This window comes from Benincasa hispida, chromosome 12, assembly GCF_027475165.1.
Source record: "Benincasa hispida cultivar pf3 chromosome 12, pf3_genome.v1.1, whole genome shotgun sequence".
NCBI lineage: Eukaryota > Viridiplantae > Streptophyta > Magnoliopsida > Cucurbitales > Cucurbitaceae > Benincasa > Benincasa hispida.
The window spans coordinates 16,941,953-17,014,041 of record NC_143489.1 but is presented as its reverse complement, the minus strand read 5'-3'; the positions used below and the strand labels follow the sequence as shown (position 1 = coordinate 17,014,041).

General features: G+C 35.1%; 1 protein-coding gene and 1 non-coding gene across 2 annotated transcripts; both read left to right on the top strand.

Annotated features, from left to right (window-relative positions):
* Positions 1 to 17,977: 17,977 nt before the first annotated feature.
* On the top strand, positions 17,978 to 18,084 carry LOC120068716 (small nucleolar RNA R71). The gene has a single exon (XR_005479341.1). It is a non-coding gene; the product is annotated as a small nucleolar RNA R71 (small nucleolar RNA).
* A 13,001-nt stretch (positions 18,085 to 31,085) lies between these two features.
* Positions 31,086 to 36,792, top strand: LOC120068093 (oxalate--CoA ligase). The gene is made up of 4 exons (XM_039019788.2): positions 31,086 to 31,440; positions 31,516 to 32,572; positions 33,528 to 33,631; positions 36,391 to 36,792. Exons 1-4 carry the CDS (start codon positions 31,240 to 31,242, stop codon positions 36,580 to 36,582), a joined length of 1,554 nt encoding a protein of 517 aa, XP_038875716.1. The 5' UTR covers positions 31,086 to 31,239; the 3' UTR covers positions 36,583 to 36,792.
* The last annotated feature ends 35,297 nt before the right edge of the window (positions 36,793 to 72,089 follow it).

The following is a 72,089-nucleotide window of genomic DNA, read 5'->3' as shown; positions in this document are numbered from 1 at the left end:
CCACTTTATCCAATGATCATCTTTTAATTTATTTGGTTCGAAATCATTCTCATATCTGCATATTAGTATACATATTTTGTAATGACCCATATCTAAATGAGAAGGATTTTGAGGATATGAAAGTATAGTTAAGAAAGACTCAAATTACTATCTATACTAACAAGGTGCACCTCCCTTTTTCGGTGACTCAATCATAGGAACTCCAAAATTTAGCATGTTTAGCCTGGAATAATATTATGTTGTGTGACCTCTTGGGAATTTTCCTAAAACACATGTAAGTAAAGACAAAACATCCTAAAAGGGCTTGTAGATAAGTAAAGATAACGTGACCAGGTTGCGGAAGATGCACGAGAATGTTGAGGCCACTAGGTGCTAAATCCAGTTTCTGAATCCTAGGTCTGGGGTGTTACATACTTGAAACTAAATCATCCATCTGTTCAAATAAAAATAAAAATAAAAAGTAAGAACAAGAATAATTAAGGCCCAGTTTGATAACCATTTAGTTTTTGAAAATTAAGCTTATTTACTCCTCATTTCTTAAAATGATTTGCTTCTTTCTTAAGTATAATGGTTGAATTCTTAGCTAAATCCAAAAAAAAAAAAAAAATTTAAGATAGCTTCTTCAAATTTTGACTTAGTTTTTTAAATCATTGGTAAAAAGTAGATAACAAAGGAAGAAATTTGGAAGCGAAGTAGTGTCTATAGGCTTAATTTTAGAAAATAAAAACAAAAAATCAAATAGTTATCGACCGGGGCCTAAATAATATTATTATTTAAAAATCGAAGAGCATAGCTCAACTTGACAAGTCATTACCTATCTTCAACGAGATGGTTCAAAAGGTGGAATCCCTTCACCCACTTGATGAACTAGAAGGTTCACGTGCAAAAATTGAAGCCATGGACAAATTTTAGATGTAATGTTAATAAATGGTCTATATTAATTAACTTATAATAATTTAGAAGTTTAAATTAAAACAATTATATGTTTCACACAATATTTTTGAACTAAATCTAAATGGGGTTTATTGATACACTTAGGAAAGTTTAGAGTTTGAATTATACCATTATTAGTTCAAGGTTTAAATTGATACAATTTACAAAGTTTAAGGGTATAAATTGAAGTTTCTCAAAAGAAAAAATAATAAAATAAATAATCAAACATCCATATTACATAGTTAGATAAATTTTTAATAGCATTTGAAAAAAAAAAAAGAGATTTTAATACTATTTTGGTCCAACTTTCATTCATTTTACTCATATACTTTTAAAATGATCCATTTTAATTTTTGTTCTTTTAATTTTTGTTTATTTTAATCATTATACTTTCAAATTTTTCATTTTAGTCTCTATACTTCTAAAACATAATTTTTACCCCGTTTGAAAATTTTTAAACAAAATTCACACACAATAGAAACTCTTGCCAAGCACATACTAATACGAGTGGAACTAAGATATTTTTTTTGCCAAAATAGTTATTTTTTAAAAGTACCAAAAATTAATCAAAATCTAAAATAATATTTAAACAATTATATAAATTCGAACTTTATAGGTTTTTTTAGGAAAATATAATATAAATTTTATAGGGGTTATTTTGAACATAAGATGGTATATCCCCACACCCTATATCATCTCAGTATTTGGAGGCTCATTATCCTATCTTATCGATTTTAATTAGTTGTGGGCCTATTTTCGGAATGTGTTTCGTATTTTCCAGTCATTTTCCTTCCTTGTATCATATATCATCTAAGTGCTTGAACATACTCGATCATACTCGATCAGAACTCCCCAGACATTAGAACTCTTCAGACATCAGAGCTCCCCACATCCTATATCATCTCAACGCCCCAAACAGCCCCAAACATAAATTATTATTATTGAACATAAAGTTTAATACTAACTAAATTTAACTAATCCTAGTTTACTAATTAAATATATTTAAGATATTATTAATTAATAAATTAATAATTTATGTAAAAAATAATTCCATTCATTAAATAAATTTTTATTATAAAAATAAGTCAAGTAAATATTTTAATATATCATTAATTGATTTATTAAAATAAATATTTATATCATTTTTGTTAAATTAATATTAATTAATTAATTAGTTAGTTAACTATATTCAAAGTGAAATTATACGTAAAATAAAAAACAGAGAGAGGAGAAAAGAGAAAACTCATAGTTTTGGACGGGAATAGAAAACCTTTATATGTGGGAAATGAGAATGACATGAGAATTGGATATCTATGCCAATTCCCATGCAGAAAACCTGCCAACCAACCGGCCCCTAGGGTTCTATGGATAAAACCATCCATTCCCAATTTATTCTAGTTTATTTTGTCTATTGGATTGTTGCAAATATATCAATCAAGCTTAAAACTTTTGCAAAAGTAACACAATACAAAAAAAATTACAAATAGCAAAAGTTAGATCTAATTTTTAGAGGCTAATTGATAGATCATATTGCTACTAGTAGTTTATTAGTAATAGAGTCTATCACCAATAAAATTCTATTAGTGATAGAGTCTATTACTGTTAGATTTTTCTATATTTATAATTTTTTTAAAAATATTGTTATATATTTAAAATTTAAATATTACTTTGGTCCCTATATTTATTACTTTTGTTCATTTTGGTTCTTGTATTTTTAAATTATTCATTTTGGTCCCTATACTTTCAACTTTATTTCATTTTGGTCTCTATAATTTCAAATGTTCACTTGTCTATGTACTTTCAACTTTGGTTCATTTTTGTCTATTAATTTTAAAAAAGTGACCATTTTGATCCCTTGAAAATGAAATTAAAATGGAAATGATGGGACCACAAAAGTCACTTTTTAAAAGTACAATGACTAAAATGAACATTTTGAAAGTACATGGACCAAAATGAAATCAAAGTTGAAAATATAGGGACTAAAATGAACATTTTGAAAGTATAGGGACCAAAATGAACAAAAATTAAAAGTATAGGGACCAAAATAGTATTTAAACCTATCTTTAACTATTAACCTAAAAGTATTACTCATTGCAATTACCTATTGTCTATATTAAAAGATTATTTTTATTAATATTATTGGACTCAAACTATTTTTAAAAACGTCACAAACAAGTAGAAGTAGTATGAAACTATTATATATATTACAAAAATAGATGTCCAATATTTAGTGTCCTAAAAGCCATTTGTCACTCTTCCATCTCCCCATATGTCATTCTTCATGTTGTCCATGTGTCTTGTGTCTTGTAATTATACATCTTTAATGTCCACGTAATTCAACTATCTAGTTGCCATTTTGCCTATAAATGTGGATATTGAGAGTATGCAAATCGGTGAGAAAATCCATTTCATAATTCCACTTTGACTTTTCATATTATCCTATTTATTTCTTTTCTAAATTTTAATTATTTATTATATATATTTAATATTATATTATATTTTATCAATTTTTTTTTTTCCGTTGTGCCTCATTTCACTCCTCAATTTCACAACACGTTATCAGCACGAGCTTCTGTCATTACCTCCGTTGAAGGTAGATCCTAAAGTATTACCATGACAAACCTTACAAAACTAGAAATCGCAACCTTTGACATTAATGGTAATAATTATTTGTCATGGGTGCTTGATGCTAAGATACATTTGGATGCCATAAATCTTGCATAAACAATTAAAAAAGTAAATATAATGACCAGTCAAGAAAAAGCAAAAAACCGTGATTTTTCTTTGTCATCATCTTCATAGGGGATTAAAGATTGAATATTTAATCGTAAAAGATGCTCACATCTTGTGGAAAAATTTGAAGGAAATATATGATCATCCGAAACTCGTTATGAATGGACGATGTATTTGAGGCTTCAGGATTTTAAATCAGTAAGTGATTACAACTCCACATTATTTAAAATCAGTTCAAAATTGTTGTCATGCAGAGAGAAAATTACTGATGTTAATACGTTAGAAAAGACATTTTTTACTTTTAATGTCTCGAATATGCTCCTGCTGTAGCAATATCGAGAAAATGTTTTAAAAAATATTTTGAACTCGTCTCATGTCTTCTTGTGGTTGAACAAAATAACGAGTTATTAATGAAAAACCATGAATCTCAACCAACTAGAGCAACACCATTCCCTGAAGTGAATAATGTGAATTTTAACAATAATTATGGTCGTGGTCGTGGTCATGATTGTGACCGTGGTAGAGGAAGAAATAATTATTATTTTTGTGGTGGTCGTTTCTAATTATCCAAATTTCAAAAGAACCACAAAAGAAATACTCCACAAGATAAGAATCCAAAAGATGATCAACAAAAGCTTCTAATGTGGTATGACTAGGCATTGGTCACATATTTGTCATATATCAAAATGCTTAGTTGATCTGTATCAAGCTTTCTTGAAGGAAAAAGTGAGAAATGTGGAACAAATTTTTCCTGTCAGGATAATGATATATTTGATCCATCTAATATGACAAATTTGAATATGGAAGACTTCTTTGAATCTCCTGAAGAGAAATTGGCACCATCAATGGAATAACAAGTGCTTCTTTTGATTTTGAGCATATATAGGATTAGTATTGTTTTATTTAAGTTTTGTATTTCAAGTTTTGATTATCTTATTGTAATTATTTTCTTTAATAAAGAATCATGAATAGTTTTCATATGTTGAATAATAAAAAAATGAGGAATGAAGATTTATGCCTAGTAGACTATGCAACTACGCATAGAATACTTACGAATAGAAAATATTTCTCCACATTGACAACGCTGGAAGCAAAAGACAATATAATATCAAGTTCTGAAAATTTAATTGAAAGTTTTGAAAAAACAAATATTATTTTACCCAGATGAACAAAATTTACAATTAATAATGCATTGTTCTCTAGCCAAAAAATCTATTAAGTTTTAAAAATGTACATTGCAATGGTTAGTATATTGTGATTGATAGAAAAAAATAATATAGAGTATCTTTATATCATATCTACTGTCTCACAAGAAAAACGTATACTCGAAAAGTTGTCTGCTTTATTTTCTGGATTATATTATACTCATCATGAGTAATTGAAACATATACACTAATGAACCTGAAGTTCATGAATCTAAATATATTTGCTATTGGCAAGACAGATTAGCTCATCTAGAGTCTATAATGATGAGAAGAATTATTGAAAATTCAAATGGACACTCATTCAAGAGCTAGAAGATTCTTCAATCTAATGAATTATCATGTAATGCTTGCTCTCAAGGTAAATTAATAATTAGACCATCACCGGCTAAAGTGGGAATTGAATTACTTGCATTTCTAGAAAGAATTCATGGTGATATATGTGGACTTGTTAACACACTAAGTGGACTATTTAGTTATTTTATGGTATTAATATATGCATCCAATAGATGATCACACGAGTGTTGGCTATCAAGTCGAAATTTTGTATTTGCAAGATTACTTGCATAATTAAGTTAAGAACACAATTTTCGGATTATACAATTAAGACTATTCGTCTTGATAATGTTGATGAATTTACATCCCAAGCTTTCAATAATTATTGTTTGTCAATTGGGATAAGTGTTGAACATCTTATAGCTCATATTCATATGCAAAATGGTTTAGCATAATCATTTATAAAATGTCTGCAGTTAATTGCTAGACCATTGCTTATGAAAGCTAAACTTTCTACAACTGTACGGGGACATGCTATTTTGTATATTGTGTAACTTGTACACATTAGGCTAGTAGCTTATCATAAGTACTCCCAATTACAATTAGCTTATGGCCATGGATCAAATATTTTTCATCTGAGAATTTTTTTAATGTAAAGTATATGTTCCAATTACTTCACCACAACATACTAAGATGGGTCCTCAAAGAAGGTTAAAAATATATGTTGGATATGATTCTTCATCAATTATTAAGTATCATGAACTCTTAACGGGTGATATATTTACTGCACAATTTGTTAATTGTCATTTTAATGAGATAAATTTTCAACATTAGGGAAAGGGACTAAAAAGTTGGAAAAAGAAATAATTACATGAAATGCATCTTTATTGTCTCATTTAGATCCCTGTACAAATCAACATGAATTTGAAGTTCATAAAATAATTCATTTGCAAATATAACAAATTAGTTACGAGATGCATTTGTAGATGCTAAGAAAGTAGCTAAATCACATATACCAGCTGCAAATGTTCCATCGAAAATTGACATTCCAGCACAACAAGTTATCGTTAATGAGTCTGGGACATCCAGAAGCGTGGTAGACTAGTGGATTCCAAAGATAAAAATCCTCGAAAAAGAAAATTTTTCAATAGTCAAAAGGACTTGATTGAGGATGTAAATATTCATGAAACCTTAGACATGACTGATAGTAAAATTAGTGAAGCAAGTGAAATACCTTAAGATAATAATGAGATTTCAATAAACTATGTTATGACAGGGAAAAGATGGAACCAAACTAATGTAGCTATTGACAACATTTTTTCATATAATGTTGGTCTTGAATTTATATCTAAAAATGAGGGTTATGAACCAAATGGTGAAGAATGTCAACATAGGAAAAATTGGCTTAAGTGAAAAGAAGCAAAATCGAGGCATAATTAATTTCACTTTCAAAATGTCAGGTTTTTGGACCAGTAATCTGAACACAAGAAGGTGTCAAACTTGTGGGATATAAATAAGTATTTGTGAGAAAAAGAAATGAAAATAATGAGGTCACAAGATATAAAGTAAGACTAGTTGTAGAAGGTTTTTCACAGACCTGGTATTAATTATGAGGAGACATATTCCCCACTAGTGGATGCAATTATACTAAGATATTTAATTAGTCTGACAATGTATGAAAATCTAGACATGCATCTTATGGATATAATCACAATACATTTATATAGATTTCTTCATAATGATATTTATATGAGAATGTCAAAAGGATTTAAAATACCTAAAACATATAAATCAAGTTCCCAAGAATTGTGTTCAACAAAATTACAGAGATCACTATACGGATTGAAACAATTAAGACAAATGTGGTACAATCTTCTGAGTGGATATTTGTTGAAATAAAAATATCAAAATAATCCAATATGTTTGTGTATTTATAAAGAAATCGCAATCAAAATTTGTTATTATAATTGTATATGTTGATGACTTAAATATAATTAAAACTTCTGAAGAGTTTTTAAAGGCAATAGAATATCTTAAGAAATAATTTGAGATGAAAGAACTTGGAAAAATAAAATTTTGCCTTGGTTTGCAAATTGAACATTCAGCAGATGAGATGTTTATTCATCAGTCAACTTATATAGGAAAAATCTTTAAAAGATTTTATATGGACAAACACATCCATTAAACATTCTAATGGAAGTTCGTTCACTAGATGTGAAGAAAGATATATTTCAACCTCGAGATGATAATGAAGAACTTCTTGGTCCTGAAGTACCATATCTTAGTACAATTGGTGCACTTATGTATCTTGCTGATAATACAAAATCAAATATTTCTTTTTTTAGTAAATTTATTAGCTAGATATAGTTCTTCTCCAACAAAAAGACATTGGAATGAACTTCAACATATACTTCGTTATCTTCGAGGAACGATAGATATGACACTATAACAAAATTGGGATTTCATGATATTTAAAAACTATCATATTTAAAATTCGTGACAGTTATTTTCAGCCATTGTATCACCTGTAAAGGTATGAACATCAATGACAGTTTTTAAGAATATTATAATTGGTTTGCTAACAATGAATAATTACTGACAATCATAAACTGTCAGTGTCAAGTATACTATGACAGGTTATTATTGTCATTAATTGACTCAATTGGTAACATTATGGGTATTGACGAAAATTATAAAATGTTAAAAATAATACATCGTGACATTTTTTCTTGTCAAGAATATCGAAACCATGACACTTTATTGTCAATAATATTTGAACCATGAAAAATATTTTATGTCAACAAATGTTCTATCGTGACATATTTTTATTGTCACAGAATCTCATATTTGTGACATTTTTATATTGTCAATATTATTACATGTCATGATAATTTGTTATTTCTTTTAATCCCGTCATTACACATGATTTTCACCATCTATTAATCCTATTTTAACACAAAACTGGTACAAACATAAATATGAAATTTCATATATAACAATAAAGCTTATGACGTTTTTTACAAAAAAGCTAAATACAAGAAATCTATTGAATGTCTCTAAAAGGACAAATACAAGCAAATTATACTAAACGTTGCAATATTCTTACAAAGACTCTAAATACAACAAGGTATTGCTACAAGTAACTACATTACAACAAGTTTTGTCACTAATCCAAACATCAATCACTTGCATGGTAGCTCACCATTTCATTGGTTTCGTGCAAGACCTAGTAAAAACACAACATTCATTTTATAGTTCAATTCGATGCATAAATATCATTTACCATTTCAATGGATTCGTGCAAGATCTTAGTAAAAACACAACATTCATCTAGAGTTCAATACAATACGTAAATGTCATTGATGATCACAAAATTCATGTAAGTCTAAGCATCCGTGTCATATAGAACAAAAGTTAAACAATCACCCATTGATGGCATAAATTGACTAAGAATAATTCATTCCTTCATTCAACATAATAGCCCAGTAATAATTAGGTATCATATAGTAGATCACAATAAATCTACTTAGCTTTTTCACAAACCCCTCCCAATCACAAAATAAAAAGATATCTTAGTGGCCTTTCAATTTAGAAACAAACTAAAAAGAGAAATAACCTTTCTCCACACGGTATAAATTGTTTCTTACATGAGATATAACTATAAACAATGACTTAAAAAAATTAAACTACCTTTAGCAATAACGATAAATAAAAAAAAAATACATACACTTCTAATAAACTACACGCATGACTAATATGGACAACAAATATTTGAAAGAGATTCACATTGTTAGTCAAAGAGCTTAAGAATTTAACGTACTATAAGCATGCTTAGTGTTGAAAAAAAGCAAGAAAAACTAGAAATCAACCAAAAAATAATATAAGAGAACTACCTTAAAGTTCTTCAAGCCCTAACAAAAAAAGAACATAAAGATATCTAATCAAGAAATAAGAAAGGTAGTCTTCTAATGTTATAAAGAACAGATAGCAACCGAGATTGAAATGTCAAATAGAACCTTAAAGATAAGGTATTATGGATTACATAAGAGGCATCAAAGGAAACTTACTGCCTTTGTTTTAAATGTCTAAGTCTTCTTCCTATGAAACAGATGAGATATTTTTAAATATGATAACAAATACTCTAACATTAAAAAGATAACAATATAAAATAGCTTCCATGGGTTAGTTTCTCCAAGAAAGCTTTTTCTTTTTGTTAGTTAGGAATATTCAAGGGTAGTTAAGTCACGCTTTGGCCCTCGAGACCATCTAAAATGTTCCTAAAAGGTAATTAAGTCACACTTTGTTTATGAGAACCATGTAAAAAATTACTAGTGTCTAATTGACACACTCACTCTCCAAATGAACAAAAAGTGCCTAAGTCTCATTTTGACCCTCAAAACTATTTAAAATGTTTCTGAAAGGTAGCTAAGTCACACTTTGTCATTGAAAATCATGTAAAAGTTCCTAAAAAATGTTTAAGTGACATTCTCACTCTCCAAACAAACTAAAAATTATCAAGTGACCTTTCGAAAACTAACAAGTTACAAAAGTGCTTAAGTTTCATTTTGACTCTCAAAATTAGTAAAATGTTCCAAAAATAATGTGTTTGAGTCACACTTTTACTTTGAACTGACATAAAAAGTTCCTAAAAATGTCTTAACTATACTTTCGATCTAGAACAAACTATAAAGAGACCAGGTTTCACAAAATCACTTAAAATACTCCTAAAAAATATTTAAGTGATAGTTTGACTACGAAAACTACATAAAGCTCCTTCCTAAAAGACCCTAAGCTAGTGATACTTGTACTCTCAAAACTGGGGCATTAAACAAATTTAATTGATAACAGAAGCTAGCATTTTACGTAAAAAGTGTGAGAGATTGTGCAAAGTGATACCTACTTAGTGGCAAAAATTTCTTAGCATTTGCCATTACAGTGTGCAAATTGTGCAAAGTTTTTGGATAATAGTACAAATAGTAATAATATTGCATATTATACTTGGTCAGGAACAATTGAGAAATAGCTTAAGTTTTGTAATTTTAAATGAACTCTCTGCCCTGAATCACTACAAAAAATCTAATTTCTCCCAACGTCATAATTCGTCGGGAAATAATGAAAAATAAGTCAAGAGAGGCTCTCCCGACGAATAATGAGTCGTCGGGAGTTTAGTCGAGAAAAACCTGTCGAAAGAGGAACTCCCGACGCATGAACTTTGGAAAAAACCTGTCACAATTCAACATCTAGTTTGTTTGCTATTCAATTAGAAGTTAGGTGGAAAAGAAAAAGTCTACCTCCAAATTTCATTATGAACTTTCAGTTCTTCTCAGTCATGGAATCTATCAACTTCTTGGAGATTTTATTTATTTATTTGCATACAACATGGCCATATATGAGTACGTTAAAGGCAAAATAACAATGAAATAAAGATAGTTTGTAACAAGTAAACAAATATTCCGACAAAGTCTTCACACTCAAGAACTATATATATTTCGACTAAAATAAGTTATGAAATCAAAAGCGATTAGTTACTTCTTTCTTTCAAAATTAAGACGTGTTTGTTTACCGTCATTATCCCCCAAAAAAAAATTACTCAAGCAAGAAAATTAGAAACTATTTTTTTTATCACAAAGAAGATTGTTTGATGGGAGAGCGATTCAAATATTCTAAGACTATATGCTTCACATCAAGTTATTTCATAAATATGATGATTTTAATACTTTATCTATAGTAGGGGAAAAAAAGGAACTATGACCAATAATATTTCACATCTATCATAGTCCCAATGGCCAATAGCCAATAGGATTAAGATGAAGTTGATATTTAAGAACAAAACAGCCCATAGGAATAGCTTAGGCATGCCTAAGTTATTCAAAACTTAATAAAATATAACTTATTAGCCACTTACCAATTCAGAACTTGGTGAAATGTAACTTAGGCATGCAAAACTCTGATCAGGACTAACAGAACTAAGACAAATCTCGTAACATTGTATGAAAATCGTCTCATAAGCATATAAAAACTTCAGAAAATGTTTGAATCTAAGGAATTTAATTCAGGCCATTTTTAGTTACATTTATAAACAAAATGCCGCAATAGAGTAAAAGTGCCATAACTCCAAAGTTTTGTTGAAAATAATATAAGCTGCAAAGACTTTTTTTTTAAATGTGAGATTTCGTGATTCGAGCTTAGGAGTGTATTGTATAAAAAAAATTGAAAAAATAAGTGTAAATATGAATGATGGGTCGATGCGTTTATGATGGGTTAGTAATGCATTGATGCGTTAGTGATGTGCAACAGGATGCTTGACACTCCTCTATTGACGTTCAAGTTTTCCTAAATCAGATCCAAGTATAAATCCAACTTAGGTTCCTGGTAAGTCCAGGGTCGAACTCAAGGATTCAGATTAAAGCTAACGTAGACCTTGCATTGTAACTGTTGTAGAGATATCCTAAGTGTATGTAGAAATGAGTTATTTATACTAAGTTGTTGTGTGTGCAAGAAGATACAAAAGGATTGAGTAGAGAATGATGGGTCATGTGAAAATGGAGTTTAATACAAGTGATATGCGTCGATCTAAGTTGGATGTACACAAACAAGAATATGAAGCGAATGAGATGACTTGTTTATCTCCGTTTATGCGTTAGACTCTATTCGACACTTCTCAATGCGAATATCACACAATACCTATCTCTAGGATGTATGCGTCAAACAAAGAATATAATAAAACACCAGTGCATCTATCTTTAAATATACTAGGCGTTTCTAACTTGATGCTGGCTTACTTATTCTCTCGAATAGTTTAAGCTAAAGATGCTTTTACCAATTGATTTAGTTGGATTAAGCGTTCGAAATGGAATTTTGCATGAAGTTATAGATGCATCCAACATAAAAAAGAAATAAACAATGGCAAAGTATGATAGATCAAATATGTGAATTTATAAAGAAACTGATTGTCTTTACAAAACCAATACTAATTAAATGAGAAGATGAAAGCGATAAATAAGATGAAATGAAAGAAGTCAAGCCACAGAGTATAATCTCTTGTCCTCTTTGGCTCAATTCTAGTCGTGTACAACCACTTGTGGAAGAATTAGAAGAAATGTCTCTCTCGAGCTCAGCTTCCTCCACTCCTTGATCAGCGATGGTGGTGGTTCTCTTCCCTCTTATTCTTCTCGGCACCACAGCACAGCTCTAAAGATCTAAGATTCTAAACTAAGCTCCGACTATCTAACTAAGACTTAAAACTCGGAGAGCTTTTCATCTGGTGGGATTTCTTCTATTTATAGGCATCGGTCATCCCCAACTTAATGATAGACAGCATTAATTCCATATCCTGGTCGGCCACCTGACACTCAGATGCTTTTCAGACGTCGCCCGCTGCAGGTGCCCATGCTTGCAAGTGGTGATTTGACACAAACAACCTGAATCAATGAATCTTCCTTGCGTTGAATCCCTCCGACGCATGCCCCATGCGTTAGACTTTGCCTGCGACACTTTTCTTAATCATGTGTTAGCCTTTTGTTGAAATCCTGCAATATCATGCGTTAGTGCCGCAGTATTTTAGCAATAAACATTCTTTTGCATGAGTTTGATAGTGTTCGAGTAATTCCATGTGTTTTCTCTAAAAATGATTAGATTTTATCATTAAAGACCCTAATTGTTCCAACTTTTGAGCCACAATAACTGTATTTCTACAAGTTATCACACCCCCAAATTTGAACAATGTTTGTCCTCAAGCATTCCATAAATAATTCTTTGTTATATCCCTCGTCTTTAGTATGTAGTGTTCACCTCTCATCATATTCACTTATAAGCTTGAGACTGGAGTTTGGAAAATGTAATGCAGGTTGATTCTTTTCTAAAAGGAATAATGTTCTATTTCAGGTGCAACAAGCTTTTTGTCAACAATTCCTTTTGTTTCTCAAAACATTCTCGTTTTTTCTAAACCAGCAATGCGTTAGATACTTTTTAAAATAGATGCCGGTTAAAAAGAAAAAGTACAAATTTTCTGTTACCCATGTGTTGTTCCAGGTGTCCCACTTTCGTTTTGGCTTGCCCCCACGGGTGTCATGCGAGCATCCAACTATGGGTGAGAGCCCTTCACAACTAAAATCATATCTAGAATTCATGTGTTTCAAGATACAACTTCTTTAAACTAGATAGTGGATTTTTGGGATGCGTTGGTCTAGGAGACTTAACTTCGTTTTGGCTTGCCTCCACGGATGTCATGCAAGCATCAAACTATGGCTAAGTACCTGTTCCAACTTTTTAACTCATGCCAATTTGAGGTTTTTCTTTTAGAGTAATGACAGAGGAGTTGCATTTAACATCTTTCTATTTTGTTTCCTTTCTTTTTTTTTTTTTTTTTTTTTTGATGTACTCGATTAATGCGTCTTAACTCAAATTTCCCTCACCCCCAAATTTTGGAGATCAACTAAATCCTCATTGATAAAAGAGAAACAAAATTTCGAAAAGGCTTTGAGAGTTTCGAAAGGAGTTTTGATTTAAAGTTTGCATGCGTTAGAAAGAAAACATGTAGTCTTTTTAGAAAAGTTCAGGCTTTGTTGATTTTTCTAACGCCTACTCTGTACTTATAAATTTTATATTGCTAATATCATTGAGGTAAAACAATGCACAAAACTAGAAAAATAGCTAAAGAACAAAAAAAAAGTATACTAAGGATAAACGCAAGGATAAAAAAATGATAGAAATTTCATTCATTTTCATTGGATAACTAATGGAATAAACAAACATGGCAAACATATACAAAAGTTTAATAAATACAAAAAAAAAAAAAAAAAGTAACCAACACCCTGAAACTTATTGGGCTAGCGCGTCATCCCTGCGTTCTTCTACAGGGTCTTCATCCATGAAGCGTAGAGGGTTTCTAAGGTGAGCAGGAAGCGATGGCAAAGAAAACATTCCAACCAAGACCTGATTAATGTACTGCGTTGTGTAGATAAACTGGTCTTGCATTCTTCTTATTTGCTGCCGCAAGTAATCCTTTAGCACCTTATTTTTTTGTTGAAAAGTTTTAATGGACGCGGCCAATGGTCTGAGTTGATCACTAATGAAAGTTTTCAACTCGTCAATATCAGTGTGTGGTTGTGGCGGTGCTGGCATTTTAGTTCCTTCAACTGGGTCTTCAATATTTCTTGCGTTACTTAACCCTAACCCAGTTGGTTCAAAAATGACTGGAGGAGGTACAAGAGCTGGAATTGGAGTTGGTAAGGGCGAAGGAAAGGGATCAGGGATTTCTTAATCTAAATTGGTAGGCTCATAGTGCGTTGGATCAAGACTCCCTTCTTGCGGGACCAAAGGTGAGTTTGGGAGAGGGATGTTTAGGTGTGGCCACGCTTCTTCATCAGTAAATGCATGCTCCGCTTCGTAATCTTCATTCTCCGAAGCTTCATTGTTATGTTCAATCACCTAAACGCATCTTCTTTTGGAGGCGCGTTTGGAGGGTCGAGGTCTGGCTGTCGCATCCTTGCGAGGTAAGGCAGGCTGGTGTGGGGAATCGCGAAGCAGACGCCTGATTAACTTGATATCCATCAGACCATCGATTTCCTCATAATCATCCCCCAGAGGGATGTCCCTGCATTCATACAGCGCACAGATCATCCAAGGGAAATAAAGTTGTCCTCGTGGTTTGGCTTTAATGGCTTTGATCTGGTCCCTTATTATCCTCCCTACCTCTAGAGGAATGTGTTACATGATACAGTCAATGGCCAGGACGCGTTCTCTTGACAATGTCTCATCATGCGTTGTAGGCATGATGCTTTTCTTAATCAAATAATACCACAAGTTCACTTCTGGTTTCAGATTCCTGGAAGCTAAGATTTTTACTCCACTTCTTGATGTTTGCCATTTGCTTCAAGGTTTGGCCACTACTCTTAACGCATCTTCTACTTGTCTTGGAGTCGGATGTTCCAAGATGCAGTTTCCTTCTGCATCCGGGTTACTTGTAATATTGAACAGTTCATTAATCTTATCAGCTGAGAAGCGCACCAAAACGCCATCAACGAATGGCGTACTTCTCTCCGTATCAAACTCACTACTATAAAATTGGCGTACAAGGTTGGGCCAAATTCTTGTATGCCCAACGCATAGCTGACCCTAGCCCATTGCTTCCACAATTTCGGTTATATATGCTAGCAATGGGTTATGTTTGGGGAAGAAGCCTTTCTCGACAAGAATGTCACTTTGGCACTTCCTCCCTTTGGTCTTTTTAGGTAACGTGTCAGTTACCTTGCGTTTTCCCATCTCATGTGCTTTGGCTTCTCGCGCCAGCTCCCTTAATTCATTTTCCAATTCTCTTTGAAGGGTTGACTTCCTTCGCCCTTGCCTTGCGGGCTGGTATTGCTCCAATTCCTTCTCTAACACTATAGATCTTGAGCAGTTCTCATGCGTTGCACCTTAGGACCGAATGCGAACTGCTCTTCTTCTTCCTCCAAAATTAATTTCCTTTTTCTCATCACTCTCTTTGCTTTCAATGGCCCTTCATTCGCATTAGATGGGCGAAGCTGCGATGCGTCCGGGCCAATTTCTCTTTCGTCCTCTTCTTCTTCTTCTTCTTCTTCCAACTATGCTTCAAGCATCATTGCATAGCGCTCCGCTTCATTGATTTCAAGTGATGTGTTGGTTAGGTTAGGACGCATCACTTGTTCCTCTTCTTGGCCCTGATTCAAACTTGCCAATATAGCTTCGAAGACTTCTTACTCGTCTCTCCGAGCCAACTCCGAAAGTTTTGTGCTATTTTGCTCTGACGCAGGACTATTAGAGCTGGGCCTGGGTGGAGTGATTGGTGGGGTGCCGGATGGTGTATGCGGCGACCTTGGAGATGAAATGATAATTGGTGAACGCGGCGGAAAGGGTTGGCTAGCTTCTTCTACTTCAATGGGGTAGATGGTGGCTAATGGTTGGATGGATAATGGGGGAGGTGGACGCACTGCAGGCGATGGTGCATTATGGAGATGAGCGGGGATAGGGTCATGCGTCGTACCCACCAGAGTGATATTTGGAATGAACGGTGGTGGGGCGGGCTTGGTGTAGGGTTTCTTGGCAGCCGCGGAGGAAGAAGGGTGTTGCTGCCTCGGTTTAGTGGGAGTTTTGATTTTAGGTTTTGCAGTGGTTTTGGGTTTTTGGTGGGTTTCAGAGGATTTCGGGTTTGTGGTGGTTTCGGTGGGTTTTAACCGAGATGGTCGTTGGGATGTACAGAAAGGCCCGCCGTACGAAGGCTTGGTCGGAACGGTCGTTTTCGAGGTTCAGCGAGGGTTTGAAGGGGGCGACATTGAAGCAGACGAAAAATGAGAAGGAACTTACTGACGACATGCCTCCGTAGCTCATCAATTGGTTTTGGCTATCGGATGCTGAACACATTGTTGCCGAAGAACGACCGGAGTAACAGGCTTGATCGAAGGGCAATGAAGGTTTCGGGCGCTAGGGTTTTTTTTGAAGAAGTATTTGAACGAGATGGAAGAAGAAAGAAGATCAAAGAGTTGCGTTTTATAGGTCTGGGGAGAGAGGAAGGTGATGTCAGGCGGTGCCTGACATCTGCATTTATTAAGAAGACGAAAGGACGTGCCTAGGGTTTCTAAGCAATCGAGTGTTTTGTGTTTTCGAGATGCGTCCTTTCAGTTTAGGCCATGCGTTGGCTTAAGTCCAACGCGTCAGTTTTATTCCCATCCTAAGCTTCTTTCGATTGTACACAACTGTTTTTTTTATTTAAATCAAATAAATCTTTTAACTAAGAAAGCAATAACATTCATTAATCAACTTAAAACGCAAAGACAAGCAACAATGAGTAAACAAAAATGCAGTGATAAAATACATAATGCAAAAGAAATGAAGATAGAAGAAGCGTCCCTGGAATAAGTGTCGATGTGAACGCAGGGATGCTTCGACGCAAGCCTCAGTTGGCTTCGCGTAATACGAGGTATGACTTTTGTCGTTCTACACAATCTTCAAAGTAGGGCTTCACTCCTTGCCTATTTACCTTGAATGTATTTGTGTCGTCCTCTCGCGTCAGCTCTACTGCTCATTTGGTATTCCCTGGGGTTTTCGTGCTACTAGGCAAGACTCCAGGCTGTCGATTCTTCAACTCACTCGCAATCTGCCCCACTTGTATCTCCAGAGTTCTGATGGAAGACGCCTGGATTTTTAGTAATGCGTCATTCTGAGCGATATACTCCTTTAAGAGGTTTTTAAGCAGAGATGTTAAACTCGACGCATGACCTCCTCTATTAAAGGGTTGTTGGTACGACTGCTGCGTTGGTTGGAATCCAAGCGGCGGTCCTTGCCTCTGCTATTGGTTTACCCCTGAATGGTGTGGCTCCTGTTGATTACCTGCCCAAGAGAAATTTAGATGGTTCCTCCATCCGGGATTGTATGTGTTTGAGAATGGGTTATTTTTAATAAAGCATACCGATTGCGGATTTTGTGGGCAATCAAAGTAGGAATGGGGATCTCCACAACCCACACAACTAACCATGGGTTGTACAAATGTTTCTACCTGATTTACCTTTTGCAAATTTGATGTGTTCCCTAGTGACATATTCTACAAAAGGTTTGGTATAGTAGCCACTTGTGCAGAGAGCGTGGCTATTGCGTTAGAGTCAATAAAATTCACATTCTGAGATCACCTCTTCCTTTCTGCTCTTGCATCGTAAGTGTCATCCACCCATTCCATATTATGCTTAGCTATGCGGTCCAATATTTCCTTAGCTTTAGTATAAGATTTTTCCATGATATCGCCAGCTGCAGCTGCGTCGGCTGCCATTTGAGACGCTCTGTTTAATCTTCCATAGAAAGTCTCCATCTGGATGGTTAATGGTAATCCATGATTGGGGCAATTCTTGACTAATCCCTTAAAATGCTCCCATGCGGCGCTCAAGGTTTCAGCTTCTTCCTGGTCGAAGTTCATGATCTCTCTCCTCCTCCTTGCATTTGTGGTGGGTGGAAAGTATTTCTGCATGAATTTCTCCATCAACTTTTCCTAGGTTGTGATCTCACCAGGCTCCAAAGAACTTACCCATTGCTTTGCGTCGTCACGTAAAGAATATGGGAATAAAGATAGCCTAATAGCTTATGGGGTGATTCCAGGAATCAAAAATGAGTTGCACGTCTCCAGGAAACATTTCATATGGGCGTGAGGTCTTCTCCCCGAGCACCCCCAAATTGTCCAGCTGTTTGGAGCATTTGTAACATCACATATTTCATCTCAAATCTTGTCCCATCTACGTTGGATATATGATCCTTGGTGAGAAATCATAAAACCCAGGAGACGCATACTCCCTCATGGGACGCGTACTACTGTTTACCATTATGATAAGATTTTGCGCAGCGTGTGCTAGCTGTTGAGCTAAGTTTTGATTCGCTTGTTCGCCCGCCATTTGTTGTTGCCTGGTTTGTTGTCTGAGCAGTTGTTGCCTTAACCTACGGCGACGATTAGATCGATTTCTTCGTCGGAAGGTCCTTTCAACTTCGGGGTCGTATACAAGTTTAGGAGTGCTCTCTCTACTCATAAACATTTACAAGCTTCAGCTTAACTCGTAATACTCCCTCAGCTGAAGTTTTCCTACAAAAGATACAAGCAAAATTTCTGATTAGTTTTGTTGCTGAATTCCCAACAACGGCGCCAAAAACTTGTTTGTTGATTTCGTGATTCGAGCTTAGGAGCGTATTGTATAAGATAATTGGAAAAATAAATGTAAATATGAATGATGCGTCGATGCGTTTATGATGCGTTAGTAACGCGTTGATGCGTTAGTGATGTACAACAGGACACTTGACACTCCTCTATTGACGTTCAAGTTTTCCTAAATCAGATCCAAGTATAAATCCAACTTAGGTTCCGGGTAAGTCCAGGGTCGAACTCAAGGATTCAGATTAAAGCTAACGTAGACCTTGCATTGTAACTGTTGTAAAGATATCCTAAGTGTATGTAGAAATGAGTTATTTACACTAAGCTGTTGTGTGTGTGTGCAAAAAGATACAAAAGGGTCGAGTAGAGAATGATGGGTCGTGTGAAAATGGAGTTTAATGCAAGTGATATGCGTCGATCTCAGTTTGATGTACACAAATAAGAATATGAAGCGAATGAGATGACTTGTTTATCTCCTTTATGCGTTAGACTCTATTCGACACTTCTCAATGTGAATATCATACAATACCGATCTCTAGGATGTATGGGTCAAACACGGGATGCAATAAAACACCAGTGCGTCTATCTTTAAATATACTAGGCGTTTCTAACTTGATGCTGGCTTACTTATTCTCTCGAATAGTTTAAGCTAAAGATGCTTTTACCAATTGATTTAGTTGGCTTAAGCATTCGAAATGGAATTTTGCAAGAAGTTATAGATGCATCCAACATAAACAAGAAATAAACTATGGCAAAGTATGATAGATCAAATATGTGAATTTATAAAGAAACTGATTGTCTTTACAAAACCAATACTTAATCAAATGAGAAGATAAAAGCGATAAGTAAGATGAAATGAAAGGAGTCAAGCCGCAAAATACAATTTCTTGTCCTCTTTAGCTCAATTCTAGTCGTGTACAACCACTTGTGGAAGAATTGAAAGAAATGTCTATCTCGAGCTCAGCTTCCTCCACTCCTTGATTGGCGATGGTGGTGGTTCTCTGCCCTCTTGTTCTTCTTGGCACCACAACACAGCTCTAAAGATCTAAAATTCTAAACTAAGCTCCGACTATCTAACTGAGACTTAAAACTCGAAGAGCTTTTCATCTGGTGGGATTTCTTCTATTTATAGGTATCAGTCATCCCCAACTTGATGATGGGCAGAATTAATTCCATATCCTGGTCGGCCGCCTGACACTCAGATGCTTTTCAAACGCCGTCCGCTATAGGTGCCCATGCTTGTAAGTGGTGATTTGACACAAACAACTTGAATCAATGAATCTTCCTTGCGTTGAATCCCTCCGACGCATGCCCCATGCGTTAGACTTTGCCTGCAACACTTTTCTTAATCATGCGTTAGCTTTTTGTTGAAATCCTGCAATATCATGCATTAGTGCCGCAGTATTTTAGCAATAAACATTCTTTTGCATGAGTTTGATAGTGTTCGAGTAATTCCATGCGTTTTCTCTAAAAATGATGAGATTTTATCATTAAAGACCTTAATTGTTCCAACTTTTGAGGCACAATAACTTGTATTTCTACAAGTTATCAGTGACCGAGCATAATAACTTAATAAAATATGAAAACATCGTAAAGAGAAGTTCATACTAGCAATAGCCAATAGGAAAACTGGATGATCCTTAGAGGAAATAGCATGATTAATACTATCACATGTCTCTAAAAAAGCAACTTCGCTTTATAGATTAGGGGGTTAGAAACGATGTTAGAGATGTCGAATATGAAATAATTGAAGGAATTGAATTCTTTAGTGGAAGTGTGTGAATACTTGTGTTTCTTAAATTCATTTTGGAAAAATATGAAAGACAGAGAAAAACATACAATATGCAGGATAAACCAAATATATCTAAGCATGCTCTTAAAAGGGAAGAGAGGACTAGAAGACTAACCTTTGAAAACAATCTTCAATGTTTATTTCTCTTGAACGAACTCCTGGGTCACAAACTCTTCGTACTGTGAAATCTTCCTTGAACTTCTCTGCATCAACTTCAATAGGACACCACTATGGGACCTTCCTTGCTATTCCAGGATAAGGATCGAGATGGTGGGATCTTTCTAGTTTTTTGGAGTATCAAGAGAAGAGAAGAGAGATTGAGAGTGTGATTTTCTTCTGTAACATTTTATAGAGGATCAAGAAATCCCACTATCACTAAATGACTGGTGGGTGAAAATTTAACTTTCAAAACAAGAAGGAACCAACCTTTTGGTTAGAGAATCCCACATGGAAAATTTGGTATTGGAAGCCTCCTTTATGTACTCCAATCTTGAGTTTCGGGTTTGGGCCCCAAAGGGTACCCATGTTTTGGAGGGAGTGAGAAGATAGACCAATGTGGGTTCAATGGACGGCCCACACGCATGCCACCGTCCGTCTCACCACCTTTTCCGCTCCCTACCGTTCCACGATGGAGACCTATAAAAGGCGTGGCCTTCAACAGTTTAAAAAGCACATCTCATTTTTCACTTCATTTCATTTTTCCTCTCCTAACTCTTCCATTTTAGTTTTCTGAGCAGTGGGTTTAGAAAGGGTGTGTGTTTCGATCGGTAATGATGCATTTTCGATCGGGTTTCTTTTGGCTATTTTATCTTGGGGACGACGTGGCAATTTTCAGACCTGCTTGCACACTTGGACAGAGCTGCGAAACGTCTTAAAGAGAGTGAGCTCCATGACTCAGCCTATAACGAGTTTCTGTTTTGCAGGTTTTGCTTTTTGTTTGACCGTCGTGCCTTGACCCTTTACTATTCGTTGTTCTAAAGGTCCTACCGTTTCCAACAATTTTAAGACGTATCGCCACATCATCAATGGCCCTCGATAGCAACAATGACGTTATGATATCTGACCTCAACTGTCCATTCCGGTTCGAAGAAGCGAACTTCAAGCGGTGGAAGCAAAAGATGGTATTTTTTCTCACCGTCAAGAAAGTTGCCGAAACTTGTACTAGAGCTAAGCCAATTTTCCCTTTAGAAGAACCAACTGAACAACAGATAAAAGAAGCTGCTGACTGGGAGGAGAAAGACTTTCTTTGTAAGAATTTTATTTTAAATGGTTTGACTGATGATCTGTATGACTACTACAGTACAATGAAGACGGCGAATGAGGTCTGGGATGTCCTGCAAAAGAAGTACAACACCGAGGAGATCGGGTAGAAGAAATATGGTATTAGCCGTTATCTCAAGTTCCGGATGACGGATGACAAATCCGTGGAGGCCCAATCCCATGAACTCCAGAAGATAGCCCACGAAATAATTACTGAAGGTATGCCTCTAGACGAATAATTCCAAGTTGTTGTTATTATTGATAAATTGCCCCATTTGTGGAAGGACTTTAAGAACACTTTGAGGCATAAGACCAAGGAGTTCTCCTTGGAGAGTCTTATAAGCCGGCTAAGTATCGAGGAGGAAGCTTGGAAGCAGGACCAGAGGGAGGAGGTGAACGCAGTACCTGGGAAACCCGCCTCTGTCGTGGTAAAACCTAATAAAAAATCTAAGGGGACAAAGAGGAAAGGTCAGAACCGTGGCTCCAGCAACCAGAACCAACAGAAAAAACAGAAGCCCCCTTTAGGAGAAACGGTACAGTTCCTCTACTTTAATTGTAATAAACCTGGGCACATGGCTAGGAATTGTAGGAACAGGCATCGTTCTGCTAGTCAGGCGAACCTGACAGAAGAACCGTTAGTCGCCATGATCACAGAAGTAAATGTGATTGGTGATTGTGAAAGGTGGTGGATAGACACTGGCGCTAAGCGCAATGTCTATCACGACTTTGGTCTATTTAAAACTTATACTGAAACTAAGGATAAGAATATTCTATAGAGAGATCACCACTCCATGAAAGTTGCTGGAACCGGCAAGGTGGAATTGAAGTTAACCTCTAGGAAGACCCTCACGTTGAAGGACGTTCTACACACTCCAGAAATAAGAAAGAATTTGTTTCGGGCTATCTCCTCAACAAAGTCGGGTTTACTCAAACTATAAGGGCAGACCTGTATACCCTTACCAAAAATAATGTATTTGTAGGGAAAGGGTATGCAACTGAGGGAATGTTCAAATTAAATTTAGACCTTAATAAAATGAAATTTTCTGTGTATATGCTATGTTCTATGAATATTTGGCATGCTAGACTCTGCCATGTGAATAAGAACTTAATTAGTAACATGATTAAACTGAAAATGATACCTAAGTTATCCACGAATTATTTTGATAAATACAAGTATTGTAGTCAAGCTAAAATTACTAAAACTCCGCATAAATCTATACTTAGGAATTCTAAGCCTCTAGATTTGAGTCATTCTAATGTATATGAATTTGATGGCATCTTGACTAGGAATAGTAAAAGATATTTCATTACCTTTATTAACGACTGCTCTGATTTTACTTTTGTATATTTGCTGAAAAACAAAAATGATGCTTTTGATGCTTCAAACTTTTTGTTTCTGAAATAGAAATCAGTTTAATATAAAGGTTAAAAGACTTCGTAGTGATAGGGGAACTGAGTACGACTCGGACAGTTTTAATGAGTTTTTTAACTCACATGGAATAATACACGTAAAGACCACACCTCATTCACCTAAAATGGAAAAGCCGAAAGGAAAAATAGAACTTTAGCTGAGCTAGTAGTTGCTATTTTGCTTAGTTCAGAAGCCGCGTCTTATTGGTGGAGTGAAATTATCCTTACAGTGTGTTATATCCTAAATAGAATCCCAAAGTCTAGAAACAAAACTTCACCTTACGAAATTCTCAAGAATAAGAAACCAAACTTGTCCTACTTTAGAACATGGGGTTGTCTTATCTTTGTAAGAATTTCAGACCCAAAAATGAGAAAGTTGGCTAGTAGAACTTACGAGTGTGTCTTTATAGGTTATGCCTTAAATAGTAAAGCTTACAGGTTCTATGATCTAGTGAACCAAGTGATCATTGAGTCAAATGATGCCAATTTCTTTGAAGACATATTTCTTTTTAAATCAAGGAATAGTGGTGGCTCTGGATCAAGTGGTCTAACCCTAGTAGGAAATCCTAACCCTAGAGAGGGAACTGACCCAGAACCTAGATGAAGCAAAAGAGCTAGAACCGCCAAAGATTTTGGAAATGACTTCCTGACCTACAATGTAGAAGAATACTCTAAAGATCTAAGAGCTACCATGTTCTTAGTAGATGCCAACCTATGGCAAGAAGCCATAAATGATGAAATGGACTTACTTGTGTCAAATAGAACTTGGCACTTAGTAGATCTACCCCCAGGCTATAAGGCAATAGGGTACAAATGGATCTTCAGGAGGAAACTTAAACCTGATGGGACTGTCGACAAATTTAAATCCAGGTTAGTAGCAAAGGGCTTTAGACAAAGAGAAAATGTAGATTTATTTGATACCTTCTCCCCTATTACTAGAATTACCTCAATCCGTGTCCTATTCTCTCTCGCTACCCTTTATAACCTCATAGTACATCAGATGGATGTAAAAACTACTTTTCTAAACGGTGAACTTGAATAAGAGATTTACATGGAACAACCTGAGGGTTTTGTTGTCCATGGTCAAGAAAATAAGGTGTATAAATTAGACAAATCTCTCTATGGACTAAAACAAGCTCCTAAATAATGGCATGAAAAATTTGACAACCTCATCCTATCCAAAGGTTTCAAGGTCAATGAAAGTGACAAATGCATCTACTATAAGTTTGATAATAACTTCTGCACTATCTTGTGTTTGTATGTAGATGATTTATTGATCTTTAGGTCGAACTTGCACGTCATAAATGATGTAAAATCAATATTGAGTGCAAACTTCGATATGAAAGATTTAGGAGAAGCTAGTGTAATTTTAGGCATAAAAGTAAATAGGTCTAAAAAGGGAATTTCTTTGTATCAATCTCACTATATAGAAAAGATTCTAAAGAAATATAATTACTTTGAGTGTAAACCAGCCTGTACTTCTTATGACCGTAGTGTCAAGTTGTTCAAGAACACTGGTGACAGTGTTAATCAATCTGAGTATGCGAGCATCATAGGCAGTCTTAGATACGTTGTTGACTGCACGAGGCCTGACATAGCTTATGTTGTAGGATTACTGTGCAGGTTTACAAGCAGACCTAGTAAAGAGCATTGGAATGTTTTAGAAAGGGTAATGAGATACTTGAAGAAAACCCAAAACCTAGGATTACATTATCAAAAGTTTCCCGCTATCCTAGAAAGGTTCAGCGATGCTAATTAAAAATCTCTTTCGGATGATTCAAAGGCTACAAGTGGCTATATCTTTAATATAGTTTGCGGAGCTGTCTCTTAGAAGTCCAAGAAACAGAATATTTTAGCCCAATCTATGATGGAGTCAGAAATGATAGCACTAGCGACATCTAATGAAGAAACAGGTTGGCTTAGAAGTATGCTATCAGAGATTCCTTTATGGGAAAAGTCGGTACCAGCTATATTGATCCATTGCGATAGTACTGCAACAATCACAAAAGTTTAGAACTGTTACTACAATGGAAAGAGACGTCAAATACATCATAAGCACGGTACCATTAGAGAGTTTCTCACTACTGGTGTAGTTAGAGTGGATCACATATGGACTGATGAAAATTTGGCAGATCCTTTGACGAAAGGACTAGCCAGAGAAAAGATTTTTAGAACCTCAGAAAGGATGGGACTCATGACTATAGAAAGGTGAATCCCTATAAGGAAAACCCAACCTATAGATTAGAGATTCCAAGAAACAGGTTCAACAGGTAATAACTGATCACGAGTGATATATAGTGAATCATGCTAAACCAAACACAGAGTTCCATTCCTATGACTTATGTCTGAGCATGATATCCTGAAGCGTAAGAAAGGTTGAACTCAGTTCTTAATGAGATCTAAACTTGATGACAAGTGGGGTACCTAGCTACAAGAGTACTCTTGATAGACTCACCTGTGTGAATGTGGAAGTGGGGGCCCCACTTCCTATGGAGTTTTTAGGAAAACTCTCTAGAGCATTAACTAAACCAAGATACACGTGCTAGGCCTTAAAGCATGGGCTTTCGTACTACACCCTAATGACACTCTGTGTGAGATGCTGTTAGAGACAGAGTTCAAAACCAAGGGTTACTTTAGTATATTCTGAATCATCTACACCATGTAAAGGTTCAAGTCGTAAGACACCTTTTCTTATGCATAGTGTTGTATAGACTAAAACTACTCGATAAAAATTTTTTCTCTCTTTCTATTTTTGATTAAATTTTCAGGTGGGGGATTGTTGGGTGATGTCACGCCTCGCCCCGAGCCCACACTCCTAAGCCTGAGGAGAGGCATGAGGGACTGCAGATACCACCCTTTTGTGATACCTACTGTCCAACTAAAGCTTTTTACTACACTCAATAAACTTTAAGTCAAGAAGATAAACAACAACTGATTAAGTAGGCCCATTTTATATTACAACAATGTAATGTTCATATAACTCCAAGACTTAACTACAAAGTTTATAGCAACCACTCCTAAAACCCTCTAGAAGTGCCACTGTGGCATGTGGCAGACGTTGACCTTAGCAGCACCTTGGAACTTCTCACCTTTTGCTACCTGGGAAGAAAATGTGAAATAACAGAATGAACTTCACAAAGCTCAGTGAGTGGTAAGCAAATTTTTTAGTCTATTTCAACTCATAAAAACAAACATATCATAGGTATACGAGGTTAGTACTCAAACCTCCGCTTTGAATGAGTCAGTTCTCCACTCTATCTACACGCACAGTAGATAGCTAAACTAATAACTACTTAGAATGAGTCTATTCTCTACCTACACATACGGTAGATAGTTAACTATTATTAATTACAACGCTTACTCTTTTCGTTTCCCCTTTATTCTCTATGTCTCCTATGTGCACATAACTCCCTGCTCATAAGCTCAGAAGCTAGGCCCGTCGGTCCTCTGACCATCCCATACGAGGATCCTCTCACAAGCTCAGAAACTAGACCTCTCGGTCCTCTGACCATCCCCTGAGGTTTTACTTTTGGGCTCAGGAACTAGTCTATTGTCCCTCTGACCATCCCGATCACATAATCTCATTCTCATGCTAGATACTCATTCATAACATAAGCATATACAATTTTCTCTAAAAGATATGCTTAAAACTTAAAGGAAAGTACCACTCACCTTGGTAAGGATAGGAATCTTTCTCTTAGAAGTTCCTTGATCTTCCCGGGCTCCTCTTTTGAACCCTCAAAATCTTAGCTCAGAACTCCTCGTGGTTTAGTTGGAATCTTCAAAACATCAAGACTGGCCCAAGCTTACCCGACAGCTCGACCCTTCTGTCTTTTTCTCATTCTTCAACCCGATTCCTTGAAGCTTCTTCTTCGGTAACCTACCCTGAAAACTAGACTCTTCTAGCTTTCAAGTGGCTTTGGAATCACTCCAAACGCACTAGTATTCTGGGAAAACTTCTCGTCCCAAGTTGATGTTACTTCCAGACCACTGTCCAACAGCATCTCCTTCTCTTGGAACCTCATGACCAATTCATGGTCTTGCTACCAACGCATGCGTTCTTCCATCAACGCATAGATTTCTCACAATTAGTCTTCATACACTTCCTAATGTCCTTTGAAGAGAAATCGAGTTATCATCTGAAGAGATCTTTGGCCCTATTTATAGGCATCCAAAATCTATCTAAGGTCGACACCTCCTACTTGGCCACATGTCCAAGTATCTTTTCCCCACACTATCAACACAACCTTCATGCCATCACAATCTAAGGTGTCTTCCTCTTTCTTAGCCAACACAAAATGCTTAAATTTCCATGTCTTCTTGTGCATCCACCTCATTTGCTTAAGGCCTAAGATTTCTCCCAACAAGCCATATGTCTGGATGACAACCTTGAATACATTCATTCAATCTTACCTTGTGCATCCAATTGACGCAACTTGGTCACATATGCTAAATGCTCGCAAGGCTCATCTTTGGTCGCATATCCTTCTCTTTCCCATGGCTTACCTTTGCCCTATGCACTCAACTAGGATAATGACCAATACTCTTCCAACACATACTATTAGCCTTGTCCTATGCACCCACATGAGGGATGTCCAACGCATATAGCACATCACCACCACATAACAACCTTATGTACCGCAAGCCTTAGGAATGCAAGACGTTTCACCATGCGTCCACCATGGCTTGGTCTCATCACCTAGTTCATCGTCTAGTACTACTGCCACATAGCACCATCGGATAGTGTTGCCACATAGCACCATCGCATAGTGTTGCCGTATAGCACCAGTCTACCGCATAGCTCTTGCTCATCGTGTAGCACTGACGCCCATCGTGTAGCGAAGCACGACTATCGTCTAGCGAACACACCCATCATGTAGCGTCATCGTCTAACGCTGATGCCGATCGTACAGTGCCAACGCCTCATCGTCTAACGATATCGCCCATCGCATAACACTATCGCCCATCGCATAGCCCTATCGTTTAGCTCCACCCATTTGCTACACGATCGTCTAGCGCCCGCTTACACGATCGTCTACCTCATCGTACAGCACTGCTCACTTACTATACGATTGACCAGCACCCATGCCCGCGCAAACTTGAGGTTGTCGCATGCTTTGCTAACCTCTTAAAACGTTGGTTGCCGCATGCTTTGCTAACCTCTCAAGACATTGGCTACCACATGGTTGTCCCTGCATAGTCTTTCCTCTTGGCCCCACTTTAGCCTCTTTTAACGCCCAAATAACCTCTCAAATGTTCATAGTCAACGCATAGCACAACACCAACACTTAGCACAAGGCCAACGTATTGTCTAATACTTCGTTTTTTTTTCTAGCCTCCAACGCATAGTTCTTTTTGGATTCATACTTAACCAAATTTTCACTAGTTAAGGCTTATCTCAAAGCTACTAAACAATCTTATTTAAACACGTAGAATTTTCCTCCTCTTTAAAATAGGATTTAACTTCCACTTAGTTAATTCCCTTAATCACCTGCTTAAGTAGAGAAAATGGAAATCCGGGTTTCACAAGTGAAAATTTAACTTTCAAAACAAGAAGGAACCAACCTTTTGGTTGGAGAATCCTACATTGGAATTGGTATTGGAAGCCTCCCTTATGTACTCCAATCTTGAGTTTTGGGTTTGGACCCCAAGGGATACCCATGTTTTAGAGGGAGTGAGGAAATAGACCAATGTGGATTCGGTGGACGTCCCACACGCGTGCCACCGCCACCGTCGACCAGTCGGGTGGGACGTGGCAAGGCGCGTGTGTGTTTATTAATTTTTAATAAAAATATTATTATTTTTATTTATTTTTTATTATTTTATTTTTTCCCTTTTAACCGGAAAAAAAAGGGGAAAAGGTCCTCCCCTTCGTGATTCGTCCGCTTCGTTCGCGTGCAAGCTTTCGTCCATGCACATTTTGAGGCTCACCGCCTTTTCCACTCCCTACCATTCCACACCGAAGGCCTATAAAAGGCGTGACCTTCAGCAGTTCGAAAAACACATCTCATTTTTCACTTCATTTCATTTTTCCTCTCCTAACTCTTCCATTTTAGTTTTTCGAGCAGTGGGTTTAGAAGGAGTGTGTGTTCCGGTTGGTAACGGTGCATTTTCGATCGGGTTTCTTTTGGCTGTTTTATCTTGGGGACGACATGACAATTTTCAGACCTGCTTACACACTTGGGCAGAGCCACGAAAGGTTTTAAAGAGAGAGAGCTCCGCGACTAAGCCTATAACGAGTTTCTGTTTTGCAGGTTTTTCTCTTTGCTTAACTGTCGTGCCTTGACCGTTTACTGTTCGTCGTTCTGAGGGTCCTATCGTTTCCAACACTTTTGTGAGATGATGGATGATGTAGAAGAACTTCATGAAATTTATTCAAACTCTATATTATTTAAACTATATATTAAATTTATGGTTAAATAATATTAATTTAATTAACTATTAATTAATTAATAATTAAATATTATATATTTAATTTAATTTGAATTATATTAAAATAACATCTCACATCACCCATGGTTTTGATATGAATTTGATTCATATTAATTTATATGAAGACAACATAACATATATAACCTAAATATGTGGCTTGTTTTCTAGTAAAAATCTTCTAATAATATTATACGAAGACAACCTAACATGTATAACTCAAATCAAATGAGGATATATTAAAGGAGATAGAATAAAACATATTTCACCAGAACTTTTCTACACTAATGATCCTGAAGAAAACGGCGACATCACTAGACAACAAATTTGTTCAAACGATAACCTGGTCGACTTATTTCCAAAGATATTATCTACTACAATATTTGAAAAATTAGTGTACAAAATTGGAATACGGTGATTCAAAGGTCTTAAGTGATGTTTTAAGGAGGGGAGAAAATATATTGTATTATTTTAAAATTATTAAATTATATGAAATATGTATTATTTTTCTTCACTAGGATTTTTTCTTAATAAGGTTTTAACAAGGCAGATTTCATATATATATTGGGGAGTATTTTATATACTATTACAAAAATAGATGTTCAATGCTTAGTGTCCTAAAAGTCATTTGCCACTTCCATCTTCTCATGTCTCATTCTTCATGTTGTCCACATGTTTTGTAATTTCCATGTAATTCCATTACCTACCTGCTATTTTGTCTATAAATAGTGACATTACGTGGATATTTAGAGTATGCACATTGGTGAGAAAATCTATTTCATAATTCCACTTTGAATTACCATATTATCCTATTTATTTTATTTCTAAATTTTAAGGGGGCACTTGGGGTAAGGAGTTGATTATTATAGTCCTAGGTTATTATTGTTAGGTTATAATAGTTTGTGTTTAGAGTGTAGATTATTTTAGTTTGGGTTATAATAGTATATGTTTGAGGTCTAAACTATTTTAGTTTGATAAGGAAATAGTAAACATTGTAGCAAAATAAAAAAAAATGATGAATATAAAATAGTAAAAGTTATAGCAAATAGTAAACACGGTAGCAAATGGGGGGTTTTGAAATAGTATTGATGGTAACTAACAAGAAAATACAAAATAGTATTTACACTAGTAAGAGGTGGTCATTATAACCTTAGGATAATACTAACTCCAAACACACTCTAATTTATTATATTATATTTGATCGATTTTTGTATTTTTGTTGTGTGTCATTTCGCTCCTTGATTTCACGATACTTTCTCAGAATAATAAGAATAATTATTATGATTAATATGAATATGAAACATAATAGTATACTACTCAAAACTTTTCCGTAATTTCCAGAACTCCCCACGCTACCGAGCAGGCGATCATGCTCAAACAACCGCAAGACACCGTCATCATCGCAAGGAACCATCCATAAATCGACACGTGGAAAGAATATTATAAACTGCCCCTATTCCTCCTGTCACCACTTTTATATAATCCCCATAACCTCCCCTGCTTCTTCATCATCGCTTTATTCCTCTCCTCCTCCAATTTCATCATCTTATCTCTTCAGCAAAATGAGGCTTCCAACTCTCACCAGATTGTTGAAATCCGTCGCCGGACAATTCCCTGATCGGAGAGCCTTATCCGTATCCGGAAAGTTTGATCTCTCACATTCCCGCCTCCAACACCTCGTTGATTCCGCCGCTGCAAAACTCGCCGGCGCCGGCGTCAAACCCGGTGATGTCGTTGCCCTTGTCTTCCCAAACACCGTCGAGGTATTACATTAGATAGAATAAAACCCATCAGTTTAAACTTTTAATTTTAATCGATTTGATTATTTGATTCTGCAGTTTGTGATCATGTTTTTGGCCGTGATCCGAGCTCGAGCCACGGCGGCGCCACTCAACGCCGCCTACACCGCGGAGGAGTTCGAATTTTATTTATCGGACTCTGAATCGAAGCTTTTGGTAACTTCTATAGAAGGCAACGGCCCCGCTGAAACGGCGGCGTCTAAACTCAACATCCAACACGTGACCGCTGAGCTCCCCGATGCACGTGCCGAGTTGATTCTTTCCTGGACTCAGTTCAACTCGAACGATTCTGAATCCGACTCAGTTCTTGAAATCGTCAATGACGGATCCGACGTGGCGTTATTCCTCCACACGTCAGGGACCACGAGCCGCCCCAAAGGCGTCCCTTTGACTCAGTTTAATTTGGCCTCATCGGTTAACAACATTAAATCGGTTTATAAACTCACTGAGTCCGACTCAACCGTTATTGTCCTTCCTTTGTTCCACGTCCACGGTTTAATGGCTGGATTACTCAGTTCACTCGCTGCTGGAGCCGCCGTTACTTTACCAGCTGCCGGGAGATTCTCGGCGTCGACATTCTGGGCCGACATGGTCCAATACAACGCCACGTGGTACACTGCTGTTCCTACGATCCACCAGATCATACTGGACCGGCACTCGACCAAACCAGAAAAGGTTTATCCGAACCTCCGGTTCATTAGAAGTTGCAGTGCTTCATTGGCTCCGGCTATTTTGAACCGGTTGGAGGAGGCGTTTGGGGCGCCGGTTCTGGAGGCATACGCAATGACGGAGGCGACACATCTGATGTCGTCGAACCCATTGCCGGAAAATGGTCCGCACAAAGCCGGGTCGGTGGGAAAACCGGCGGGTCAAGAAATGGTGATATTGGATGCAAACGGCGTCGTTCAGGAGGCGAATGTGAAAGGGGAAGTTTGTATCAAGGGTTCGAATGTGACGAAGGGATATAAAAGCAACCCAGTAGCGAACGAGGAAGCGTTCCGGTATGGGTGGTTCCACACCGGAGATATTGGGTACTTTGATTCCGATGGTTATTTGCATCTCGTCGGTCGGATCAAAGAGCTCATCAACCGTGGAGGTAAAGACACGTGGCCCATTCCAAATTACGGTTTTTATTTGCTTAATTTTGATCAGGCTAATCTATTTATTTATCATCTTGAATCACATGCTTCCCTAACAGAATCATTTTAGAAAATATATATATATATATACACGTATGTGTATGTATATATATGTATGTATGTATGTAGATATATATATATGCAGATATCTATATGTATGTATTCGCCAGGTAGCAATTTTTATCACTAACTTTTTCTTCTTATTTATTTCAAAAAATCTCATTTGAGTCAATTTTTAAATTATTATTTTATTTTCTAGTTTCAATTTTCAAAATATTCTCCTTTGATCAACTTTGGAAGGTACCATTTTTATCTTTTAAAATTATAAATTTATTCCATGACTTTTCATATTTGTATAAAAAGGATCTATTTTATTTTTAATAATAAATTTCTAACCTTTTATTTTATATTTAACAAGTTGTTGGTTTGTTCAAAATTTATAATATTAACTCATCTTTTTTTTTCTGCAAAGATAATATTTAATTTATTATTAAATTTAAATTTAAAATTTATATTGAATAGAACTTCTAAACTTAAAATTTTATTGTAGTTTGTGAATTTTAAAATGTTGAATACGTTAAAAACGTATTATATACAATAAAAAATGTAAGACCCATTGAACCAAAATTTAAAATTTTAAAATATGCTTAGATAATTTTTAAAAATTAAAAATTTCTTCGATACAAAATTAGAAGCGGAACAACCTGTTATATCACTTTTTAAAATTTACTAACGGCAAACAAAAAATACCAACTTAAAGTAGATGCACCAAATTTAGAAATTTGAAGTTAGTTATTATTTTAATAATTATTGTCCTTACTAAGATCCAAAATTAAAATAGTTAAAAGAATAAAATAATGTTAATTGAGGAGTAATGGAATGAGATTTTCTTTTTTTTAAAAAAAAAAATAGGGGAAAAGATATCGCCGATTGAAGTGGACGCGGTGCTTTTGGCACATCCGGACGTGGCTCAGGCCGTCGCATTTGGAGTTCCTGACGAAAAGTATGGGGAGGAGGTAATTATTTATTTATTTATTGTTCTTCTCTTATCATTTTTATTTAAATATTTTCGTCCATTAGTAGGTTGCTTTAAAAAAAAAAAAAAATTAAAAATGGTTTATAGTTTTTGGAAATTTGAAGAATATTCTTTGTTTTTCTCCGTGATGTCCCCATAATGTTCATTTTTTATGTTAAAATATTGTTTTGGTTTGTACTTTTTGAGTAGTTGAATTTTAGTTCTTATTATTTTTAAATATTCAATTTGAGCCATATTACTTTTAATAAATCTCAAACTTACTTCATACTATTATCTATTAGGATTTTTAAGTATAAATTTTAGGAATGTATTTGCATATTGTATTTTATGCATAAAAATTATTATTATTATTTAATCGAATATAACTTTGATGGAATCAATTAAGATTTATTGAAAGTACAAAAATTAAAATCGATCAATTTTCAAATTATGAGGACTAAAATTATAGTTCAACCTATTTCTCTAATGTTTATTTTTATCTTTTATTGATTTTCTCTCGACCAAAACTTTTCAAAATGCTTTCTGAATTCCTCGCTAAATTTTGAAATATGTGTTTGGATTACATTTTCAAGTGATTAATTTAAAAAATAAATTATTTTGAAAGAAAGTGGACTGTTTGGTAACCATTCAAAATTATTTTTTAAGTGCACTTTAATCAATTTTTATAAAAAAAAAATATTTTGAGTTTTTTTTTAAAAAAAATATATTTTTTAAGGCAATCCAAACGGCTCAAAATCTAAAAAATAAATTGTAATTTTCTAAAATTTCAAGAATATATTTAAGAGGAATTTCATCTCATGCCATTTAGGTCTTATTGTGTAATCATTTCGACTCGTTTGATGATCTTTTGGTTTTTTGTTTTGAAAAATTAAGCATATTTCTTACAATAGTTTTTATTCTTTCTTGAGTAAAAGAGTTTTTCTTATCAAAATTTTAAAAAATAAAAACATATTTTTAGAAACAAGTTTTTAACACTAAAAACTTGTTTTGGTTTTTGAAAACATTGGGTAGGAAATAAATTACAAAGCAAAAAATTTAGAAAATTAAGTCTATTTCTTCTTAAATGGTTATCAATATACCTTTGTTTTTAGTTTTTGAAAATTAAATATATTTTTTCTCAATTTCTTACCATGATTTGCATTTTTCTTAAGTATAATAGTTGAATTTTTGCCAAATATTAAATACAAAAATAAGTTTTTTAAAACTACTTATTTTAATTCAAAAAAATTTAATAAAAAATAGATAAAATGTTAAAGAATTTAGAGGTGGGAGAAATATTTATAGACTAGATTTTCAAAAATGAAAAATCAAATTTCAAATGATTACTAAATGAGATACGTCCTTTTAAATTTTATTCTTTTTTCAAAAATAGTGAAGTGCAACTTATTCACATTCCAAAAAACAAAAAAAATAACTTCTTTTATTCTTTTTTTACTTTCTTTTAGTACAATATGGTTAGAGAAATTTAAATTACACACTTTTTAGAGTAATATTCGGAAGTTGATTGTAAGATGATTTAAATCACTTTTTTCTGTTGCGAAAATCATTTTTCTTAAAATGATGGTGTTTCGCATGAGTTAAAATTAATTTTAAAAAAATCTTAAATCATTTCAAATTGATTTTGAAAGAATTAATTGATATGTGATTTTTGTAAGTTTAAATACTGGAACAAAAGATGATAGATATTGTCTATCATTAGATTGTTAATAAAACAAACAATTACATATATTTTAAATTTTCTGTCAATATGTATTATAAACATTCACCTTACTCGAAATATCCATTATGCATATAAGAATTTAAGAATAAAATAAATAGATATAGATATTTACCATAATTATTTAGTTAAATAATAATTTCTCAAATAGAAAATATAATTGATTAATTGAGTAACTCTAAATTCACTTTTAAAACCAAACAATGATAATTCAAAACCATTTTTAAATATTTGAAAATCACTTTTAAGAGTTTGATACCAAAGATAAATTTGATTATTTAAAAATCAATTATATAAAATCAATTGTAGCTAAATCTCTTTTTCTAAAATCACTACTCTAACTATCACTCCTAAATACACCCTTAGTCACTAACACATGTATATATCAATTGAATTATACTTGTTTTAACCGAATGTATTTGACTCAAGGTACAATTTAATTAAATTTCTAACTTTATGGTATGCTTGAAATTTATTGTATTCTATTTATTTACAAACCTCTATGTTTAAAAAATAAACAAGCATAAATAAGTAAATTTTAATAATAAAAAAAAAGCTAAAAATAAGATTATTTCTCAGCTTCAGTTTTTCCAATTTTAGTTTTTTAGCTTTCAATTTACTGCCTGTCAGACACTTCTCGAAATTCACAGGTTATTAAACACGTTAGTTAACGTTTTTTAAATTACAAAATAAAAAATAAAATTGAATGTTGAAAGAATATAAAACTTGAACTAAATTTGTAATCTAACGGAAAATTAACTATTTTAAAAATTGAAATGGGTATTAAAAATATGAAAAATTATTTTAAAAATTGTTTGAAAATATTTACGAATATAACAAAATATCACAATCTATCTATAATAAATAATCATGATAAATACAGATAATAGTCTATTGCAGTCTACTATTGCAGTTTATCGCATATAGATAATAAAATTTTGATATATTATGTAAATATTTTTGTTCATTTTGTTATATTTGAAAATTAACTCTTAAAATATTGGTAATTGTGTTCGTGTTAGATAAACTGTGCAATAATTCCAAGGGAAGGATCAAAAATTGGAGAGGAAGATGTATTGAGCTTCTGCAGGAACAATTTGGCTGCCTTCAAAGTCCCTAAGAAGGTCTTTCTCACTGATTCACTCCCCAAAACTGCTTCAGGCAAAATACAACGAAGAATCGTAGCCGCCCATTTTCTTCACCAAAAATCTTGACGATGAATCTCGACCGCTAATATTATTTCCATTCTCAAGAAAGGAAAAAGAGAGAGAGAGAGCAGCTAAATTTGTGGATAATTTTTAATTTTGGTTCATTCTAGTTTTTGTGATTTTATAATATCTGTTTTGATCGTTGCACTTTTAAACTGATGTTGTTATGGTTCATTCATTTGTTTTAGATTCAAATACCATTATGATTTTTTTTAATTTTTAGAGTTTGTTTAATTTTTGTGCTTGTACATCGAACGCCCAATTTTAATTTTTGTTAGAGTAACAGTTGAAAATGACAAAACTATTTGAAATATTTTTAAATATAACAAAATGTCATTGTTTATCCGTAATAACACACTGACAAATCTTAGTCTCTCAAAATTAATTCGGATCGAAATTGAATAAATAATAATAAAAATTTCCAAGGAGAATATATTTTTAAAATTTATAGTATCAATAGATAATAAAATGTTTTTTTTAAATAATAAAATAATAATATGAACTAAATTTAAGATTTTCTAAAATTATATATTAAAATTGAACATTTCAGAAACTTTCCAATTACATAAACTAAAATGGTATTTTAAAATTTATTATTATTATTATATATTTAAAAAAAAAAAATTCAGTGCAATACTCTAGCCATTGAACTTTTTAAAAGAAAGTCATAACTAATTTCTATTAAAAGACTTCTGCTGCGTAAAAGAATTTGTATTAGAATCTTGCAAATAAGGACAAAAATGTCACCTTTTTTTAAAATGGGATGTTGGGAACCAACACACTCTTCTTGCCTCTCAACCTTTAATTGTTTAGGTATTTATTTTAATTCTAAGAGTGGAAATTTGAACCTAACTCAAAGTTGATGTGAATGTCTTCACTAATTAAGTTATATTTAGGATATCATTAAAAAAAAAGTTAAATTTAGGATTGATTTAATTGTTTGCACGTTTGTTTCTCAATAATTTACTCCAAATTTCTTTTGTTATTGGTAATTCTCTCCCACACCTTTTATTTTTATTAATCAAGAAACACAAACCATGCACGTGAAATACTATATAGTTTTTAGTATATAATAAACAAATATTATATAGTCTTGTTTTAATTACTATAAGCTTTTCAAAGTTAGGTGATGTAACTATTTTTATTTTAATCTTTCCATCATTTTTTTCATAAAAACCTTCTATACAATAATAAAAAATTTGTACTCGTAATTAAATTACGAAAAATGTAAATATTTGGTATTGTAATATAGACAAAGCAACTGTTGAGAGAAATTTTGGATCAATCGCAAATTGTCACATCATTTACCAAATTAATGATGAAATTATAAATCATTGAATTTGGGATAACTAAAGGTTGACATGTGTCCCAAATTGAAGTGACATAAATAGGCAAATCCCGATGACACCACGTGTTTTCATCATGACTATTGGATTGAATAAAATAATTTGATCCAATTTGATATTATTATTTGGGCTAAAGTTCATTCGAGTCCAAAAATAGGCTTAATTTGACCAAAATGTCAAGTAAGGCCCAAGTCCAATTAATTGGGTCCAAGGGTCAAGTCTATGGACCAACCAAGCCCAAGCTCGCGAATCCCACCAGAGAACTTTATAAATAGAAGAGATCTTTTCATTTGTGGGGTTAGCAATTCTACCCTCTAGAGAGCCTATAAAGAATTCTCTACAATCAGAAGACTTCCTGACTCCTGAAATCGACCATACTTGAAGACTGAAGTCCTTTGGAGATACAAGCATTCTTCCAAGACTCCAACTTTAAGAACATCCACACACTCCACTTCCATACATCAATCGTACAGATTCACTCAAGAGAGAATTAGAGGATCAAGTGTTAGAGATCGAACCACATCCGCATCAAATCTCATCAACACAAGTTCAACTCTACAAAATACGTTTCTCTAGAAGCCTGGTGCAAACATTAATCTTCCAAGAAGATCAACAAGCCCAAAGGCCGATCATCCAAGAAGATCAACAAGTCTAAAGGTCGATCATCCATGAAGATCAACAAGCCCAAAGGCCAATCATCCAAGAAGATTTAAAGATTATAGTTTATTTTGAAAGTATAAAAGAATTATATATTAGAGATTGTACTCGTTGTATTGAAATTAATAATAAAAAACAAACCAAGTTTAACCCCACAAAACAAGTTTCACCAAAAACCTTGTGCGAACAAATTGACATGTCTAGTGGGACATCTCTTCCTCTCATCTCTATCTCGTCATCCAAATCAACAAATCAACAAATGACATCAAAGAAAGCTGCATCCAAGACAACTGCTATAAGTAGAGATGTCCACGGGGCGGGGCGGGGCCGAGGATGCCATTCACCATCCCCGTCCCCGCTCTCCATTTCATTCCACATCCCTGTGAAATTCCCCACGGGGATTGAAGTAGGGATTCTTCGTGGGGAATTCGCGGGGATCGGGTTCCCTGCAAGGAATTTTTTCCCGTTATTTTTTTTTTTTGTAAAAAGCCAATTAATTTAAATCACTAATATGAGAAAATTTTAATTAAATAATTAAATTTATCTATTAAATTATTTATTATAGTTAGTTTTATATGATAATTTGAATTTAAAGATAAATTATTCAAATTTTGGCCTAAAAAAACTAATTAATTTTTTTAGTAGAAAGAAATAAATATAAATCAAATTATTCACATATATATTCTAAATTTAAACATATTCATTATCTTTTCCAATAAATAATCAAATTTAAAATTTTATTGTAATATTTATATAATAATATTAGATAATTATACTAAATAAATATGTAAAAGCTAATCGGGGCGGGGATGGGGAACGGGCTGGGGCCGGGTTCCCCGTCCCCGTTTAGCTTACAGGGATTTTTTTCCCCCACTCCTTCTCCTATTCCCCACCTAGTCGAGGAATCCCCGTCCCATTCAGGGTGGGCCCTATGGGTCCCCGTCTCTGTGGAAAAATTGGACATTTCTAGCTATAAACAGCTCCTTTATGGGACCTGTCATCCAGAGTTACTCAAAGGGGATCCTGCATAAGCAAAAACAAGACTCTGTCATCGTAGAGAAAATCTGGGAACAACTGATAGAATTTCCTAAAGGTAGGATCATCATCAGAGAAAATCCCTCGTTCGAAAATTCTGCTCCTGCTTCTGATCGATCAAAAAAAGAATCACACTTTGATTTAGTGTCTTACATGATGACTGACCTAACAACTGAGTTGGCCATGGCAAAGATGGAGAGGAAGATAATTCTCTTAATAAAAGCTATTGAGAATGAGACCATGAAATTGTTACCTTAAGAGATTAAATACAGGCTCGACAAACTGCTGAGACGAGTCAAACTCCAGTTGTCAAAGCCAATAACTAAGAAAAGGTTGTCCTGTAGAAAATTCAGCTGCAACAGTCTACCTTTGTCACCTCCCTGTTAGTTTAAAAATTGCAGGATATGATCACAAACTCCATAAGGGCTCAGTATGGAGGACTATCGCAAACTTATTTAATATACTCCAATCCGTACACCAAGAGGATCAACAATCTGAGAATGCCAGCTAGGTATCAACCTCCAAAATTTCAGCAGCTCGATGGAAAGGGAATCCAAAACAACATATTGCTCACTTCATTGAAACTTGTAAAAATGCAGGGAATAGAGGAGACCTGCTAGTTAAGCAGTTTGTTTGTATTTTGAAAAGAAATGCTTTCGATTGGTATATTGATCTAGAGTCAGAGGTGATTGACAACTGGGAATAGTTGGAAAAAGAGTTTCTTAACTGCTTTTATAACATTAGGTGTATCGTCAACATGATGGAGTTGTCAAGCACCAAGCAGCGGAAGGAAGAGCCGGTCATCGACTACATCAACCGATGAAGAACACTAAGTTTGGATTGCAAAGATAGACTCATTGAATTATTTGCAGTGGAGATATGCACCTAAGAAATGCATATCTACATCCTACAAGGGATAAAACTCGTACATTTGAGGAGTTGACGACACAGGTGATGGAAAAAAAAACATGCACAACGGAAGCAATAGATCAATAACGCTCTAATTACAAGTAATAAACAAGGATTAAGCATGCAAAAGGGTTAAAAACACAACCTTTATAGTTTCCACAATAATCTTCCTCTCCGTGTGCAATCGACACCACCAACGGTAAATCCTCGCTATTCTCTAGTTGAAGAATACGGTTGTGGAACTGAATTTTTAGTGAAAGATAGGAAATTTCACTAATTAATTTGGAGAATAAAAAAGATTTTTGTGGAAGAATATGGTTAATGAAAAAAGGAAGCATTACTCTTTATTATTTTGAAAAACAAAACTCTTTATAAACCAAAATACATGCAAGTACTCTTCTTGCATGGCCTCTACCTCAAACTCCATTAGCATGAAAAAAAAAAGTGTCAAGCTTAGCATGAGCCACTTCATACACCACTTAGTTAGAGGAAAAATCCAACAATTGGATTTTTTCACTAACTACTTTTATTAAAATAAATTTATAAAAAATCAATTTTTTGATAAAATATGAACTACATTTTTCATATTTTAGAAATTATTTAATTAAATAAAATAAATAATTTTATATCACATATTAAATTGTCTTTGACATCTAATTTTGATTAATCACATTAATCAATATAAAACACTTTCATGCTAATATTTTATTATCTTATATAAAATATACTCTCCAAAAAAATAAAAATAAATAATTAATAATTGTAAATTATATCTTATATAAAATACAATTTTTCCTAAAGGTCGAATTTGAACATTTCAAATTCTCACTTCACCTAATTCTTCAATTTTGTCTGTAGTGAGCTAGCAAGGAGACCCGATGGACCTACATATCATGGGTTCCAACGATCCGAGACTAACCAGTCAAACTCTTTAACTTAGTTAATCAACATTCATTAACTAACAGGACTGTTCACTATAGCCTGTAGTTGCACTCCTCTCACTGTAGATATATTATATGTCCATTTGATATAACCGTCATCGATAAGTTAATCCTTCACAGATTGTTCATAACCTCAGCTAGGTCAATTATCATTTTACCCTTGAGTTACATCTTTTCTCCTTAAGTACCACTGTCTCTCTAATGAACAATTGATTTAGGATCTTAATCACTAAATTCATTCACTCTCAGGCCAGCGAGAGGATGAGGCCCCTTGTTCAAGACCCGGGATCAGCCCTTAAGGGAATAACCTTTCTACTATCCCTAAAATGGATAGGAGTGAATTTCATCTTGTAAATTCTATGTCCCCAACTATCTACTCGGTCTTATCCCTGAAATGGGAGGCATATTGAGTAGCGTTGGTGAACTTACCCTCACCTATGCAGATCAAGAGACAATCCCGAATAAACAGGAGTTCATAGACAGCTCAGGATTCAGAACAAGTTGTCTAGGTCATCAAGAAGTGAAATTAATCAGTGTTAACAGTAAACGGTGTTAATACTTAAAAATGATTATTTCGTGGTCAGTCTTACACAATCTCATCGTGTAGAACACCCCCGCTCACATGTCTCTACATGAACGAACTGATCACATTGTTTATGACACTTTACAACATTTGTAACAATCATAAAACGGGTCATATTCAATAGTATCTCTAGAAATAGGTACCCAACCTAATCCAAGTACTATAGACTGTTTAGGCTATTTTACGCGAACTTGATTAAGTTTATGTCTCCACATAAAGTACAAGTATTCATGACAATAGCCAAGGGTTCGTAGTTTATTGGATTTAGAGTTATTAAACAATCAATTCATTTTCATTTAACAACATTTGTCTAAATAAACTTTATATATGTTTATTGTGTACAAACTACGAGTTTTAGGACACATAACCCAACAAACTCCCATATGAACTAAAACTCCTAGTGGGTAACAACAAAGTCGAGTACTGTGAGAGAAATATAAAATAAACTAGGGCATCCCGTACCCACTATTTCTCCCACTTGCCCTATTTATTCTACCTCTAGTCCTAAACTCTTCAGGTGACCCTCGAAAATCTTAGTCGGGAGGGCCTTTGTAAATGGATCAACTATATTGTCTCAGGCGCTATTTGTCTCACAATAACGTCTCATCTTAACACAATCTCTCTAATGAGATGATATTTGTGCTTAATATGTTTTTCACACTTATGGCTTCTAGGTTTTTTGGAGTTTGCCACTGCCCCACTATTATCGCAATACAAAGTGATTGACAGATGCATATCTGGAACAATTTTCAGATCAGTTAAAAACTTCTTAAGCCATATTGCTTCCTTGTCTGCTTCACATGCAACAACATATTCCACTAACGTTAATGCAATTATAGTTAACCATAAAAATATAATGACCATGCTTAATGCAAGTCGTGGTCTATACTATAAACCATAACTAATGTTAGCCATGGTCTATGACTATTTGTGGTTGACATTAGATATGGTGTATAATATAGACTATGGCTAAAGTTAATCATGGTATATATTATAGACTATATTGAAATATACTATGGTTGCAGACCCGTAGTCTAATTCAATAAACCACAATTATATGACTGTAGCCTATATCAAATTTTGTAGCAATGGCAATTTTGATGGTTTTGTCGATAAGATTTTTTTTTTACTAATTATTAGAAATATATTACTTTTACTTTATTTAACTTTTCTAGAATTATAAATAGAATATTTTTTGGTTAAGCATTAGAAATAAAAAAAAATCTTTAGACTCTTTAGAAATATTTATTCAAAATTGATAAATGTTATTTAAATAAGTTTTTTTTTTAGTTTACCAATGAAAAATATATTTTAAAATTATTTGATCATGTATGGTTCTTTTCTTGGGGTTGATGCCCTAAATCTCGTAGGTTCTGTAGTTTGTAAACATCTGTATGAACAAACACTTGTGATGTAATAATATAAGATATTTTATTCACTATTGTCTATGAAATATGAGATATTTTAGTTGCATTAACCACAAACCAACACATTCTGAACATGATGGTCCACTTCAATGTGGCAGAGATGAATAGATCCCGCATCGATAAGGGCAGTTAGGTTAGCATAATTCTGCACTTGTCGCCAGAAACCTTCCTACACTTTGTTAGCAATGCTGTGTTGAACAAAGTTGAGTATACACCTACAACTCTCCTCAACGAGTTGCAAACATTCTAATCCTTGCTTTCAGCAAGGAGAAGAAGGTTGGTGAGGCAAATGTTGCTTCATCATCAAAGAAGTTCCATCGGGGTTCGACCTCAAGAACTAAGTCTACACCTTCTACTTCTAACACTACCAAGTGGAAGAAGAAGAAGGGTGGTAAGGGAAAAAAGAAGGCACCTGCTAACCTACAACCTGCCGCACAGTAGGGTAGACGACCAGCGCCGGTGGAAAAAGGAAAATATTTTCATTGCAACTAGGATGGGCACTGGAAGCGGAATTGTCTTCGCTGGTTGAAGGAGAAGAAGAAGGCTAAGGTTAAGGCAAAACAAGGTAAATATGATTTGCCAGCTTTGGAAACTTATTTAGTGGAGAATGATGATTCTGTCTGGATTATTGACTCTGGGGCCACTAATCACGTTTGTTCTTCTTTTTAGGGGATTTTATCCTGGCGGCAGCTTGAGGTTAGTGAGATGGCGATGCGAGTAGGCACCAGACACTTCGTCTCAGCTATGGCAGTGGGAGGACTCCAGTTGACTTTACAGAATAAGTTTATCATTTTGAATGATGTATATGTTGTTCCTGAGTTAAAGCGAAACTTAATTTTTGTAAAGTGTCTGATTGAATGTAAATATACACTAAACTTTTTAGTGAATACAGTGTTTATTATGAAAAATGGTGTTCAGATTTGTTTAGTAAAACTGGAAAATAATTTGTATGTGCTAAGGTCATTAGCAACAAATTCCTTCCATAACGTAGAGATGTTTAAAACTGCCGTAACTTAAAATAAACGACTTAAGGTTTCTCCTAAGGAAAATACCCAACTTTGGCATCTTCGATTAGGACACATCAATCTCAATAGGATTGAGAGGTGGTAAAGAATGGACTTCTAAGCGAAGTAGAGGAAAATTCTTTACCTATGTGCGAGTCAGGCCTTGATGGCAAGATGATTAAAAGACCTTTTACTGGAAAAGGTTATCGAGCCAAAGAGCCTCTAGAATTAGTGCATTTAGACCTTTGTAGTCCGATGAATGTGCGAGCCAGAGGAGGCTACGAGTATTTCATCACTTTTACTGATGATTACTCCCGGTATGAGTATGTTTATTTGATGCAACAGAAGTTAGAATCCTTTGAAAAGTTCAAAAAGTTCAAGGCTGAAGTTGGCAATGCATTGGATAAATGGATTAAAACACTTCAATCAAATCGGGGTGGTTGATCCTATTCATGGGGATTTCGTAAATATTCCATTCCAAAAAGAGAAAGTTCAAAACAAGTGGGATTTTTTTGGAGATTGGATACAGTTACTAATTCATGATCTGGCATGTACAGAATGAAAACTTCATTCTCGATTCTACGAAAATTTTTATGAAAGCCTTTCATTTACTTCTCTTAGATGGAAGTTTTATTTTCCTACAATATATCCTAATTTTTGGCCGGAGTTTTTGGAATATGAGTTCCAGAACTATATGATAGAACATGGAATCGTTTTCCAACTCTCAGCGCCTGGTACACCTTAGCAGAATGGTGTATCGGAGAGGAGAAATAGAATCTTGTTGGACATTCCAAGAGTGTTTCTAGAACACCTTTGGAGTTGTGGAACAGGCGTAATGCTAGTTCACGTCACTTCCACATCTGGGGTTGCCCAACACATGTACTTGAGACTAATTGTAAGAAACTGGAACCACGCTCGAGGCTGTGCCTATTTGTAAGCTACCAAAAGGTACACGAGGGGGTTAATTTTATGATCCTAAGGAAAACAAGTTGTTTGTGTCGACAAATTCTACCTTCCTTGAGGAGGAACATATGAGGGAGCACAGTCCATGAAGTAAAATCGTGTTGCATGAACTTTTCAACGAAACTACTGAAACTTCAACAAGAGTTGTTGAAGGGCCTACTGCATCAATAAGAGTTGTTGATGAAAGTTCATCTAGTAGGTCAAATCTGCCTCCAGAGTTTAGGGAACCTCGACGTACTGGGAGGGTTGCAAACCCACTTGTTCGCTAAATTAGTTTCATTGAAATCATGGCTATGGTAGTCGATGGCGAGGTTGAGGATTTTTTGTCTTATAAGAAGGCAATGAAGGATATTGACCGGGATGAATGGGTTAGAACCATGGATCTCGAGATGGAGTCTATGTACTTCAACTCAGTATGGGATCTTGTAGATCAACCTGATGGGGTTAAGCTTATAGGTTGTAAATGGATCTACAAGAGGAAGCAGGGTGCTGATGGGAAGGTGCAAACCTGCAAGGCTTGACTTGTAGCAAAGGGTTATACCTAGGTGGAGGGAGTTGATTATGAGGAGACTTTCTCACCTGTTGCCATGTTGAAGTATATCTATATCCTCCTATCCATTGCCTCATATTATGACTATGAGATATGACAAATAGATGTCAAGACTGGCTTTCTGAATGGTAATCTTGAGGAGACCATTTATATGGTGCAACATGAGGGATTCATCGCCCAAGGTCAAGAGCAAAAGGTTTGCAAACTGAATCGGTCCATTTATAGTCTGAAACAAGCTTCTCGATCTTGGAACATAAGGTTTGATATTGTGATCAAATCTTATGGCTTTGACCAAATTGTTGAAGAGCCTTATGTCTACAAGAAAATCATCAACAGTTCAGTAGTTTTCCTAGTGTTGTATGTAGACGATATTCTATTCATTGGGAATGATGTAGGTTTACTGACTTCAATTAAAAACTGGCTAGAGACCCAATTTCAAATGAAATATTTTAGAGAGGCTTAGTTTGTTCTTCGTATTCAAATCTTTCGGGATCAAAAGAACAAAGTGCTAGTGCTGTCTCAGGCATCGTAAATTAACAAGATGTTGATCAAGTACTCGATGCATAACTCCAAAAGGGGCCTACTGCCTATTCGGCATAGAGTTACATTGTCTAAGGAATAGTGTCCTAAGACACCTTAGAAGTTGAGGAAATGAGATGGGTTCCCTATGCATCTTCCGTTGGCAGTTTGATGTATGCGATGTTATGTACTAGACATGACATCTGCTACGCTGTGGGAATAGTCATTAGATATCAGTTTAATCCAGGATAGGGTCACTGGACTGCCGTCAAGAACATCCTCAAGTATCTTTGGAGAATGAGGGACTATATGCTCGTGTATGGATCTAAGGATTTGATCCTTACTGGATACACGAACTTTGATTTCAGACTGATAAGGATTCTCAAAAATCTACTTCAGGATCAGTGTTCACTCTTAACGGATGGGCTGTAGTATGGCGAAGCACTAAGCAGGGGTGCATCGCTGACTCCACAATGGAGGCTGAGTATGTAGTGGCTTGTGAAGCTGCTAAGGAGGCAGTTTGGCTCAGAAAGTTCCTGACTAATCTGGAAGTTGTTCTAGACATGTCTAGGCCCATCACCCTGAAGGAACTCTTAACGAAGAGCACCCATGAGCGCGTTCGGATCTTTCCGATTTCATTGTGAACAAAATACAACACATACATTCTAATAGATAGTTATGCAAATTAACACTAATTGACGGTATGCTATGATAACTAAAATACAAGGGAAATAATTCTCATACGAGTTGAAGACTCTCTTCAAACGACAAACTCAAAGCAGCGGAAGAACTTGTACACGAACTCATGGCCCAACAAATCAGTCACCTGTGGCAGCACGATCGTCTACACGAATGGCAGCAACACGGACAAGCATGAATAAGTAAGTAGCGGGGACGACACCACTCGTTGGAGCCCTTGGTATTCTCGGAGTGAGAATCCAAAGTGTGGTCTTTGGTGAATTTAGTAGAGGTAGAAGGAAAGGAAGATCATGTAGACGATAAGCAAGTGGGAGAGAAAGAGCTATCGTATAGCAGGGATGCTTATCGTTTAGACAAAGCTACACGATCGTGTAGGTTTTACTAAGCGATCATTTAGTAAAATGTATACGATCATTTAGAAAACGCGGCACGCTAGATGATCATTTAGGAAAGCTAAGCGATCGTTTAGAGAAAGGCGTGTAATCGTTTAGACGCTGGTGTGCGATCATTTAGACGATGAGACTTTATCGTATAGGCTCTCGAGCTAGGCGACCGATACGTTTTCACACTGATTGTGTTATTTTCAAACTTTTTGCCAAATGAAACAAATTTTCATTTTATTCTTCGATTACTATAACCGAACACGGATGCTCCCAATAACGCACGATTGAGGAGAGTAATTTGGTCAATTATCTCATAATTAACCAATTTAATTTTAAATGAATATAATCATATTATGTTCTTACCCTATAGTTTGATATCACATATCTACTATAGTAATTTCTCCTCTATTTGATATAAGTCATATTTATATCTAATTTCCTCCAAAAAAATGTATCTCATACATTTAGCCATTATATCATATATAATTAACCAGTTCAATTATATCATATATAATCGAACTCCCTCTTGTCAATTTGAACATTTCAAACTGACCCAAACACTTATTCTTGACTTTATCCAAGCTACCTAGGGGACCTAATGGACCTGTGGCTCGAAACTCCAACGGTACATGAATAGCTGACTAAACTCTTTAGCTACGAGATCCACCATCCGTTAACTCTTAGGCATTCCACTAAAGACCAACAACTGAACTCTTCTTACCACAGATATATTTCTGTGTCCATCGGATATAACCAATCATGAGTACAATGACCCTTCACAGATGCTCGTAAGTATTTGAGCCAATTTACCGTTTTGCCCTTGTAGTTACATCTCACTCCTTAAGTATCACTGATTCCTCTAATGAACAATACAACGTAGTCCAACTATGTGTGAAAACCTCTCGGGCCAAGAGAAGATGTGTGGCACCACATCGTTCAAGCCCTGAAATTAGCCCTTAAGGGACCTATCTATTTACTTACTCTCAGGGAAATTCGAGAGAGAACCTTGAGACGAAAAAGTAGAGAGCGGGGTGACTCTCGCGAGAGTGAGATTATCTTTTGAGCACGAGTGGAAAAACAGTGTAAAAGCTTGGGCAGCAAGAGATTGCTACCAGGCCCTTTATTCTATACTTGTATTGTTATTTTGTACTTCATCTTTATATTTATACAATGGAAGTTCTATTTCTACATCTATTCACTCTTTTAGCACGCATGAGTAGCTAAACTAGTCGAATGGGTTGAGAAGAACTAAGCTAACATGACCTAGGAAGTTCATTGCTTGCGATTGTCTTGTTTTATGCTGTGCTAAATACCTTTTAGAGCTACTCGAGAGAGAGTTTAAAGAAAGAACCTAATGACTTAAGAGAGCTAGGTTAGAACCTGGACTCGAGATAGCAAGATTAGAACTGCATGAATAAGAGATAGGGACTTAGATATAAGCTCTGTTTGTCAACCTGCATCGCATGAATCCTAGAGATGGGAATGATATTATGTGGTCACCTTATTTGTGTGTGTGTCATTCTGTCATCACATAAATAAGAATAGAGGCTTATGTGTAGGTCCTATAGACTTTTCGCATATATCGCATGCATTCTAGTTTTAGAAGCCGTGGCATTCGCACCGAGAGGTGGTTTACTGTTGTATGCATGTTGCATGATCGCATAGCATGAATGCATCCTAGGAAGTATTAGCCGAAAATTTTCTCAACCCGTTCACCTCATACTCATCGCATTTTCCGTTTATCAACTTTTTTCAAACTCCGCCGCATTTATTTATTTTTTCATTAACGCAAACAAAAAACCCAACAGTTTGTTTATTTATCCGGTTATCGCAAAGTTCTTCATAAAAATTACCAACGCAACTTGTTTTTACGAGTCCTTGGGTTCGACCCTAGACTTACCAGGAAACTCAGTGGAATTTACACTTAGATTCTGCTGAGGAAACTTGAGTGCAAAATGCAATTTCATCAACGCATATTACCCACATTTCCATTTCATAAAATCGAGCATCAGGAACTCAGCTACATAAGATGGAATTCACTCCTTCCTCGAAGCAGGGATAAGTAGATAGATTGCTCCTTTAAGGGCTGATTTCCGGGCTTGAAGGATGTGGTGCCACACACTTTCTCATGGCCCGAGAGGTGTTCACTTATAGTAGGACCATGATGTATTGTTCAGTAGATGAATTAGTGGTATTTAAGGAGTTAGATATAACTACAGGGGCAAAATGGTAAATTGGTCCAACTGTACTTACGAGCTATCTGTGAAGGGTTATCGTACTGTTGATTGGTTATATCCAATGGACACAGAAATATATATGCAGTGAGAAGAGTGTAGTTGCCCGTCTTTAGTGGAGTGCCTGAACATTAACGGATGGTGGATATCGTGATTAAAGAGTTTAGTCAGTTATTCATGCACCATTGGAGCTTCAAGCTACAGGTCCATAAGGTCCCCTTGGTAGCTCAATGGATTCAAGTTGGGAATCAATTTTTGGGTTAGTTTGAAGTGTTCAAATTAACAAGAGGGAATTTAATTATATATGATATAATAAATTGGTTCAATTATATATGATATAATTGATTTGATGTATTAGATACATTAATTGGAGGAATTGATATAAATATGATTTTTATTAAATAAAGGAGAAAAGAACTATGGTTTAAATATTACATATGATGTGATATTAAAACTATAAGTTATAAATATAATGTGTTAAGTTAGTTATTATATTTATTTATAATAAAACAATTATGAGATAATTGTTTAGTTGGTTATTTCTTTTCTCCAATTATGTCACACCCCGCCCCGAGCCCGCCTCTTAAGCCCAAGAGGAGGCGCGATGGACGACAAATACCACCCTTTTATGATGCCTACTATCCATCTGAACCTCTTTTACTCATTACTCTTTAAAGCCAAGGATATAAACATCAATTGTTTGACTAAACTCATTTTATTACAAACAGTATAACGTTTATATAACTCCCAGACTTAACTACAAAGTTCACAACAACAATTCTAAAACGGGAGTGTAACTATGGCTATGGCAGACCTTGACCTTAGCAGCACCCTAGAACTCCTCACCTTTTGCTACCTGGGAAGAAAAACATGAAAGAAAAGAATGAGCTTTAAGAAGCCCAGTGAGTGGTAAGTAACTTCTAGAGTCTATTTCAACTCATGATAATAAAAGCATATCACAACTACGCGGTTAACAATCAAACCTCACATATCTCTCAAACCTTCAAGAAGCTCAGTGAGTGGTAAGGAACTAGACCTCTCGATCCCCTGACCATCCCGTTCACATATCTCAATCTCATTCTAACTACTCATTCACAACATAAGCATATACATATACTCTAAAATATATGTTTAAGAATTATAGAAAATTACCACTCATCTTGGTTGGGTAGGAACCTTTCTCCCTAGAAGTTCCTTGGTTTCCTCGGGCTCCCTTTTGAACCCTAAATTCCATATTCAATTACAAGATTAGATTACTCATAGTTCTAGATCTTATTTTGAGACACTTTCTTCTACAAAAATTTTCAAATTGTCTTAGGAAGCTTACCTTAAAATCTCAGCTCAGAAATCCTTGTGGTTTGGCCGGAATTCGCAAATTATCAAGATTGGCTCAAGCTTACCCAAGAGTTCGACCCTTCTGTTTTTTCCTTACTCTTCAGCCTGATTCCTTAAGGTTTCTTCTACGGAAGCCCTTCTTTGAAAACTAGACTCTCAGAGCTTTCAAGTGGCTTTGAAATCACTTAAAACACATGAGTAGTCTGGGAGAATTTCTCATCCCAAGTCGATACTTCAAGACCTCACTGTCCGACAGCATCTCCTCCTCTTGGAACCACTTGATCAATGTATGGCTTCCTTCGAATCTGCTCTCAGAAACTATTCCTAATATACTTTGAAGAGGATTTGTGTTATGAACTTAAAAGAATACTTGTGGTGGTAGTTATAGGCCTTAGGAACTGATCCTTCTCATTTCTTAAGGCTTCCAACGCAAGACACCTCCTACTTTAGAAACTTTTGGAATGTCTACACTATACTTGGCCCCCACCTACTTCTATGCTACTCACCTACTTGCATGCCACTCACCTACTTGCATGAATTTTGAGTTGTCTTCTTCATGCATAAATCTTCCTTGCATAAAACTCTATTTGTCCACCTCCTACTAACTCAAGCTCAACCTCTTCTCAGGTTAGCCACTTGTCCGAGTGAATCCATCAGCCTTGTGTACCGCAAGCCTCAGCAACGCATAAACACTTGGCCCATCGTCTAGTTCATTGTGTAGCTCTTGCACTCATCGCATAGCTTATCGCTTAGTAATCTCTCACTGTCGCTTATCATCCAGCCCTTTCGCTGTCGCTCATCGTCTAGCGCCTGTGCCCATCGTATAGCGCTTATGCCCTATCGCATTGCTCTATCGTCTAGTGATCTCTCACTATCGCTTATCACCTAATGATCTCGCGGTCACTCATTGCGTATTTCTCGCTGTCGCTCATCGTGTAATGTTAACCCTATCGTCTAACGCATCACGTCCATCGTCTAGTGCTTGCGTCTATCATCTAGTGCTCGCACTTAACGCATCGTCTAGCATGTACGCTTATCGTTTAGCACCCAAGTCCATCGTTTAGTGCTATCGTCTAGTGCCATCGTCTAACGCTTGTGTCTATCGTATAGCGCTTATGCTTATTGTGTAGTGCCATCACCTATCATGTAGCGCATCATTTAACGCTGCATGTAGCTGCACGATCGTCCACACGTGCAACACTCCAACGCCCAGTGCCCACGCTTGCGCATATCTATTTAGCACACATGCCTAGTTTCAATGCCTAGTGCCTTGCACTCATTATCTAGCCCTCTTTCTCTTGCTCACACAGCCTCTTATCATCCCAACGCATGAGCAACCTTTGGGCTGCGCCTCTTGCCAAAGCTTCGGCCAACATGCGTCCATACTTTACAAGCTTAATGCATGGTTGTCCTTGGCTTCAATGCTTAATCCCTTATAACCTCTATAAACTTATTTTTATTAGAGCCTCATATGTTAATGCTTTCTAACACCACACGCATGGTTGACTTCATACTTAGCCAATTTTTACTAGTTAAGGCTCAACTCAAAGCTACTCAAAAAATCTATTCCAACACTTAAAATTTTCCTTCTCTTCAACATAAGATTTAACTTATATTTAGTTAATTCCCTTAATTACCTGCTTAAATAGGGAAATTGAGATCCGGGTTTCACAAATTAACCGTGTAAGTGGGAGGTTAAATTTCAGTTTTTAATAACTGAAGAATAAAATGAAAATTTGTTTTCTTTTTATGAAGCATTGCTTCATTATTGATTTACTAATTGATCGCTCACGAGAGACTATACGATAGCCCTCACAAAAGACTAAACAATCGAGCGAGAGACTAAATGATAGAGCGAGAGATTGCTAGACGATCAAGTACCCATTGTCTATACGATAGACAAAACCTTTCTCCTACTTTATTGTGTAGCTCGATCGTATACTTCCTCCTTCCCTCTATCAAATTCATACAGAGTCTACACCTCCTGGATTCTTACTCTGAGAATACCAAGGTTGCCGAGTGGTAGTGTCGAAAGGTTGCTGTTTGAGGATCAAACAGTTTGTGATTGTGACTAGAGCGAGAGGTTGCTAGATGATTGCTCACGAGAGCGAGAGATTTCCAGAAGAAGAGTTCTTCAAAGGTATGTCTTTCAATTTCTTTTGTTTTAGTAAGAAAGCATGCGTTAATTTTTCTCTATAATGCATAACTGTTCTTATATGTTTGTGAATGTGTTTATTCTTCCACAATGGGTTTGGAAAGATCTTGTTTCCACTCACTGGTTCTCTTGAATAAGAGATCCTTCAATTGGTATTAGAGCCAGGTTGTTCTGATATTCCAAATCCATTGATGTATATTTACATTCTTGGTGGGTATTAAACATGTCTATATTATGTTTAAGTGTTAAATGTATTTGTGGATGTAGACTAATAGAGTTTCTGGGATGATTGCCTCTGGTTATTGCTTTCTTTTACATTTCAATGTTAATTATAAGGGCCCCTGTGTTTTTTGGCATATTCACTTGCTATCTATTCATTAAAATATCAAGAACGTTAAAGACCCGTCCAAATTTCCTCCATAATTTTTTAGGTATTTAGAATTTTGTTTAAATATGGTGAGTATTTTGATTTTAGTGATTTGGTCTTATTTTCGTTAGAGAAACAAAATTATATTTATACGTTTGTGTTTAATGTATTCATCATTGGTTTTCTCACCACCATCATTCATCTTTATTTTATTAGGCCTATCAAATATGTTGATCAATTTTACTATTGAATTTTAATTATGCTTAGGATTATGTTTTAAATAGTTTTATATACAATTGTTAAATCCCTAATTGATTAAGCAGGTTCCTCTCAATTGTTTCAATTGTTAATTGTTATGTTTAGAATAATATATCTTTTATCTGTTAAGATCATCTCTCAATATAATATTATCTTTCATCTTTCAAATATAGAAATAAATATCTAAGATTATCTTTAATTTTATTTTGAAAGGTTTAAGATTCTAGATATTAAAGATTATTTCTTAAATGAATTAGTTTTTAATAATATTAAAAATAAAGCTTAATAATTCACTAGATCATTAATCACTTGGATCATTAATCTATTCATTAGCTACTAATTAAAAGATCAACGAATTATAAATAAAAGAATTGACTATAAGGAAACTCTATCTAAGGATTGTTATGACGAGATTGAGGTATTTAAGCAGAACATCTCTACTTGGGAACTAACCTAGGAATTGAGTTAGTTAAATTTTTGTTTGTCAGGCTACTATCAAAATTTATTTGGTTGTTGAATATTTAAATTATTATAATGTGGATACATTTATGAACTTTTGAAATTTATAGTCATTTTATATGTTTGATCAAATTCTCTCATGTCATAGTTTATGAAAATTATGTATAATAGTTAATTACCTTTAATAAAACTAATTTTGATTAAATGCACCCGAAGTTGCATTAGTCACTTAGTACTTATTGTTTTTGTGCTTTGCACCCATAGCTGCACATATTTTAAATTAATAAATACTTATAAACTAATAAGCATATATTACTCTCATATATCAAACGTGCTCTGTTCTTGCATTAGCAATTAAGAAAGTTTGAAATATTGTGATGAATATTTATATAATATCATATGAGATTGAATAAAATAAATGAGCATATGTTTCTATAAAAAAAAATGAATTCCAACCAAATAAGTTAATATCATTTCCTGAAGTGAATGTTGCAATATTTAATAGTTGTGGTCAGAATAATGTTACAAAGAAACAAATAATTATTCTATTAAAACCACACACATATATAACATTTTGAAGGAGAATTTTATTTTTCAAATGTGATAAAAAAGAGACAATAATATTGTACGTATAGTACATTAAAAGTTTCTTTTGGAAATTAAAATCCTTGGTAATGAAAATGAAGTAAATTTTGAGAGTTTACTTGAATCTCTTGAAGAGATAACTTATCTTTTTAACCCCTAAATATGGTATTATCTGGATGTTACAAGTTTCTTAGAATCTCCTGAAGAGATGATTATTCTTTTGACCCATTTGTATATAAGATATTTAGATTTCTTTTGAATCTCCTGAAGAGAATAAAAATAATTAATATTTATGTTTTGCATATAGTGTTTCTATGTATATCATATTTAAAGTAAACAATAAGTTTCCAAAATTCAAAAGACTTGAATCGAAAAATCAAATATGATATTAAGTCCTGTAGATTTAATTAAAGAATTTGGAAAAGAAAAGATTATTTTTCCCACATGAGCCAAATTTACCATTGATATACTTTATTCTCTTATAAATAAAAGAGAAGTTTAGTAAATTTGGAAGGTATACATTGTAATAGTTATCATTTGGAGAGATTGATAATAAGAATGATATATGATATTTATATACTATATCCATTGTCTCCTATGGGAAATGTTACAAAATCGACTATTAAAGAATATGATAGAACGTTAAAAAAAAAAAATAGAGAAGATTTACGTGGTTTATTAATAATATGTTAGCTACGTCCACAGGACAGAGAGAAAATAATTTTATTAGAGAGAATGTTACAAAAAATACAGAATCTACCAAATAATGGCTATAGGGTTAGAAAGTTTATATAGTGCACTTCTCTAAATCCTAAATGGAGAAGGAAAAGAATTAAATAATTAAATATATAAAATTTCAATTCTAATTAGGTTTAGGATGTAAGACATTCAAACAAATCCAATTCTTATTAGGTTTAGGATTCAAGGCATTCCAACAAATCTCTACCTTGACTTAAATCTCCTGAACCAATTATGATTAGGATTCAAGACATTTCAACAAATCTCTACCTTGACTTAAAATTTCCTAAACCAATTATGATTAGAATTCAAGTCATTCCAAAAAATCTCTACCTTGACTTGAATTCTTTTACAGATAACAGATATACTAGATGCAACATAAAACACATTGCCATACGTACTCAGACTTCTCTCTCATGCCTCAACGTGTCCCATAAGGAACCACAAATAATTCAAAACATTCAACAAGTCCAAACAACGATGTACTAGATGTATTCAAACTTCTCCTTTCAAACTCAAAGTGCTAGAATGACAAACAACTTGAGTTTACGAACAAAAAACTTATGAATCAAAACAGAAGATCTGGACTGGAAACTGAAAACTCACATATGTACCAAGTACAACATAAATATATTGCCAAACGTACTCCGACTTCTCCCTCAAACTCAATGTGGTAGAATGACGAACAACTTGAGTTTGCGAAGAAAAAACTTTCGAATCAAATTAGCAGATCTAAATGGGAAACAGAAAAGCCCACAAATGTACCAAATGCATCATAAATATATTACCAAATGCGCTCAGATTTCTCCCTCAAACTCAAGGTGGTAGAATGACAAATAACTTGAGTTTGTGAAGGAAAAACTTCCTAATCAAATCAGTAGATCTGGACTGAAAACCGTAAACCCATAAATGTACCAAATGTAACATAAATATATTGCCAAGCGTACTCAGACTTCTCCCTCAAACTCAAGGTGATAGAATGACGAACAATTTGAGTTTACAAAGAAAAAAACTTTCTAATCAAATCAGTAGATCTGGACTGGATTGGAAACAAAAAACCCACAGGTGTACCAAATGTAACATAAATATATTGCCAAATGTACTCAAACTTTTTCCTCAAACTTAAGGTGGTAGAAAGACGAACAAATTGAGTTTGTGAAGAAAAACTTTCGAATCAAATTAACGCATCTGGATTGAAAACAAAAAAACTCACAAATGTACTAAATACAACATAAATATATTGCCAAATGTACTTAGACTTCTCCCTCAAACTCAAGATGATAGAATGACGAACAACTTGAGTTTATGAAGAAAAATTTCCGAATCAAATTAGCAGATCCAATTGTTTAAACTCCAAAATCGTCAACTTTGTGGAAGTTGTCCTTGAAAAACCAAACTACACTGCAATTTTAAAGATTCTATTCTGCAGCCACTACGAACAAACCCAGAGCTTAAAACGATGATCTAACCATTCAAAACAAGACCTAATGAGTCCTCAAACGACTGACTAAAATTCAACATGATCCAATGGTCGAGACTTTGGCATCGATAACTCTGTGAAAGTTGTCCTTGAAAAATTGGACTATATTGCAGTTTTATAGATTCTGTTCAATAGCAACGATGGAAAAAACTAGAGCTCAAAACAAAGATTCAACCATTAAAACCAAAACCCAATTGTTTCGAATAGGCTGATCAAAATTTAGCACGATCCAACGTTTGAAACTTCAGCAATCGAATACTTTGTGAAAGTTGTCCCTAAAAAATCGAACTACACTACAGTTTTACAAATTCTGTTTAGTAGCAACTATAGATAAAATCAGAACTCAAAATGATGATCCAACCATTCAAAATAACAATCAATGAGTCCCAAATAGGTTGAAAAAAATTCAACACGATCCAACGGTTGAAACTTCAAAAATTGACAACTTTGTGAAAACTGTCTCTGTAAAAACTAAACTACACTGCAATTTTACACATTCTGTTTAGCAGCGATTACAGAGAAAACCAAAGCTTGATCCAACCGTTAAAAAATACATTCTATGTGGCTTTAATAGGCTGACCAAATTTAGCACGATCCAACTGTGAAGACTCTGGTAATTGACAATTTTGTAGATGTTGTCCATGAAAAATTGAATTGCATTACTCTCTTGGTGAATTTGTCAATTTTTATGTTCATGCCATACATATTTAATTATCGAACAAATGCGAAATTCAGGATCCTAACGAATAAGATCTGATACCAATTTGTTACGAAATTGGAAATTGGAAATTAAGGAATACAAAAGAACGTAAAAAAATAGAGAAGATTTACATGGTTCACTAACAATGTGTTAGCTACGTCCATATGACAGAGGGAGAACATTTTTATTAGAGAGAATGTTACAAAAAAAAAAAAAAAAAAAATACAAAATCTGCCAAATAATGCCTATAGAGTTAGATAGTTTATATAGTGCACTTCTCTAAACCCTATGTGGATAAGGTAAAGAATTAAATAATTAAATATATCAAATACCAATTGGGTTTAGGAATTAAGACATTCCAACAAATCCCAATTCTAATTAGGTGTATGATTCAAGGTATTCCAACAAGTCTTCACCTTGACTTGAAATCTCCTAAACTATTTTTGATTAGGATTCAAGGCATTCAAACAGGGAAATATGTGTGATAGGGTCTAAATCTTATAGTGACGCTCCCAAAAGACCGCCAATCAAATGTTATTTATAATTCTCCGAACAAACAACTTATAGTAACTAGTAGTATAAATGGAAAGTCTAGGGTCGATCTACTGAGAGTCGATTTAGATTTCTTAACCTCAAAACTTATAGGATGTAACAAAAGGGGGGGAGGGGTTTTGTGAAGATGATTAACGTAAATTGCATGAAAATTAAATGGTGAGAAGTAAATTAAATGCACAAAGTGAATTGAGTGAATTTTTGTGTGAAAGTTATTAATCAAAACAAAACACTTAGCTTGGGTCGGCCTTGTTTATCCCATTCCCTTTTATTTATATCATGGACTTAATCATACAATTAGTGAGAGATTTTCTAATTAGAACTTAGCCTACTTGCTTAGAATCCTAACGGGTAGTCCTTAAGATCAAATTAATATATAGAATGAGCGAGAATCCTCCACTAATCAATAAAATAACAAGAATTAAGTTTAAGGGCAATACTAAGTCGAATAATTGATTTCCATCGTTTAACAAACTATTCGAGTGAGATTTATTTAGATTAGAAAGTAATGCTTATCACCAAATGATATCCCAATTTGACTTCACAAACTTACTTACTTCTAGGTGATTAACTAACTAACGATTACAAATTAGGTCTAATCAAAGCAATCAATCACACTAATACAACCAATTTGTCAGCTATCCCATGCAAGATAAATTGAAGAATAAATTCAAGGTGAAATCTCAAAAATGCAGAACAATCTTAGCAATATTATAGCCCAAGTCTCAAGAATGAAGAAGGAGTGGAAATAAATTACAAAACCCAAGCAAAGTACTTACCTCTTAGCCATTTCATCCTCTAAAATAAATAATTCGGCTCTAAGAGGATAAAAATGGTAAGAGATTACAGTATTCGATTGAGAGGAGAAGAAAAATGAGCCCAGAAATGGCAAAAGGCGTGATAACCTATGTTTCGAACAGAAAATGAAATATAAAACAGATGTCGCAGCGTTGTAATGCTGCGTAAGCCAATGTGTGCGCTTCCATTTGATGTTCGTACCATTGCAACGCTGCCCTATTACCACGAGAAATATGAAGCTTCTGTCCCCGAGCATTGCACGATGCTCCTTTTGAGCGTTGGAAAGCTTTAACTAAGGGCAATATGGTGATTCTTCGGCTTTCTTTCCCTTCTTTTGCAATTTGGCTCCCAACTTGGCCGTTTAACATATTCTCGCATTGAATGCTTCATTCAACCTCTTGTACACTCAAGACCTATAAAAATATCACTTAAACTCATTAAATAGCCTAACTGAAGGATCTGCATTGAAGGACTCTTGAGCGGAAGTGGATCTCCCAAATCCCAATTTTTCAGAATCGAAAATTTTATAGAGGGAAGAAGAACAATCATACATTTAATTATAAAAGATACAACATGTTAAAAGAAATTCAAAAGAATAAATTAGGTTTCAGAAACCTTTACCTTTGAAGACTATATTCAATGATTCCTTCGAACACCACCACGATAGTGACCTCGGTATTCTCTGGTGAGAATCCAGGAGGAGTGAGAGCTCTGGTGATTTTGGAGGCTTGAGGGAAGGTGAGAAAGTTTGAGAGGAAGAGAGGAATGCAAAAAATTTCACACAACCTCTATTTCTTCCAACTTGATTTCAGGAAGAAGACGATAAAAAATTAGAAAACCCCCTTTTCCACTTACGTGAAAATGGATAGAAAAGAGGGGAGGAACTCCCTCCCATTAATTAATTTAATATAATTAATATTAATGAATATATTTAATTAAATAAATAATTAAATATATATTAATATGATAACTACCTTATCATATAATATATATTAAACTTTATGTATATCAAATATAACACATAACCTATAGTTTTAATATTGTATCATATATAATATAACCTATAGTTTCTTTTTTCTCACTAATGACATTTAATATAAATCATATTTATATTAAATTTAATAATATGAATCTAATTTACATAATTGGTATTTGAATCATATTCAAATATTTATTTCCTCTCAAATAAACTTTATATTATAATGTATCAAATACATTATAACAATTATATCATATATAATTAATTTGAACAATTCAAATTAATCCAAAACCTGATTCTCATTTAGTCCTATTGAGCTACCGACGGGACTTCATGGACCTGTAGCTTGAAGCTCTAACGGTACATGAATAATTAATTAAACTCTTTAATTAAATCATTCACCATTCGTTAACTGTCGGACACTCTACTAAAGACTGACAACTGCACTCTTCGCATTACAGATATATTTTTGTGTCCATTGGATATAACCAATCAATAGTACAATGACCCTTTACCAATTATTCGTAAGTACAACTGGGCCAAAATTAACGTTTTTCCCTGTAGTTACATCTAATCCTTAAGTACCAGTAATCCCTTTAATGAACAATAAATCATAGTCCAACTATGATCATACCCCTCTTGAGCTAGGAGAGGGTGTGGCGCCACATTGTTCAAGCCCCAGAATCAGTCCTTAAGGGAGCAATTTATCTACTTATCCCGACATTGGGGAAGGAGTAAATTCCTTCTTGTGTACTTATGTTCCCAGGTCCCCAATTAGATGAATCCCCAGAATGGTAGGCTTGTTAAGTTGGCGATCAAGCCACTCTCACCCATACAAATCAAAGGATCGCCCTCATAGGCAGGAGTTCACAACTCCCTCAGGATTCAAGTCGTGTTATTTATCTACTTATGGTCACAACTTACTCTTGATCGTTCTCGAGCAAGGTAGAATAAGAAATCATACAAAAATAATCAGTTTACCAAGCTACAATGTTCCCTATTCATGCTTCAGCAGTAAACTAGAATCATATATACAATCAATTATGCAATAAAAAAGCATTCAATCATTTGAAGACAAATTTGGAAATTTGTTTCAAGTTTTGTCATGCATGCATAGGCATAAAGCTATCTATTTTAAACATAAACAGACCCCGAATAGCCTTATGAACCCTCAGTTTGTTTTCCCCTACTCTGACTCAAAAGATCTGGAATTAGGTTTCTTATGCTCAAAGTGGCAATATCATTAAATTGGAGTGGTTAAAACTGATCTACACATCACCCTTATTAAATATTTTATTTTCTCTTCCTTTTTCGTTTTCTCGTTTTGCTCAAGATCATTCTTTTTCAAATGGAAGGGAAACTTTATCAAGGAAGGCGACTTTCGTTTTGGCTTGTCCACACAAATTACATGAAAAAAGACATCCAACTAAGGGTTGATTTCCCTTCAAAAGTGCCTAAGCTTACTCATTCTTTTGGGGCACTTTAACTAAGAGGGAAACTATGGGTCTTATAGTTGCCCCAGGTCAATCATACCCTTGAGGAAGAAGAGTAAACTCCTCCTTATTCCCATTTCTTTCATTTTTTTAGGGTGAATGGTGATGTCAATTGACTATATCTCAAAACATGCATTATTAAATTGAACCTTGAGAAAACTAATATCCGTCACTAAGGCCTTTCGAGGCGACAACAAACCTATAGCCTCATAATTCAATTCTAAGTAAGCAAGAGTTAAGATAGATATACAAAGAGCTTGAAGATGCATGAAAAGGATCAAGCAAAATTTTCAAAAATGTCTAGAAAATCACGAATCATTTCTTCTAACCTATTCTCATGCAAACAAAATTCATAAAAGTGCATCATAAGCTGGTCATGGAAAAGAACAAAATAGCAAGGCAAACACAAACAAAAAGCATCACCAAACATCGTCCGAGCACAACGTTTAAGATCCCCAAACAATATTATCACAAAAAAAACTGGTCCAAAATTCGAACACCCCACCCCCAACTTTTAAAGCTCACACTATCCCTAATGTGATTGACAATAAAGCACGAGGGATTAGAAAACTTTCCTAAATAATGGAGTGAAGGAAGGATTTGGGACACTTGAATAAGCTCTTCTCCACCAACAATCCTAACAATTCGAGAATGATAGAAAATATTAGTCTTAATGATAAAGGAAAAATTACAGAAATGAAACCTAATATAGAAAAGCAAGTAAATTTAAAGCCTGGTTACTTGCAGGAAGTGCAAATGTTTAGGATCGTTTGCTCGACCATGGTGGCTCATTATCAAATGTAAATCGACGAGTCCAATTGGTAGGCGATGTCAAAGAAGTCTAAAGGCTCCCCATCATGAAAGACCTTAAGCCTATGGTCCTTCACTTTTAAAATTTTTCCTGTCTCAAGATTTATAATATCTATTACTCCATAAGGGTAAACATGAGAATTACCAAATGACCCAAGCCACTTAGATCGGAGTTTTTCAGGCATAAATTTTTAAATGAGAATTATATAAGAGAATCTTTTGCCTTACCTGGAACTCCTTTGGCTCGATCATCCGGTCATGAAATTCTTTCGTCCTTTTTTTGTAGATCAGAGAGTTGTTAAATGATTCCAACTTGAGCTCTTTCAATTCTCGGAATTGCAAAAGTCTGGCCTCACCAGCTGCCTCATGGTCCCAGTTACACTATTTTACTGCTCAATATGCCTTATGTTGAGTCTCAACTGGGAGATAACAAGCTTTTATGTAAACCATTCTATAGGGAGACATCCCAATAGAGGTCTTGAAGGCCGTTCTGTAAGCCTACAAAGTATCCTCAAGGCGAAGGTTCCAATCTTTCCTTCATGGGCTGACCACTTTCTCCAAAATGGTCTTCATCTCCCTATTTGACACCTCTGCCTGCCCATTCATCTGAGGGTGGTACGGGATGGAAATACGATTTTGTACACCATACTTTTTAAGCAAGGAAGCGATGACTTGATTACAAAAATGTGATCCTTGATTGTTGATGATTGCCTTGGGAAAGCCATATCTGCATAAGATGTTAAACTTCAAGAATCTTGCCACAACCTTAGTATCACTAGTAATAGTGGTATTTTTTCCACCCATTTGGAAACATAGTCCACTGCCAATAAAATATACATAAACCCACAAGAGAAAGGAAAAAGTCCCATAAAATCTATCCCTTACACATCAAATATCTCATAGAAAAGATTCGAGACTTAGGGAATTTTGTTCCTACGGGACAGACCTCCTGATTTTTTACAATGTTCACAAGTTTTATACAGGAAATAGGCATCTAAACAAAGTATCCCCAATATAGACCAGAATCTAAGACTTTTTTAGTAGTTTGTTTGGGACTAAAGTGTCCACTACATGCATGCTCATGATAGAATGCTAAAATTGAAAAGAATTCGTCATTAGGGACATACCTCCTAATAACCTGGTCCAAACAAAATTTCCACAAATAAGGCTCTTCGTCCCAGACATTATATTTTGGCTGACTTTTGATTTTATCACGCCTATGCTCTTCATTCCATAAGGAAACTCACCTGTGGTCAAATAGTCAACAAGGTTTGCATACCAAGGAGTCATGGAAATACCGTCTATCTACATCAGTGTATGGTCAGGGAAGTCTCCATTAGAATTGAGACAACCACCTTTAACTTCTAGTCTGCTCAAGTGATCGGGGACGACATTCTCACATCCCCTTCTATCTTGAAGCTTTAGGTTAAACTCTTGGAGGAGAAGAACCCAGACTCCTTTTTCGACATAAGATGGCGCAAAACCGCATGATTAGAAAATACAACTACTTTAAATCCAACAATGTAAGAACAAAATTTTTCAAGAGCAAAGACAACAACTAAGAACTTCTTTTCCATCATGGTGTAGCTGCATTGGGTCAGATTCAGGGTCTTTGAAGCATACTAGATCACATGATGTTTCTTATCCACCTTCTGGCCCAAAATCGCTCTAGCAGCATGATCTCCTGCGTCACACATGATCTCGAAAGAAAGATCCCAACGAGAAGGCTGAATAACTGGAGCACACGATGGTACATTCTTCAACACGTCAAAGCTTTCCTTGCAATCATCATCATCAAATTTAAAATCCACGTTCTTGTGAAGAAGAGAGGTCATTATCAAATTTTCCTAAATCCTTGATAAACCTGTGGTAGAAACCTACATGCCCAAGAAAAGATTGAACCTCCCTCACATTTATGGGGTAAGGGAGCTTAGCAATCACATTAAATTTAGCATGATCAACCTCTATAACATGCTTAGAAATAATATGTCCAAGTAAAATCCCATGTGAGGCCATAAAATGACATTTTTCAAAATTAAGCACAAGGTTAGACTCAGTACGTCACTCTAGTACCCTAGATAAGTTTGACAAATAGTCATGAAATGAATCCCCTTAAATAGTGAAGTCATCCATAAATACCTCCATACAGTTCTCAATAAATTCAGAAAAGATATTCATCATGCAGCATTGGAAAGTACCTGAAGCGTTACATAGCCCGAACGACATTCTTCTGAAAGCAAAAGTGCCATAGGGGCATGTAAAGGTCGTCTTCTATTGATCTTCCTGGTTAAACGAGATTTGATAGAAACCCGAAAAACCATCAAGAAAACAGAAGAAAGACTTTCCAACTAAGCTCTCAAGCATCTGATCTATGAATGGGATGGGAAACATGATCTTTCCTTGTGACAACATTTAACTTCCTAAAGTCTTACACATTCTCCATCCATTTTGAATTTTTACAGGAATTAACTACAGTAACACCTATTTTCTTAGGTATTACGTGTATAAGACTGACCTATTCACTATCAACAATAGAGTAGATAATACATGCATCGAGGAGTTTAAAGACCTCTTTCATAACGACCTTCTTCAGAATAAGATTCAAATGTCGTTGGGGTTGCTAACACGACTTAGCTTCTTCTTCAAGAGAAATCCGATGCATGCGCACAATGGGGCTAATAACTTTGATGTCTGCCAACATCCACCTAATGGAAAGCTTATATCTTTGCAAGACCTTCACCAACTACTCTTTTTGCTCATCATTCAAATTCTTTGAAATAATCACGGGCAATGTTTTAGCTTCTCCCAAAGAGGCATACTTCAGATGGTCATGAAGCTCCTTCAATTCCACTTTAGGTGCTTGCACGACAGAAGGAAACACATTTCCAGATGAATCATTATCAGAACAAGAAGGCATACTTACCAGTTTTGTCATGGATAAAGTGGGAAGCTCCTCAAGTTAGATCAATTCACCTGAATCATCCTTGTCATCATCATAGACGTCCCAAATTACTTCCTGCTCAAGATAATCAAACATGTCAATCTGGCATACAAACTGCACATGCCCAACGACGGGAGACTTTATAGCATAAAGAATAATAAATTTCACTATTTCACTATCAAACTCAACAGAAAAAGTATCTTCATCCACATCGATATTGGTTTTTACTATTTTCATGAAAGGCCAACCAAGAAGATTGATGCAGATGAAATGGATGTACATTCTTCCATTTGAGAACGTAAAAATCAGTAGGGAAAGGAAGATCATTAACTTGCATAAGAACATCTTTTATGATTTCTAACGGATGAATAAAAGACCTATAAGCTAATTGTATTACTACTCTAGTCTTAGTTAGGTATTTTAATTTTAGTTCTTGGTAAATGGAATATGGCATTACATCAATGGATGCACTAAGATCAACATCGCTCTCTTCATTTTTTTCCTTCCCAATAACATAAGGGAGAGAGAGAATACCTAGATCCTTTTGTTTTTTAGGCAAACTCTTTTAAAGGATCGCAGACACTGATTGACTTACCACCATCCTCTCTTTCTCTTTTGCTTGTCACTTTCTCATCCATAGTCCTTAAGAAACTTGGCATACCTTGGAATTTGTTTTACAACATAAAGAAGAGGGATGTTTATTTCTACCTTCCTGAACGTCTCCAATAGCTCCTTATCCTTGTTTTCCATGAGCTCCTTTAGCCTCGCAAGCCTTGAAGGAAAGGTGCTTTAGGCACTTAAGCATTTAATGGGCGAAAAGGGTTAGAGGATACTGATACTCCCTTTTTTTTATCTTGTTGTGGTTTGATTGTAGATCTGAAGAAGTGCTTTCTTGCTCTTTTATCTATGGCTTCATTATTTCAACAGGTGGCTCAAACTCTTTGCCACTCTAGAGTGTGATGGCACTCACATTCTCCTTAAGGTTCAATTCTGGTTGTGATGAATGCTTTCCAGACCATCTCTCTAACTTGCTCACTGAGGTGGCTAGCCGAGAGATTTGAGTCCCCAAAGTGTCAAGGGTATTCTTTGTATCCTACTAAAATTTAAGAGAATAGTTAGCTAGACTTTTTCACAATGTCTTCCATGGACATACTTGAGCTAGATGAAGCTCCATGACTAGGTTAAGCTTGCTCGTTCTGTCCATCCCATTTAAAGTTTAGGTGATCCTGCCAGCCAGGATTGTAAGTTTGACGGTAAGGATCCTATCGTCTATTTTGCCCATTGAAATTGTACCTTCCAAAAAAATTTACCTCAGATATTGTCCCTTGTGGAATACTTAGGCAAACATCAGTTGTGTGTCTTGTTCCGTGACACACTTGACAAACAACAATAGGTTGTCGCTTTTTCGTCTTTGCTAGCTGTTTCACAACAGAAATAAGATCAAATATTACTTTACGGAGTTCATTTACCTCATTAGCTAATTTCACATTGACAGAGGCTCCGTGCCAAACTGTTGAGAGTTGGCAACCATGGTTGCTATTAGTTTCATCGTCTCAATGAGTGTATTGTTGACTAAGGCTCCTCCTACAACTGCATCAATGTTGTTTTTGTTAGTCTGCATCAGCCCTTCATAGAAATACTGAATCAATGTCTGGTCAGAAATCTGATGGTGAGGGAACTTTGCACATGTCTTCTTGAAACACTCCTAGTATTCGTGAAACATTTTCCCATCAAACTGCATTATGCTGTAGACCTTCTTTCTAATGCTAGAAACTCGAGATGCAGGGAAAAACTTATCCAACTGCCTTTGTAACCCCTCCCATGATATAATGCCTCCTGGTGGTAGGATGTAGAGCCACTCCTTGATGTCGTCCTTCAACGAGAAAGGGAATGCCCTCAGGTTGATTTGTTCTTGAGCTACCCCATTGAGTCTTATGCCATCGCACACAACGCAGAACTCTTTCAGGTGCTTGTGCAGATCTTCTTCTGGTAGACCAGATAAGGAAGGGAGTAAGTGAATTAATCCAGATTTCAGTTCAAAATTACCTGTTGTTTCTGGAGGCAATGCAAAAGGTTTTTTTAGTAAAATAAAGTGTTACGAGCTCCCTAAGTGTCTTTTCATGTTCAACCATATTTGGTGGTGCGTTTTTAGGAACACCTTTTTCTTCAGATTCTTCTTCTGACATGTCTTCAACAATTATTTCTTTCAAGCATAGCTTGCTATCTTCTTTCTCTTTTGATTCTTCGCTCTTCTCGGTAAATTTCTACAAAATACAATAGTCTAGAGCCTTTGAGAGTGTCGTTCTGTTGGGTTTTATGTCCTAAAACTCGTGGTTTGTAAACATTAAACTTATTCTGAAAATTCAATAAGTTGTTATTGAATATATGAATTGCTTATTTCGTTTTAGAAATAAATCCAATAAACTAAAAGATCCATAACTATTACTTGAGTACTTGAACTTTAAGTAGAGACATATTAAGTGGATCAGGTTCGAGTAAATAATCAAAATGATCTATACTATATGAATAAGGTTGTGTGCCTTATTCTGGTAACACTATCGGATGCGGCCTACTCTGTAGTTGTTACAAGGAGTTGTAAAGTGCTATAGACGAAGTGATTCTAATTCGTACATGTCATGATATGAGGAGTGAGGGCGTCTTGTGCAATGAGTTTGCACTAAGTCACTCTTACTTTATAATGTTGTTTATTGTTTAAGACTGATTATTTCAAAGCAATGAGCTAGGTAACTTGACCTTCATCATGAGCTAACTATGAACTCCTGTTTATTCGAGATTATCCTTAGATTTGCATGGGTGAGGGTTGGCTCAATAGTGCCGGCTCAATAAGCCTCCCATTTCAGAGGTAAGACCGGGTAGATAGCTAAAGACACAGGGTGCAAGATAGAATTCACTCCTACCTGCTTTCAGAGATAGTAGAGAGGTCGTTCCCATAAGTATTGGCTCTGGGTCTTGAACAAGGGGCCCCACCCTCTCATTATCCCGAGAAGAACTCGGTTTGATGATCGGATCACAAATCAATTGTTCATTAGAGGATCAGTGAGAGTTAAGGTATAAGAGGTAATCTCAGGGTAAAACAACCTTTGACCAAACCGTTATTACGAATAACCTGTGAAGGGTTAACTTACTAATCATGGTTATATCAAGTAGACATAATATATGTACAGTGAGGGGAGTGCAACTCTGGGCTTTAGTGGAGTGACCCAATAGTTAACGAATGGGGGTTAATTCGGTGTAAAGAGTTTAGCCAATTAATCTCGAAACATTGGAGCCCATGATCTCTAGGTCCACGAGGTCTGCCTACTAGCTCATAAATGGATTAGTCTTAGAGTAGATGGTAAGTTAATTTGAAACGATCGAATTAGAATTAAGGGAATTAGTAATTATATGTGATATAATTATCCGTTTAATTTTGGAATTAAATGGGATTGGAGAATCAATAATATTTAAATATGATTTAAATGTTAAATTCATGAATAGGAATTCATGATAGTGGAATTGGTGATAAATTAATGAAGGAACTTTTATACAAGAGTACCCATGAGCGGAAGCGGATCTTTCCAATTCATTGTGACAGAATTTGACAATATACATTCTAACATACAAATATGCATTGTAAACACTAATTACTGATATGCTTTAAAAGATAAAAAAACAAGAGATCGGGGACTTCGAAGTTGAAGACTTTCTTCACAAGAACTCGGTCTCAGCATGAACGAACTCCTCTCGCTCTTTCTTGTCCTACAAGTAATCGCCTATCAATATCGCGGTCATCTACACGATTAGCAGCGCACGAACAACAGCGAACGGGGATGACACCACCACTCGAAGCCCTCAGTATTCTCGGAGTGAGAATCCAAAGGGTGGACTTTGATGGAATTGGTAGAGGGGAGGAGGAAAAACAATTGTGTACTATGAACAAGCAAGTGGGAAAAAGGGAAAACTATCATATAGTTGGGTGCTTGATCGTTTAGGTCGGGGTACACGATCGTGTAGTAAATGCTAAGCGATCGTTGATCAAAAGGTAAGCGATCGTTTAGTTACGTTGAGGCGCTAAGCGATCGTCTAGTATAGGTAAGCGATCATTTAAGAAATCGCGGGCGATTGTTTAGTAAATGCGGGTGTGCGATCGTTTAGTAAGCGGGCGCTATCGTATAGGCTCTCAACACTAAGCGATGGAAGACTTTCACACCGTGAGCGATTTTCGTGTCATCTGCAAAATTAAAACTATTTTCATTTTATTCTTCAGTTACTAGAACTGAATTCAATTCCCACTATCGCACAAAATCAGAGAAAACTTTGGCCAATTATCTCATAACTGCCTAATTAATAAAATAAGAAATATAATCATATTATATTCATAATCTATAGTTTGATATCATATATCAACTATAGTGTTTTCTCCTCTACTTGATATAAATCATATTTATATCTAATTTCCTCCAAAATAATGTATCTCATACATTTAATCAATCATATCATATATAATTAACTAGTTCAATTATATCATATATAATCGAACTCCCTCTTGTCAATTTGAACATTTCAAACTGACCCAAAAATCGATTCTCAACTTTTATCCAAGCTACCAAGGGGACCTTATGAACCTATGGCTCGAAGCTCCAACGGTACGTGAATAGCTGACTAAACACTTTAGCCATGAGATCCACCATCCGTTAACTAGCAGGCATTCCACTAAAGATCGACAGCTGAACTCTTCTTACCATAGATATATTTTTGTGTCCATCGGATATAACCAATCATGAGTACGGTAAACATTCACAGAGACTCATAAGTACAGTTGAGACAATTTACCGTTTTGCCCTTGTAGTTACATCTCACTCATTAAGTACCATTGATCCCTCTAATGAACTATACAACATAGTCCAACTATGTATGAACACATCTCGGGCCATGAGAAGGTGTGTGGCGCCACATCGTTCAAGCCTTGGAATCAGCCCTTAAGGGACCCATCTATCTACTTGTCCCTACTTCGGGGAAGGAGTGAATTTCATCTTGTGTAGCTGAGTTCCCAACTCCAAAATCAAATGAATCCCCAAAGTGGTAGGTTTGAGTCGGCGGCCTGGCCACTCGCACCCATGCAAATCAAAGGACCGCTCTTAATGGCAGAAGTTCCCAACTCACTTAGGATTGAGGTCATGTTACCTATGGTCATCCTAGTGAAGTGAAGTCTCTGTCATGAACGACGTTATATAACGAGACGTTAACACTTCGTGGTCAGATCTTATAAAAACTCTTTATATAGGATGCCCCTGCTCGCATGTCCTCTACACGAATGATCAGGATTAGACCATCTGTGACAAGTCACAACACTTGTATTCCACAAAGCGGGCCACATCCATAACGTTACCAGTATAAGGTTTCCCTCTTATATCCATATACTACAGACCATTCTAGTTATCACTTAAGGCATGATCCACTTGTATGTCACCACATACATGCTTAAGTTGCATAAAGATAGCCAGAGATTTTAGTTTATTGGTTTGTGGTAAAGCAAATAAAACATTCAGATGAGCAAAATCAAGAAGTGAAGTAAATATTATATATTATACATCACAAGCATTCGATCAAACTGTTTATAAACTACAGGACATGAGACTTTAGGGCATCAACTCCAACAATTAATTTAATATTTGATATTAAATTAATTATAATTAATCAAATTGTTTAATTAATTAATTATTATTAATTTTATTAGATAAATTAATTATTGAATTAATTTTTTAAAATCAATAAAATTTCATTTTTGGAAAAAAAATTAATTTTAGAAATTAATTTTGAAAATAAAAAATTAAAAAAAATGAAAATGGAAAAATCCCAAAAGTGGGATTTTTCCCCTTTCCAACCAAGAATGTTACTCATGGTTCCACTTTACATTTCAGTCAAATTCTTCAAGTATGAGCTGGAATTCATGCAACAATTTTTCTTGCATGATGATCACGCAATATATATTGAAGAATCTGAGTGGAATTGGGCATGCAAAGGTTGAAATTTTGCTGAAAATTAGGAGTGAATAAGGGTTCTTCATTCTATCAAAAATCAGAAAGCCTCCTCTTACTTTTCCCTTAATCCAAGCTTATTTTGAGTCCCACAACTCAATATAAGATACCTAGAGGATATAGGAAAAATCTTGTGGTGGTTCACGAGCAAAAATCAAGGAGATTGCAGTTGGGTTTCAAGATTAAAGTGTATCTTCAAAGGTTAGTAGTGAAATCCTCTTTTCAGTTTATGAGCATGCTTTATTCAAAGCCAAAATTAATGAATTAGAATGCTTAAAGATCCGTTTTTCTTCCGTTGCATATTTTCTAACTCTATCACGATCATGCATCAAAAAGAGAAAACAGATTAACAAGAAAGGAACTATAAGCCTAAAAAATTAAGAAATCTATTGGCTCCCTGGCAACGACGCCAAATTTAATGTGGTCTAAGTCTTATGGTTTTGCTGTCAAAAGACCACCCATCAAATGTTATTTATAATTTTCTAAACAAACAACTTATACTAACTAATAGTACAAGTAAAAAGTCTGGGATCGATCAACAGAGAGCCGATTTAGATTTCCTAACTTTGAAACTA

Bases quoted from the DNA above. Each gene is read 5' to 3' on its own strand.
- LOC120068093 (XM_039019788.2), top strand. From the start codon at position 31,240: ATGAGGCTTCCAACTCTCACCAGATTGTTGAAATCCGTCGCCGGACAA. The intron at 32,573-33,527 runs GTAAAGACACGT...AAAAAAAAATAG, and splicing joins AGAGCTCATCAACCGTGGAG to GGGAAAAGATATCGCCGATT. The intron at 33,632-36,390 runs GTAATTATTTAT...TGTTCGTGTTAG, and splicing joins ACGAAAAGTATGGGGAGGAG to ATAAACTGTGCAATAATTCC.